General features: G+C 37.2%; 4 protein-coding genes and 1 long non-coding RNA gene across 5 annotated transcripts; 2 read left to right on the top strand and 3 right to left on the bottom strand.

Moving 5' to 3' along the window:
* Positions 1-16,200: 16,200 nt before the first annotated feature.
* On the bottom strand, positions 16,201-39,392 carry LOC116405442 (U11/U12 small nuclear ribonucleoprotein 31 kDa protein-like). Its single transcript, XM_031889454.1, has 6 exons — positions 38,530-39,392; positions 17,130-17,226; positions 16,965-17,054; positions 16,820-16,878; positions 16,518-16,583; positions 16,201-16,428 (listed from the first exon to the last, which is right to left on the bottom strand). Exon 1 carries the CDS (start codon positions 39,365-39,367, stop codon positions 38,564-38,566), a length of 804 nt encoding a protein of 267 aa, XP_031745314.1. The 5' UTR covers positions 39,368-39,392; the 3' UTR covers positions 16,201-16,428; positions 16,518-16,583; positions 16,820-16,878; positions 16,965-17,054; positions 17,130-17,226; positions 38,530-38,563.
* On the top strand, positions 26,885-32,174 carry LOC116405444. The gene is made up of 5 exons (XM_031889457.1): positions 26,885-28,857; positions 28,951-29,539; positions 30,533-30,645; positions 30,942-31,390; positions 31,475-32,174. The coding sequence occupies exons 1-5, from the start codon at positions 27,936-27,938 to the stop codon at positions 31,922-31,924; spliced, it is 2,523 nt and encodes an 840-aa protein (XP_031745317.1). The 5' UTR covers positions 26,885-27,935; the 3' UTR covers positions 31,925-32,174.
* LOC105435510 (NAD-dependent malic enzyme 59 kDa isoform, mitochondrial-like) lies at positions 32,317-38,430 on the bottom strand. Its single transcript, XM_031889456.1, has 11 exons — positions 38,359-38,430; positions 35,992-36,088; positions 35,827-35,916; positions 35,598-35,740; positions 34,857-34,991; positions 34,030-34,122; positions 33,155-33,289; positions 32,982-33,065; positions 32,784-32,902; positions 32,507-32,555; positions 32,317-32,406 (listed from the first exon to the last, which is right to left on the bottom strand). Exons 5-11 carry the CDS (start codon positions 34,944-34,946, stop codon positions 32,317-32,319), a joined length of 660 nt encoding a protein of 219 aa, XP_031745316.1. The 5' UTR covers positions 34,947-34,991; positions 35,598-35,740; positions 35,827-35,916; positions 35,992-36,088; positions 38,359-38,430.
* A 9,743-nt stretch (positions 39,393-49,135) lies between the features above and the next one.
* LOC116405439 lies at positions 49,136-52,292 on the top strand. The gene has a single exon (XM_031889452.1). It carries the CDS (start codon positions 49,201-49,203, stop codon positions 52,201-52,203), a length of 3,003 nt encoding a protein of 1,000 aa, XP_031745312.1. The 5' UTR covers positions 49,136-49,200; the 3' UTR covers positions 52,204-52,292.
* A 17,338-nt stretch (positions 52,293-69,630) lies between these two features.
* LOC116405450 lies at positions 69,631-70,602 on the bottom strand. Its single transcript, XR_004218580.1, has 2 exons — positions 70,420-70,602; positions 69,631-69,870 (listed from the first exon to the last, which is right to left on the bottom strand). It is a non-coding gene; the product is annotated as an uncharacterized LOC116405450 (long non-coding RNA).
* Between the last annotated feature and the right edge of the window lie 1,487 nt (positions 70,603-72,089).

The raw sequence follows: 72,089 nt of genomic DNA, 5'->3' as shown, positions 1-72,089 counted from the left end.
AAACCATAATCAGTAAGTTAATCCTTCACAGGTTGCTCGTAACCTTGGCTGGGTCAAAATACCGTTTTACCCCCAAGATTACATCTTGCTCCTTAAGTCCCACTAATCCACTATTGAACAATTGGTTTAAGGTTCAACCTATAAACTTAATCCCTCTCGGGCCAATGAGAGGGTGGGGCCCCTTGTTCAAGACTTGGATTCAGTGCTTAAGAGAGCAACCTATCTACTAACCCTAAAGCGGGTAGGAGTGAATTCCATCTTGTACCCTATGTTCCCAGCTATCCACCCGATCTTACCCCTGAAATGGGAGGCTTATTGGGCCAACGCTGATGAGCTGCCCTCACCTATGCAGATCTAAGGATAATCTCGTGTGAACAGGAGTTCATAGTTAACTCAGGATTAAGACTGAGTTACCTAGGTCATCAATAATTGAGATAGTCAGTTTTAAACAGTAAACGGTGTTATAACGTAAAAATGACTAATTCATGGTTCAGTCTTATGTAAACATTTTACATAGGATGCCCCCACTTTCATGTCTCTACATGAACGATTAGGATCACATCGTTTGTACTACAAAGTGGGCCGCATCCATAGTTTCTCAAAATAAGGCGCCCAACCTTTATTTCATATACTATAGACTATTTAGGCTATATACTCGAACTTGATCCACGTTTATGTTTACACATAAAGTTCAAGTTTATTAAAAAATAGCCTTGGAACTTGATTTATTGGATTTAAGATTATAATATTTAATTTCTCAATAACAACTTTATTGAACAGAATATGATTCACAAACTACGAGTTTTAGGACAAAAAATTCCAACAAGAATTGCACTTGGACTAAAATTCCTAGTGGTATGAGAGATGTCGGTTTCCCTCTCTTAATTTCTACGGGATATTATACCATGGCTTTAGTCAAGAGTCGAGAGTTCCCACGCCGTTCTGATATCGAAAGAACCCAACGCATTTTAGTCCACATCGGCTTGGGTCTCTTACTTTCTGTGTGTGATTTTAATGCGGCTTGGCCCAAGGGCCGAGAGTTCCTCACGCATTTTCTTAAACCGAAGGACCTCGATGCATTCTGCCCCGAAGCGACATGACTCTCCTACTTAAGATGGACGATGATGGCTTCAGTGGGGAGTCGAGAGATTCCCATATAGGTTTTGATACCGAAGCAACCCGACGCATTCTGGCCTAAAGCAGCTTGGCTCTCCTACTTTCTACGGGCGATTGTATTGTGGCTTCTGTCGAAAGTCAAGATTTTCCCACGCAGTTCTGATATAGAAGGACCTGATGCATTCTGGCACGAAGCGATTTGGCTCTCTTACTTTCTACGAGTGATTGTATAGTGGGTTCAGTTGAGAGTCGAAAGTGCAAAAAACAAATTCATATAGCCAAGAAACTTTATGCATTCTGGCTCGAAGCGTCTTGGCTCTCCTACTTTCTACGGGTGATTGTAATATGGCTTGGGCCAAGAGTCGAGAGTTCCCCACGCAATTTATAATATCGAAGGAACCCAATCCATTCTAGCCCAAAGCGGCTTGGCACTCCTACTTTCTACGAGCGATTTTTATGTGGCTTCGGCCAAGAGTCGAGAGTTCCCCATGCAATTTCTAATACCAAAGAAATTCAAGCCCGTAGCGGCTTGGATCTCCTACTTTCTAAGGGCGATTATGGCTTCAGGCGAGAGTCAGAAGTTCCCGACGCAGGTTCTAGTATCGATGCAACTCGATGCATTCTAGCCCACAGCGGCTTCGCTCTCCTCTTTTCTTAGGGCAGTTGTATTGTAGCTTCAGACGAGAGTCTAGAGTTCTCCACACAAGTTTTAATATAGAAGGAACCCGACACATTCTAGCCTGGATCGGCTTTGCTCTACTTCTTTCTACGAGCGATTGTAATGTGGCTTCGGCCAAGAGCCCAGAGCTCCACACGCATTTTCTTATACCGAAAGAACCCGATGCATTCTTGCCCGAAGCAGCATGTCTCTCCTTTCTACGGACGATTATGGCTTCGATTGCGAGTCGAGAGTTTCCTATATAGGTTTTGATACCGAAGGAACCCGACGCATTATGGCCTAAAGCGGCTTGGCTCTCCTACTTTATACGGGCGATTGTAATGTGGCTTCGACCAAGAGTCGAGAGTTCCCCATGCAGTTTTTGTACCGAAGGAACTTAATGAATTTTGGCCCAAAGCGGCTTGGCTCCACTATTTTCTACGGGGATTGTATTGGGGCTTCTATCGAAAGTCGAGAGTTCCCCACAAAAGTTTTGATACCGAAGGAACCTGACGCATTCTACCACGAAATGGCATGGCTCTCCTTTCTACGTGCGATTGAAATGTGGCTTCGGCCAAGAGTCGAGAGTTCCCCATGCAGTTTTTGTACCGAAGGAACTTAATGAATTTTGGCCAAAAGCGGCTTGGCTCTACTATTTTCTACGGGGGATTGTATTGGGGCTTCTGTCGAGAGTCGAGAAATCCCCACGCAGTTCTGATAACAAAGGAACCTGACACATTCAGGCACAAAGCGGCTTGGCTCTCCTACTTTCTACGAGTGATTGTAGAGTGGATTCAATTGAGAGTCGAGAGTTTCCCACGCAGTTTCTAATATCGAAGGAACCCGATGCATTCTTGCCCGAAGAGGCTTGGCTCTCCTAATTTCTACGGCCGATTGTACTTTGGCTTCGATCAAGAGTCGAGAGTTCCCCACGCAGTTTTGATATCAAAAGAACCTAACGTATTCTAGTCTGATGTGGCTTGGCTCTCCTACTTTCTACGTGTGCTTTTAATATGGCTTGGGCCAAGAGTCGAGTGTTTCCCACACAATTTCTAATATCGTAGGAACTGACCCATTTTGGCTCGAAGCAGCTTGGCACTCCTAATTTCTACGGATGATTGTAATGTGGCTTCGACCGAGAGTCAAAAGTTCCCCACATAGGTTTGACGCTAAAGGAACCCGATGTATTCTTGCTCGAAGTGGCTTGCTTCTCCTACTTTCTATGGGCGATGGTAATGTGACTTGGGCCAGGAGTCGAGAGTTCCCCATGCAGTTTCTAATACCGCGAAGGAACCCGATCCATTCTGGCCCGAAGCGACTTGGCTTTCCTACTTTCCACTGGTAATTGTTATGTGGCTTCGACCAAGAGTCGAGAGTTCCCTACGCAGTTTCTAATATTGAAAGAATTCGATGCATTCTAGCCCGAAGCAGCTTTGCTCCCCAACTTTCTATGGGCGATTATGGCTTCAGGCGAGAGTCGGGAGTTCCGCACGCATGTTCTAATATCGTTGCAACCCGATGCATTCTTGTCTGAAGCAAGTTGGCTCTCCTACTTTCTTAAGGCAATTTTATTGTGGCTTCAGCCGAGAGTCCAGAGTTCTCCACACAGTTTTAATAGAGAAGAAACCTAATGCATTCTAGCCCAAATCGACTTCGCTCCCCTTCTTTCTATGGGTGATTATAATGTAGATCCATGCATTTTTTAATACCGAACGAACCCGATGCATTCTGGCATGAAGTGACTTAGCTCTCCTACTTTCTACGAGAAATTTTGATGTGGCTTCGACCAAGAGTCAAGAGTTTCCCACGCAGTTTCTGATACCAAAGGAACCAGATGCATTCTTGTCCGAAGAGGCTTGGCTCTCCTACTTTATACGGGCGATGGAATTGTGACCTTTGCTTCGAGAATCGAGAGTTCCCCACGCAATTCTGATATCGAAGGAACTTGACGCATTATGGCTCGAGGCGGCTTGGCTCTCCTACTTTCTACGCGTGATTGTATTGTGGCTTCAGTTGAGAATCGACAGTTCCCAAGAAGATTCTGATACCAAAGGAACTTTACGCATTCTGGCCCGAAGCGGCTTGGCTGTCCTACTTTCTACGATTGATTGTATTGTGGCTTCAGTTGAGAATCGAGAGTTCCCAAAGCAAATTCAGATGTCGTACGAACTTGACGCATTCTGGCCTGAAGCGGCTTGGCTCTCCCACTTTCTATGTGCGATTGAAATGTGGCTTCGGCCAAGAGTCGAGAGTTCCCATGCAGTTTCTGATACCTAAAGAATACGATGCATTCTCGCCCGAAGCGGCTTGGCTCTCCTACTTTCTCCGGGCGATTGTTATGTTGCTTCGACCAAGAGCCAAGAGTTCCCCAAGCATTTTCTAATACCGAAGGAATCCGACATAATCAGGCCCGAAGCGTCTTGGCCCTCCTACTTACAATGGGCAATTATGGCTTCAGGAGACAGTCGAGAGTTTTCCACGCATGTTCTGTTGACGATGCAACCCTGACACCTTCTAGCTCGAAGCAACTTGGCACTCCTACTTTCTTAGGGCAATTGTATTGTGGCTTCAATCGAGAGTCAAGAATTCTCCACACAGGTTTTAATAGAGAAGGAACCTGACGCATTCCAGCCTCATTCGGATATCCCAAATCCATTGTCTCGGATAGAGAGAAGGTATTCTTGAGTCACTTTTGGAGAGAATTATTTCGCTTGGCAGGAACAAAGTTGAACCACAGTACAGCGTATCATCCACAAACGGATGGTCAAACAGAGGTTGTTAATCGTGGAGTAGAGACGTTCTTGGGTCGCTTTTGTGGGGAAAAGCCAAAAGAATGGGTTAAATGGATCCCTTGGGCGGAATACTGGTATAACACTACATATCAGCGTGCAATAGGAGTCACACTGTTTCAGGCTGTATACGGGCATTTGCCACCTCCTTTGGAATACTATGGGGAGAGGGACACTACTAACTCCACATTAGATGAACAGTTGAAGGAAAGAGATGTGGTGTTAGGAGCTCTACGGGAACATTTGAGAATTGCACATGACAAAATGAAGAAGTATGCAGATATGAAGAGAAGAGAAGTTCATTACCAAGTTGGGGATTTGGTATTGTTAAAGATAAGACCATATCGGCAAGTGACTGTTAGAAGAAAAAGAAATGAAAAGCTCTCTCCTAAATTCTTTGGACCACATAGTGATAGCTAAAATTGGTCAGGTAGCTTACAAGCTAGAACTACCAGGGAATTCTACCATACATCTAGTATTTCATGTATCTCAGCTAAAGAAAGTAATAGGAGAGCACGAGGAAGACAGGAATGATGTTCCATGTTTAACTGAAAATCATGAATGGAGAGATATCCCAGAAGAGGTTTATGGTTATTCGAAAAACAAAGCGGGAAGTTGGGATGTGTTGGTGCAGTGGAAGGGTCTTCCACAACACGAGGCTACTTGGGAGTTATATGAGGATTTGAAGCAGTGTTTTCCAGATTTTCACCTTAAGGAGAAGGTGAATTTGGAGAAGGAGAGTAATGATAGACCACCAATATTATATCAGTACAAGACGAGAGAAAATAAGAAATAACACGTGAGGGTGAGGCACGTGTTAGTGATGAGAAGGGTAGCAATATAAATAAGTCTGTTAAAGGGCGGGAGAGTCCGTTTTTGAGTGTTTTGGAATTCAGTATCTTTCTGTTATTCCTTGAGAGAGAGGGAAACAAAAATTTGTTTTTCTATTATTTCAATCAATAATGTCGAATTACTATTTTCATCTACGGGTTCCATCAAATACACAAATGTAAAACGCGAAAAAGGGGGACTACAACCAACAGTTGTAACTTCATGAATTTAATTCACTGGATACCTTGATATTACACCTCCTAAACCAGACGTAAGGCAAATTTAATTCACTGGATACCTTGATAATACTGTTGATTTCATGTGCTTTAGTCAGGTGAAAAGTTGGGAAAATGAGTGAGCTTGAACAAACAGTACAGCACATATGCTAATAGGAAAGCACTTCGAGTCCACCGTAAAATATGGTATAGAAAAAGAAACTTTACATAGTTAAACCTAAACTACACTAGTGTTTTATCCCATGTGAAAGAATTTGGAAAATGGACACCTCTCTATAATTTGGAGAAACAAGCTACAAGAAAAATACAAAATCTCTCAATACACCAAATTACAAAGAGAAACGTGGACACTTTATCTAAAAATGATATGGGACCTTCTCTAAGCAAGAAGAGATATTGTTGCATAAAATTGTAGCCAGTAAAAATATTAAGTATCAGTTCTGTTTAAGCTGGCTTCATGAGTGTAAGAAATTTGGAGCTCTGTAGACCCAGTAGAGCCAGTAGCAATAACTTTTGGAAGAACATCTGGATATTGATCAATGAATGACCATCTTTCCTATATTTGTTTCTTAAACGGTAAAATGTTACAACCTTCCATAAACGGATTGCGAGTCGAGAGTTTCCTATATAGGTTTTGATACCGAAGGAACCCGACGCATTATGGCCTAAAGCGGCTTGGCTCTCCTACTTTCTACGGGCGATTGTAATGTGGCTTCGACCAAGAGTCGAGAGTTCCCCATGCAGTTTTTGTACCGAAGGAACTTAATGAATTTTGGCCCAAAGCGGCTTGGCTCCACTATTTTCTACGGGGGATTATATTGGGGCTTCTGTCGAAAGTCGAGAGTTCCCACAAAAGTTTTGATACCGAAGGAACCTGACGCATTCTACCACGAAATGGCATGGCTCTCCTTTCTACGACTGATTGTATTCTGGATTCAGTTGAGAGTCGAGAGTTCGCAAAGCAGATTCTGATACCAAAGAAACTTGACGCATTGTAGCTCGAAGCAGCTTGGCTCTTCTACTTTCTACGTGCGATTATAATATGGCTCTGACCAAGAGTCGAGAGTTCCGCACGCATTTTTTGATATCGAAGGAACTAGACGCATTATGGCCCGAAACGGCATGGCTCTCTTACTTTCCACGAATGATTATGGCTTCATCGAGAGTCGAGAGTTTCCTATATAGGTTTCGATACCGAACGAACCCGACGCATTTTGGTCTGCAGCGACTTGGCTCTCTTACTTTCTACGAGTGATTGTATAGTGGCTTCAATTGAGAGTCGAGAGTTCCCAAAGCAGATTCTGATACTGAATGAACTTGACGCATTCTGGCCCAAATGACTTGGCTCTCCTACTTTCTACATGCGATTGTAACATGGCTCCGGCCAATAGTCGAGAGTTTCCGGATGTAGTTTTTGGTATCGAAGGAACCTGATGCATTCTTGCCCGAAGCGGCTTGGCTCTCTTAATTTCTACGGGATATTATACCATGGCTTTAGTCAAGAGTCGAGAGTTCCCACACCGTTCTGATATCGAAAGAACCCAACGCATTTTAGTCCACAGCGGCTTGGGTCTCTTACTTTCTGTGTGTGATTTTAATGCGGCTTGGCCCAAGGGCCGGGAGTTCCTCACGCATTTTCTTAAACCGAAGGACCTCGATGCATTCTGGCCCGAAGCGGCATGGCTCTCCTACTTAAGATGGACGATGATGGCTTCGGTGGGGAGTCGAGAGATTCCCATATAGGTTTTGATACCGAAGGAACCCGACGCATTCTGGCCTAAAGCAGCTTGGCTCTCCTACTTTCTACGGACGATTGTATTGTGGCTTCTGTCGAAAGTCAAGATTTTCCCACGCAGTTCTAAGTGGGATAAGTGGCTACATGAGATATAAACACCTAACCCACTAAGTTCTACTAATGATTAGTGGAATTTTAGGTGTTGAGATGTGGTGAACTAATTACATGCATTTTTGTATGTAACTAGGTTATTTAAAGGGATTATTTCAAATATTAGAAGACTTTTGTCAATTTTGATAATTTTTATTTTTAAAAAAATTATACTAAATTGATATTTCTCTCCCAGATTTCAAACCTAAGTTCTTCCTCCATTTTCCACCTCTCTAAAATTTCTTCACTTATCGGGTCCCTCCCACCACCCAGTTCTAAGTCTGAAGAATCGTAGGTAATCTCTAGTGGTGGTCTCGTATTCGTGTTCGTGAGGAGATATCAAGGAATCAAGAAGGTATGAAGGTATGTTCTCTTTTAACCCTAATTTCATTTAGTTAGGATTTTATATGTAAATATCTAAATTGTTTAGATGTAATTAGAGTAAATTTGATCTTGTTTTTTGCTGCATGTGTCTCATGTTCTATCAATATATATGTATAAAACCTAAATCCTTAATAGCGTCTTCGTCTTCGATCTTTCCTAGCCTCACATAGTGGCACGTCTACTTCATGCCTCTCCACCTTGCCCCCCTCCGCCAGCAGCCTCTCTTCCAGTCTCATTGTCTCTTCGCCATTACCAAAAAAGTTTGTCATCTTGCCTTAGTTTTTTGCAGTTTGCACTCATAGTCGCCTCCTCCAAACTTAGGTTACTCTTCTTTCTTTCTACCTTTTTCCTTTACTTGAATTATTATTTTGTTATTTCAAAAAAATTTGATTCATTTAGATCTTTATAATTAATTGTTTTTTGTGAGCTCTCTAAAATTATAAAAACATGGTTGGCACTTGGTAACTTTTTCACATTCTTGTTGGTTGAGAAAAGGAACATAAATTATATTTCATAATTATTAATTTCAATTTATACACTATATATCTTCATCCTTCTTTTTCTTTGATTCTCTACTCCTATTTCTCTATTTATAAAGAACTTCGATAAAAGTTGCCTTTCTACCTTTGCGTTGCTGATTTACAAATGATAAACATGTAGTACAAGTTTTTATATCGCTTGTCCAAGTGTAAGCAAAACGATAGGTTTTCTAAGTAAGCTAGTGTCAAACACAAAAAACTATCAAATCTTAGTTCTAAGATCTACTTCTCATTTAAGCGATATACAATTCTATATAGTATAAAGTAAATGTGTGTATGTGTATTAAAACTACTATTTATACTATTTACCAACCCCCATCTTTCCTTCCATCTCTCCCTTTTAACCTCCCCCCTGTAACTAACTGTTGTCCCCACTAAGGTGGTTTCCACTCCCTCCAATTCCATCACCTGTGCACGTGCAATTCCACTTGTCTTTCTTCTGCTATATTGTATTGCAATTGGTGGTCTATCATTACTCTCCCTCTCCAAAGACACCTTGTTCTCAAGGTGGGAAATGAGGAAGCTTTTGTGTAAAATCATCACAATTCTCCCATGTAGCCTCATGAGGTGGTATTCCTTTCCAACTAACAAGCACTTCCCACTTCTTTGTTGCTGGATTTTTAGGATAGCCAAAATTGTCTACTGGTAGTAACTCTTGAAATGTAGGAACATCATCAATTCCATATAGTTCGGTAAATGTCATTCCTCCCTCCATAGCTCGACATTTTGTCAAGAAACCGTAATCAGATGGTGTCCATGTCTCCATCATGTGTTACAGACTCACTCTAGTCTTTGTCAAACTCGGGTCACCCCTTATAACAACATTCTTTTCATTTTGTATGAAAGTTAAAGTGAGTTTCCGCCAATCCACTTCAGTTACCCCAACGTGTGCAGCCATTGCATTCCAAGGATGACATCACGATAGAACACTGATGTAGTGTTTCTATTATATTGACAATTCAAACACAACTTACAACATAAGCAAACCGTGAACCTCAGAAAATGAGTCACGTTACATATAATTCACAAACATCAAACAAAGAAAACCTCCTAATCCAAAATTCCAAACAACAAAATACTAATAAGCAAACCAGAATATAGAACACCAATCTTCTGCTTCCCCTGTCTTTCAAGGAGTATTGCAGACCTTTTCCTTCACTCCGCAAACTCACTTTAACAAAGAGGCAGCCACATTCTCAGGTACAGAAAATAAAGTAGGTAGTATGTAGGAAGGCTAACCAGAACTGAGTTGCATAAGGTTTGTCTTTCGCCTCTAGAGATGTTATATCTTTTCCACCTTTCAAGTTTCTTGTGAATTCGATCAATGACTGGTTGCCAAAAAGACTTTTATCGAGGGTAGCCTCTCAAAGGGAGACCTAAATATATAATCGGAAGCTGGAATAAAAAGAGAAGAGTATCATCGACAAATTGAAGCAAAGGGAGGTGGATCAAGTCTTTGCCAACAAAGAAACCTTCAAACTGGCTGTTAATATGAAGCTTGTTTATGATTTCTCCTAAAACCTCACTTACTAGGAGGAATAAAAAGGGGGAGAGGGGGTCCCCTTGACGGATACCTCTAGATGTTGTTATCCGACCTCTAGGCTTACCATTGATGAAGACTGAATACTTTGGATTTTTTAGGCAGCCCATTATCCATGATATCCATTTGGAACTAAACTTTTTCAAAGATAAATTTTTTTTCTAAAAAGTTCCAATTCACCCTATCAAAGGCTTTTTCCAAGTCAAGTTTTAAAATCCATCCTTTTTTCCGTTTTGCCCTATAATCTTCCACGGCCTCGTTAGCAATTAATATTGGGTTAAGAATTTGCCTACCTTCAATAAAGGCGCTTTGAGTGGGGCTTATAATTGCATCCATAACTTGTTTTAGACGTTCAGATAAAACCTTTGCAACAACCTTGTATGCTAACGTAGTAAGGCTGATTGGACGGAAATCCTTGACTAGAGTCACATTCTCTTTTTTCTGCACTAAACAAATGAAGTTTTCTTGGATGCAAGCATTTAATCTTCCATTTATGTGGAAATCATACATTAGTGATTTGAAGATATCCTTGAAAATAGACCATTGGGTGATTAGGAACTTCACTGTGAAGCCATCCAGGCCTGGAGCTTTATTGTTGCCAAGTGCCTTTAATGCCTTAAAGATCTCCTCCACTGAAAATTGGGTAACAAGAGCCTCATTCTGAATTGAGGAAACACAAGACCAATTACTGTTAATAGGGATGAATCTGTCCCCCGGAATTCTGGTATAAAGTGACTCAAAAAATTCCAGCACAAGCCTTTCAATGTCGCGGAATGAAGTCGAGACAACCCCATCATCATTTTTTAATTCAGTTATGAGGTTCCTTCTTTTTTTCGCATTTAAAAACCGGTGGAAGAAGCTCGTATTCTCATCACCCAAAGAAAGCCAATTGAGTTTACTCTTCTGAATAAAATTACGCTCTTCGTTTTGATAAATACTAAGTAATTCCGCTTGCAAAGCAGCTCTAGAATTCAACTCTTCTTGATTTAATCCAATCAACTCAGCCACAGAATCATATTTTTCTAATTTTGACATCAAGGATTTCTCTGTTTTTTTTTACCTTAGCTTGCGCAGCAATATTCCAAGCTTTTACTGCCAATTTAACTGATCTCAACTGCTCATGAAGAATGAAACCAACCCATCCCTGGAAGTTAGAGTTGCTCACTATTTCAACAATAATCTGATTAGAATCACTGGACACCAACCAGCTGTTACAAAACCGAAAAGGAGAGGGACCCCAAAGAAAAGAACTAGCCTCCAAGAATAAAGGAAAGTATCCGAGAAGATGCGTGCTTTTCGAGAAACCCGAGAATTTTCAAAACAAACATCCCACGTCTGATTTATGAAGAATCTGTCTAATAATGATCTTCAACGAGAATTACCGTCTCTAGACCAAGTGAACCTTCCATTTTGCAATGGAATTTCCATGAGAGAAACCATGTCAATAAACTTATTGAATAATGACATTCCTCTAGTACTTCTGCCAAAAGGAAATCTTTCCCGGGCCCAACGAGTGATATTAAAATCCCCACCTATGCACCAGGCCACGACCGAACAATCAGCCAAGGAAGACAATTCGGGCCAAACCAATTTCCTTTCTCTGCAACCACAAGGGCCATAGACATTTGTGATCCAACAAACCTTTTTGCACAAAGTGAGGCATTTGATTGACAAAGAGAGGCGTCTTTTAATGACCTCTGTTACAGATATTTTACTGCTATCCCACATGGTAAGAATTCCCCCAGAAGATCCAACAGAAGCCACATAATCCCAGCCAATATCCTTAGAACTCCACAATGATTTTATAAAAGCCGAGTTCAAGGTGTCCTTAGATTCTTGAATCATGACTACAATTGTTGATGAATTTTTTAAGTGCTGCACGTTTAGATGAGTTGTAATATGCATTATGCATATATGTGGTTCTGAGTTTGTATAAATATTATTTCTTATAGTGTATTTAGTTTCTTTAAAATATTAATAATAATAAATATAAAAAACAGTTTCTTTTACGAAATTTTATACACTGTCCAACTTTTTACTGAATCAAACTCCAAAAATATTGAATCCAAAAATAATTAAAGAAATTGTAATGTATAACCAAATAACTTGTATATTTTGTGAATACAACATAGTTCTGATTTTTTTTTTATCTTTCACTTTTTTTTTGTGGTGAAAAATTGTTTTATAAAGGATTAGGACTTTAGTGAAATAACTCTCAAATTCCCTAATGGATAGCCAGTTTTAATACTCCTAACGTATGCAACTTTAGTGGAATCTGGATGGATATTATTGGAATAACTCCTAACGTCAAATAAAAAGCCTACATCAGAAACTTCTTTTTAAAGGAACATGACTCTTTTAATGGATAAACAAGTCCTCTGGACGGGGTCCATATGAGAAAAGAATTCTAGAAAGTTTCTTATCAATGATCTTTGTCAATATTCTTCCTTTGCAAAATGAACCAAAAATCTTTGCAATATTCTTCGTACCTCCTACTCATCCTCTAGACTTGTTTATCCATTGAACAAAAACAAAGGCTCCATAAGATAGGGTATTTTTGGGATATTGCCTACAATCAAGCGAAAATCTTCTATATATTTTTTTGTGCCCAACTCTTCTATCTTAGATTTTTATCTTTCTATATATTCTCATTTACAAAGATCAAGCCTAGGTCTTGAACTTTTTCCATAAGAAGTGGAATCCTCTATTGAGGTGCTGAGAACGATAATGTACGAGTCAGTCCGTGAAAAACTCACAACTGCTACGTGGGCTTCTTCATCCTAATCGAATTTGCGGAAATTCCATCATCTATCCCATGAAAGGGAAATAGAATTGATTATGTATAATAATGAGTTACTTTGAAAGGAGTGCAAAAGAAAGGCAGAGGAGAAAAGGCGAGACCAAAAGCTTTACCGTCTTCTTTTGGAGCAGGAAGCCTCATTCCTTCTTATTTCCTTTTATTCATTCCCAGTTTCAGCTCTTCTTGCTAAGGATGGATCACTCTTTCATTCGTGAGGTAATTAGATAAGTGGCTTAAAAGGAGAAATAATAGTCGAAATACCGTAGGTATTAGCTCAAATTCAGAAATGCAAGGTTTTGACTCCCTCGCTCCTATGCCTTCCTATGCCTTTCATCCTAAAGTTTCTGAAACTTCCTTTTATTTCCAGGTAGACTTTTGAGAGCAGGAAGACAACTAATCATGCTGGTTGGAGTCTCCAACGAGTATCTGGATCTCCCCTCCTCCTCAAACCTTTTTTCTTAAATGCGCTTCTCACGCATATTGAATTGTGCCTCTTGGCACTACCCATAATGATCCTTCTCATTATTTAAGTGCATTTGAACTTCTAAGTCGATCTCTTGTGATAAATGGACATGATACCTTCTTACAGAAAGACAATTGTACCAGTTTGTAATTAGGTTCTGCGTTGAAGACCTTATTTGTAAAGCTCTCTAGAAAATAGATGAAAACGAAGTGAAAGAATTTCATTTTGATGCTTCACTCAATTTTTTGAGGTTGAAAAAGAACTGAAGGGGTACGATCGACCCACGGGGTGTGGCTCATGGTGGTTAAGCTAGTGGCTATCTCATTGCTTATGAGAATTTCACATTCATACTCTTCAGAAAGGTTTTCTCGTATTTGGCATCCAACCTGAATGACATCTAGAATGGTTAATAATTTCTTCATGCCTTGCTTAGCTTCTTCCTGATTCCCAAACTAACGACACAAAGGCAAGGAAAAGAGGTTCAAAGAATATTGATAGTCGCGGCAAAGGTTGAGGTCTCAAGAATCTTCCCCTAATCTCATCTACTCTATGGTTGTCCTATATTCATGTATATCAAGAAAAGCTAAAAGATAGACACCCATTCACTTGTCTTAGTGTACATAAAGTCAAATTATTCGATCTGACATTCTTCCATTTCCTAAAGTCCTAAAAACAAGGTGCGTGCAGACGCGAGGTTCTAATTGATCAGTAGTTGAAGGAGAGAAAGTAGCTTATTTCTAAGAAATTCTTATTACTATGGTATGATGAACAAGTAAGAAGGAGGGAAGGAAAAAGTCCCAACAAAAGGAACCTACGACAAGGAAGGAAAGCCTATTACCCACAAGAGTGCAGAATCAAGGAAAAGTTGCGGGTACGAGCTCTCTTTCATTCGTCGAACTCAAGCAATCTCCGTTTTACACCTCTACTAAACTGAATTAATTGGCTTTTCCAAACTAGTAAAAAGACTAGAAACCTTGGACCTATGGCTATCCAACCAGGTCTTTCCACATAAAGGGGAAAGAGGTAGAAAGGAATAGCGAAGATCAGTTAAAGATCAAGAGGCATCAAAATGAAATTCTCCTTATATCTTTTCTTTCGAGATGATTAACTTCCTTATTTTTATATCTTGAGTCTATCTTCTTCTTTCTTTATGTAAGACCCAAACTTTGGGTAGTGTAGTCTTTTTCAAAGAGTTTAAGAGGTTTGAAAGAAGGAAAGTTTTTGGTTCAATATCAAAGAATAGTACTTTTTAGGCGTATTGGGTTGACTTGGCAAAATGGTTTTAGAGGTTAGAAAGGGTTTTGAGTGTTTAAGGTTGGCAAGAAAGAAGGATTAAAGAGGTTAGGTGTTTTAGCTAACTTCAGAAAGGAGTTTCTCACAACTCGGAAAATTACACTCAATCTAGACTTGAAAATTCATAATTTGAGTCTAGTTTATTGAAGAAGGTTGCTGGGCGTTTTGGATATGAGAAAGTTGACGTTTGGACAAAAGAAGGCAAAAGGGTCAGTTTGCGAGTGAATCTGAGCAAGCTACACTCTTAGAACGCTACAGAACGCATCGTTTGGCGTTTTCTTCCCTCAAAATTTCAGGAAAAATTTTTTAGGGAAGAAAACACATTTAGAGAAACTTTGTAGAAGAAAGTTTTGTCAAAAGAGTTATGGATTTTAAGTTATAACTTTTCTAAGTTGGGTTATGTAGTTTGGGCGAGAAACTAGGTGAGATGACCTTGGAAGTTAACTATGCGTTTTGGACAACTATGTGGCATGATAAGGGCAAGCGGTTTAAGGTTTTAGTGAGGTGTAAAACCTTGTTAGCATGCATTTTAAGGTGTAAAGTAAGTAGGAGGTTCCTTAAGAAGGTTTAAGGTGAATTTAAGCAAGGATGAGGTGTCAACTTGTACTCATGCAATGAACTCTATAAATAGGCCAAATTTAGTATTAAGTTTCTCACAATCCACTCGAGTGTTTTGAGTGAAATTAGTCTTAAAAGTTTTCATTTTGAGTCTATTTTCTAAGTTGGGGTTTTTGATTTAATTTGAGTAACGGAGAGTTGCGTTTTGGCGGTAGAAAGCAAGAAAGGTCAGAATACAGGTGGTTCTGAACAATGTGAACTTCCAGAGGGCTGTAGAGTACATCCGTTGGAATCTGAAGTTGAAAATTTTAGGTATGAATAACAAGACGTTTTTCAACAACTTTGTAGAAGGATATATGTTTATTTGAGTTCTGGATTTTAAGTTCTAAAGCTCTTCCTAATTATGGTTGATTAATCATTGATGTCCTTAAAAGTAGAAACGTGACATATCATGTATGCCCTTAAGTATCTCAGGCTTGTGTAGGCCAAGTTCAAAAAAGAAAATCAATTATGTTTAATAAGGAAGAAATAAAATATAACTTGTACAAATATTCTGAAAATCAAATGAATAAATGGAGTAAACACAAACTACAATTATAAACATCCAGAAGGGTCAAATGTCTACGAATAGACTAATGAGATTCAAAAATACCAGTCATGCTTGCATAACTGACTGAAAAAAATGTAATGTTTCCAAAAGATGCCGCATATCTCAAGTCCATTATAAGAAAACCTAATGTTCTTCAGTTTGTAGTATCAACAATGCATGAGTAGTGTTAAACATGTTATTTCATTTAGTTTGCGAACTAGTATGACCTTCCTCTATTCTCATTCATTCATCATCGATCAAACAAAGTTAAAGAAATTTGATCACAAAAGCTCTTTCAAACAAAAAAATAAAAATAAAAACAAACAAATAATTCAAAAAAAATTAATTATACCAAACAAGGAATAATTAACTAAACAAAATGTAAGGGATGAATCTTAAGAAAACAAATTACTAAAACCATATCTGATACAAATTTAGGGGGTTTTTTTGTCTATCAAATAAACCAATAAAACAATGAACTTCAAGAATTAAAATTCACAAAAATAATTCAATAAAAAATGGCAAAAAACCTCAATATCACAAAATTAATAAGACGGAATAGATGCATTCTACAAACTTGTTTTATTGCATGCTCACCACCCCTTCCAAAATTTATTTGATAAAAATTTAGTAAACTTAAAACACAGACAATAACAAAATTGTTGCAAACCTGCATTTACTGGTCAATGTCTTTAAATAAGCATTCTCTGACGTCAATTCTTGATTTTTAACTTCATAAGCATCCACCTAACCATGAGACAATTATGAGAATATTTTATTTAACCACTAACAATCATGCTCATGCACAAACATTTAAAATAGAGGTTTTAACATACTATCCTTTTATAGAAATCGTTATCAGTTTTCTTGCCATTCCAAGTTCCACGTCGTCACCCCTCTTTCTGTTCATATCATACATTACAAAAGCCAGTAAATGAAAGGAATGATCCATTATGGGTAAAATATTGATAAATAACTAAAATATACTTGTAGCAAATTCATTATCTCCGTTCCTGATATAGATGCTTTCTTTTTCTCCATTAAGACTTGACTTGGTTTAGACATACAAAAACTCCTATATAACCTGAATCCAACTTGAGCCTAGAACCGAAAAATAACTAAAAGGTATCTCACACACAATTTGATGTACTCCTTTTCTTTCTTCTTCACCTCAGGTATTTGTTGAGTTCCTACTTGCTTTGCACACAAACAGAAAACAACATTAGTACTAAAATTATTACATAGAAACTAGTATCTATCTCACAGCATCCAACTACCATAACCTGATTGCCAATAACCCTTCTCTGGAGTTCAACATTTTCCTACTGTAGCTTGTCAATTTGAGCTTTAAAAGCAGCCTTACCTTTGGCTTCCTGTGGAAAAGAACTTCCTTGTTCAATGTTAAATAGAGAGAAATCATAGAATTTAGGCAAGTCTCGAGATTGTACTATTTGTGTAACTGTTGCAATCTCCATATCTTTAACTTGTACTACCGACTTTAGCCTCTCAACTTTGGTCTCCAACCTTGATATATCTTAATGTAGCCTGCCACAAGAAAATAAAGGTGACTGAATACAAGGAACCATGGTTGTGTGAAGGAATATTAAAAAGCTTTGCAACATTATTACCCTGAAATGAACTACATTTATTCCATATCTTAAACCAATCTCCCATAACAAGAAATGAACCAAAATTAGAAACAGGAGCTCTTTCAACACTACCGAAAGACATAATCTCACGAAGACACTTAGCTAAAACTTAACTATGCATGGATAACAGAGTAATTTTTCTTTCCATTCCAACAAATGCAAAATAAAACTCAAAACAATCTCACATAATACAAATAAAAAATTCTTCCATTATCTTCTTAAGAACACAAGCATCTCTAATCTCCACCATCGACAAAGACCCAAGACATTAAAATTAAGAACATATAGAATCAAAAGCAACACAAAAGACCAAAGAGAGAGAGAAAAAGATAGTTAAGATCAAAACCATAATGATAGAACAATCAACAACAAACTAATCTCATATCTCATCAAATTTTTCAAAAAAATAAATAAAAGAAAACAAGTAAGAATCAGACAAGCCAACATACCATGTCTATTTTTCCATTTGAATTTTTCCTACCTCTGTTAAGTTCCAAACATGTTTTCGAGTCATTGGAAATTACTTTTTATGTTACAAAATCACTTTTAAAAGTATACACACGAAAATCACTTTTAACAAAACATTTATTAATAAAAATCAATTTTGTTAACTAGTTTCTAAAAACACTCTCAAATATGCCTTCCATAACCTGGTTTAAGTTTTCAAGAAAAATGACTAATGGGCCAGGATACTCATGCCATGGAGTGGCAAAAAAGAGGTTGAGCTTTGTATTTTAAGTATCATGTTGATGAAGACATGTAAAAGGTCTTATGATACATATCAGTGGAGAAAACAAGTAATAATAGAGAAATATTTGAGTGTATCAAGAAAGCACCAATACATGTAAAAGGACTTTAGCCTCTCAACTTTGGTCTCCAACCTTGATATATCTTAATGTAGCCTGCCACAAGAAAATAAAGGTGACTGAATAAAGGGAACCATGGTTGTGTGAAGGAATATTAAAAAGCTTTGCAACATTATTACCCTGAAATGAACTACATTTATTCCATATCTTAAACCAATCTCCCATAACAAGAAATGAACCAAAATTAGAAACAGCAGCTCTTTCAACACTACCGAAAGACATAATCTCACGAAGACACTTAACAATATTACTTTTCTTAGGGCTTCTCTGCTAGGTAAATAAAGCATCTTCATATAAGTTTGAGTGTAAGTTTTTCTCAAGCAAAAACTTGACAGAAATGAAAATCACAATGCTCCATGCAAATCCAGTTCAATTATAGTTTCTTCACCTCTGCTTCCACAAGTCTCCAACATAAAACAGACCGTTGGAGAGAGAAAATTGAAATACAAAATGGAAAATCTAGGCACATTATAATTTTTAAAGAGATGACTAACCTTCTTGATGTTACGTTTTTCACCGTCAAATATGTCCCATTGTATATTTTGTGTAAATTCAGAATAAAGTCATACCACTTGAAATCCTAAAGAATTACTACCTGCAAAGAAAAGCATCACATAGTTAAGAAGACAAGGAAGGAAAAAGTGATCAAATAAAATCCCACAGAAACGAATTATACCTCTAGACTCCTGTTGGAAGGATCGGCATTTGGCACAATTTTCATACCACCGTCAAAGTATTTAGCATTTCCAATGCATAGAGCAGTTACTTGTGGATACAGCTCCCATTCACCGTCATCAACCTGTGAGTTATGGCATTCTACATAGATGAAATTAAATAAAGATGGTAAAAATGCAGTCACCGCCCCCTCCAAAATGGTCTACATTTTGAAACCACCTTGAGACGAATAGGATCGGTATTAGGGGTTATTTGGGTATTGAGGGCATAAATAGTTAGGGAGTGGGTTATATTTGGTTATAAATAGAGGGATAGGGGAATGGAGAAGAGAAGCAATATTTGGGTTTTAGGGCTTGAGATTGTGATCTCAAGAAGGGAGGATCCAAGTACCTCGAATAACTTGATTTATTGTTTAAATCTATTATCTTTTAGTTTAGGGATTGGAAAGAGAAGGATTGTGGAGTTTGTGATAATATTTTGGTACACTGGAGCTGGAAACAAAGAATATTAAAAAACACATACTGTTATACACAGTCTGATAATAATACGAATCACTAGCTTTTCTTCTTCTTTTTCTTTTTCTTCTCCTTTAATTTTTGTTATGGGTTTTGTATTGAGTTTTGTGTTTTAGATTGTGAAGTATGGGGTAGCTAAACTCTTAATCCTAGGGATAGATGAAGACAAAGTTTATGAATTACTCTTTGTAATGCATCTGATTATTTGCTCTTAATCTTTTCATGTTTTTATGTGAATAACGTTTATAATATCTTGATCACAGATTAATTGTTGATTGGCCATGAACCCTAATCTTTGCATGACTAGAGTAGTTATGAACATGGAAAGAGATAATTAAGGATCCCTGAGGAGGTTGTTGAAAGAAGTGGACCTAAAAACTTTTGTTTATTAATAAAAAGAAAAATGAACAGAGATTCATATTCATTAGGGGTCTTGATGTTTAATTTAATTTAAATTGTGTATGAATTTTTAATTACGAGAATTTTAATATGTTGCAAGAGCACTATAGCCAAGGTATAGAGTGAGAGGGATAAGGTTTATATGTCTTAGAGAATGGAAAGATGGAATTTGTGCTAAAATTATTAGTGTTCCAAATACAATTATGAATTGGGTATAGTTGCATTCCCCCTTCTCGATTGCATAGCACAAGAATTGCCGACATCTTCTTTTCTTTCAGCTCTGAGAAAATACAAGACACAAAGGTCTCAAAAACCAAGTTACAAAGGCAAAATTGAATTGTGTTCGAACATAATAGTCTTTCTCGAAAAAACACTAAAGCTTGCATTATGCTAAGATCCACTTAGAATACAGGGATATTTAATGGCTAGTTTTTAAAGAAATAACCTACTGCCTTTATTTCCAAACCTGGTTTTTCTAAAATGAAAAAGGAAAACTATATTGGGTGGCAAATTAGTTTAGGTATTTTGCAAAAATGTCTTTAAGGTTTGTGATTTTGAAAATATAGCAAAAATAATCAAATCCACGCTTTTATATGGGTGGGCTTGACTTTATTTGATCATTTTCACAAATAATAAAGTTATAACTTGTTTTACCATTTTTGCAAATGTCCCATGAAAAAAGTTAATGCTCAAGGATAGCATTTATTTGTGAATACTGGTTTTCAAGCATTGCAAACGGTGTGATTTGAGTTTTATAATTAACACTATTACTCAAACGAACCTATTTTGAAAGAAATTATAAATTATATTGTTCTAGGAAGCAATTCATCAGTAGAGACTAAAAGAATATAAAAAAAATATTTCTCTTATAGTGAAAATAAACTCTTTCATAACGACTTCGTTGAATGGTCTCACTATATTTCCAGGCAGCGACCGTTCTTGTTAAACACTTCAATTCAGCATGGTCTTTCCATAAGAAGATCAAGGAGACAACGGCAAAAATTACCTTTTTGACCACTGGTTAGATAAAGCACCAATTGGAGAAGTTTCTGAATGGTCTTGACCAACAAGCGAACAGTCTGGTAGGAAAATCTGGTACCATTAAGGATTAAACCAAATGCAAACGAAACCAAAAGTTTAAACATAAAAAACATCAATCCTAATAGAAGGATATACTTTTATCGCAGCCAGTCTTTCCAGGTGACTTCTGATCTTGAATCTTAAAAAGAAAGGAAAACAAAAGGATTTGAAGGAAAAAATAAAATAAAAATGGAATGAAGTAATGGAATTGTAGCTCAAACCAGATTTTACCTTAGTTGTCTGCTCCAACAAGTCCTCAATTGCGGAAGCGACATCAGGAACGTGTGAAGTTACTACAGAAGAATTTGATGTAGTTTGTTTTGTGGAATTCAAAATGCAGTCAGATTGAGTGGATCTGTTTCCAACAAAAGTGAATGCTTTTCTATGGCTTCGTCAAAGAACTTGCGCTTTTCTTCGTAGAACTTATTCGTTCAGCTGCTCCTATAAAGCTACTGTTAGTTCCAGCTGATTGGTCTCTCGGAATGGCAGAATGGATAGGAAACTGGGATATGCTTTCATTGGCTATCATTGGGGCAGCTTGAGTAGGAAATTGGCTGACAGTGCATAAGCCTGTCGCTCTGTCTTGAGCTTTAACTTCTTTTGGGCGATACAAATCAAGAGAGACAATCTTTCTCTGAAAGTTTTGTATTCAAACAAAATCATTCCATATCTAAGAGAAGAAATATCAACACAATGGGTCTAGAATTCTATCAGGATATGCATGTACGTGAACATATATAATTGAAAAGCAACAAAATCGCAAAGGTACCTGGCTGACACACTCATATATCCATTCAGCTGTAATGCATTGTTTCCCCCATTTACAAGCAGCCTCATACTTTGTCCCATAGGTGAACTTGCATATTAGATGGGTTACCTTCTTTGTCAGCTTCTCCACAAACTTGGCCCCAAGTACAAAACACAGATTTCTTAACAATACTCTGTCTTTGTCATCATATTGTGAAACACAAAACCGTATGTTTTCAAATCCAGGCAAAGGGACACAGCAAGGAAGAGGAGAATAGAAAATGTGCCCATTGGTATCCCACAAACATCCATCCTTCATAACGAGTTTATTTGAAATAGTCAGTAAACAAATAAAAACAAGATAAATATTCAATTCTCATTTCAAATATCAGTTAAACATAATTAGGCTACGAAATTAATAATAATATAAAATTAAAATTAAAAATCATCAGTAGTATCAAATTTCATCAATAATGGCAGTTTCTACGCCAGCTATCCATTCAAAATTGGCTTCAAAGCCGTAATTTAACGCATTTAACAGAAGTGTGCATCAATACTTTCTCAATTCCAGAGAAAAATATATAAGAAGCATCTATTTGTTTGGCACAGGGATGGAGTGCAAACCTTTGGAGTTCAAGGGACAGTCATAGAAAGACTTCTTCAAATGTTGAACTCCAATTAATTTTGTCAATAAAGAAACCTCTCACACAATGATAGCACTCATATTTCCAAAATGTAGACAGAGTGAAGAAAAAAGAGAACAACCAAATATGTTTTCCAAGATAGACCACCCTTTTCTTTTCGGACCAACCTTAATGGATAGTCTGAGAAGGTAAATTTATGTTACCACCTTCCCCTAAACATCAAAAGGTCAAAATGATAGAACTGATTGAATCTCCATTTTCCAATTTAATAGTATCCACCATTTATGCCAATTGTTCTATACAGATGCAGAGTTAGGGAAACAAGTAGCAGAGCAGAAGCAGAATGAGTCATCGACCAGCCGCATCTGGTGGCCCAAAGGGAAAAAATAAGGATGTGACCATTTGATTGTGTGATGCCAGTTGAGGACAAGATCACGGCATCACCTCATCAGACCAACAAAGCTGGGGTGGCAGAGACACTTGATGACTCAGTCACTATCACTCAGGACAAGAACAAGATCAACATCAACTCCAATAGCTACTTCTCCAAGAGGAATCTTAAATACTTGGCTAAGAAGAATTTCAAGAAACACAACATTAGAGATTGGCTTTGAGTTATTGCTTCAAACAAGGAGATGAATGTGTACGAATTGAGATACTTTAACATTGCCAAGAACAACGGGCGAGGGAGAAGACTGAGGTTCAAGTCCTATATTTTGGTACCGCCATTTGAGGTAGGATCAGTTGTAGCAGCCCTTTTCATCTAAAGGCTGTTTTAATTTATATTCCCATACCTTGTCTGCTTTTCCTATACATCAGCAAGAGTTCTCGAGTCCAACTCTAATTTACTTTTGATGATTTATTAACTATAAATCTTGCTCACATATTCCCCTTCTTTTGGTTGGTTTGAGGATACCTTTTTTTACACTGGGAGGACAGTTGTTGTAATCTTAGAAAACTGATGTGCGTTTGGTTTTGGAAAAAACAGTATCCATCCTTCATATTATAAGAGCGTGGCTCAACACAAAAACTAAAGTCCCTCAAAATTCAAAGCTCCAACCCAAACACAATCCAAACTTGCAGTGGCTAAATGAAACAAAATATGCTATTCAACCTTGTGTGGACTTTTATGTCCAAAAAGGGAAACACAAACAAAACCCAATAGTAGAGCTCTAAAACGGAAATCACAAATAAGACAATTAATTATCGCTTACCTCTAAACATGATCGAACCCGATGACTTGACACATAAGTACTATGAACGTCTGTACTCCTTGGTATCCCACCATGACATTCAACAGTGAAGTGCACTTTCTGCTTCATGTGATCTTCAACAACCTCGCCTCCCCCTTGATTTATCCATTCAACAATTTCAGCTCTCTAGTAGGAGAATTTCAAATATGATCTCAAAATATACATAAAAAATATTTGGGATTATGGAAGTGAAAAGTTGATGCATGTTTGTTAGTGTTCAAAAATAAAATGTAAAAAAAATTGGAAGGCATATTCCTCAAATGAAAAATGAAAATCGTAATTATTTCACATGCTAAATGACATTTGGCACTATCTTAAATTTTTTAGGAAAATTACTCCCCAAGTTTTGGTTTTGAAGAACATGTGTGTTTGGTTCTTGAGTTTTAAAAATGTACATTTTTAGTCTCCAGGTTTAGAAAAATAGACCCATTTTGGTCATGCACCTTTTTAGTCTCTAAGTTTATAAAAATTGGTTTAGAAAGTCCCCAATATAACTTTATACATTTTTAAGGTAGAATAACTTCTTCTAAAAAATTGGTTTTGAGAGTCTCCAGTATAACATTAAGCACTCAAGGATTAAAAGAGTACATTTTGAAAACTCAAGGACCAATAAACCTATTTCTATAAAATTGGGGACTAAAAAGGTAATTTTTCCATTTTTTTTATATCATTCTCTTAACAGGATCGGAGTGTTAAAGAAACGGTAGATCTAGAATCCTATCTGCACCATTGACTTGCTTTTAAAATCATGGAGTTGGAGCAGTAATGAACTACTCTTTACTCAAGTCAACTGATATTGAATACAGGGCTTCTACTTTGTTATTTTTTTAAAAAATGGATGCTATTTACCACAATAATACATCTAAAACCTAAAGTGCATAGTGTACATTAATCATGCTGTTTGAAATAAGAGGAAAGAATCTTTACAACATACCCGATCTTCTGGAAAGGAACTAGAAAAACAAAATATTTTCCCCTTAAAATACACATGATGACTTCCCATTTGAAACCATGAAATCATGCCCCATCTTTTCTCAACTCTTGTTTGTACCATTTGCTACACATTGTTGGCTTTTCTGGGATAATTTCATTTTCCTGTCTCCATTCACTTTTGTTTCACTTTTTTCTTCAATTCTTTCCACTGCTATTGACGTCTTTCCAATGCTAACATGAATATTTCCTTCTGACACATTTGATGGCACGATTGGATGAACATTTGGAACTTTATTTTGATCCATAACAATGGTGCTCATTGTAGTCCTAATGTAGTCATGATTCAAGAATCTAAGAAGGATACCTTGAACTCAATGCTAAGTTTGACTGCTCCCTTCGGAGTGACAAGTCTCGTTTTTCCCCTAGTGTGGAACGGGGAGGATTCCTCCTCTTTTCAAAGCCCTCATCAAACTCAATGCTATGTCTAGAACGCTAAGAGTAGGTGGTCTGCTTTTGGTTAGGCCAAAAGTGAAGTTTCCCTTCATTTTTTTATGGGATTTTTCTGATGTATAATGCATATGTTCTTTGTTTTTTTTAACTCTTAATTGTCTCGCTGTCTTAAGTTTTACATTTGCAAGTCTCTCTTTTCTTTCTTTGGTACGCACACAATAACCGATGGGGTAACCTTTCTATGGTTCTACACTTAGTTTCTAAGTTTGACTGCTCCCTTCGAAGTGACAACAAGATTTGTTAATGCCCACCCTTTCTAAAGGGATTTAGTTCATTGTGGCTAGACAAGAGGCTCCAAACTCATGTTTGACAAGACAAATTTGTTAAAACCATCTCAATTTCTAAAGAGTACCTCCTATCCTTTTTTAACTCTATCTAGGCTAGGTTTGGACTAAGCGCATCATAGGTAAGTCATGGCAAAGAAACAAAGGAAGACAAAGCTAGAAAAGTATCCATGCACTTATTTATTATATGCATGCAATCAAGCATTCACAACACACATACCATTTTCTCAATCATGCATTCCCATCTCCATAAGATATCGCTAAAAATGGGCTTAAACCAAAAAACACGGCAGCTTATTCTCAAATTTCAGCACATATACTCATCAACAATCAGAATTTTACATCACAAACCCAAGCTCAGTGATCAAGGGTTGCTAGTCATGCTTTTTATGCAAGATCTAAGTAATCTAAGAAGGTATAGTGCTCATTATTGTAAGGAAATTTTTTTTAGAAATTTTGAAATTTGGGCAAAATTTGAACCTCCAAGTTTAGACTAAACATGCAAGCAATTGCCCACCCCCACTTAAAAAATTGCAAACTTTTGAAAATCAAAATAAAGGGAGAAAAATAAGGGAGAACTTTGGACTCCCCTGGAAGGATCGACATCCTTGGCTTTGGTTTGAAGCTTGCATGGATAAACCTCTTCATTCCTTTTTCATTGATTATTCATCCTTGTTCCTGAAAATCAAAGAAAGTTCTCTCAATTTCATTTATTACTAAAATTAGGATAATTATATTAACTGTATTTTTAACAGTTTTGGTAGTTTATGTTTTGAGTGTATTTTCAATGGTATTTTTATATAAAGTACAAAGTTTATGGGTATTCTGTATAATTTAGCCTTGAAATTTCTCAAACATGCATCAAATCAAAATTTCAAAACCATCGGTATACTTATGGAACCTCTTTAACAAAAAAAAAAAAAAAAAATCAAACCCATGAAGTCTAACTAACCGAACACAATTAGATTTCTAGTAGCAGTAATTTACCACAGAAACATAAATTAATAGTTAGAAAATAATTGCATGGCATTTCTATAAATTTATCACATGATCTTTCTTCTTCCTTTTTTTCTTTCCTTTTTTTGATAGAACTCTAACTAAGTTAGTTAGGCTTCTACATGTAGCAGTTAATTAAAATAGAGACAGAAACTATAGATTAACAAACAATTGGAAGGCCTCTCGATCAATTTAATACACAATAAGTTCATACTTGTGTCGTTTTGGAAGTATGAAAAACGAAAAATCGCTATTTTCCCTAAACGAGAAACCTCTTCATTCCTTTTTCGTTGATTATTCATCCTTGTTCTTCAAACCTCAAGCCTTAAAATTGAGGCAGTAGAGGAAATTCTCTCAATTTACTTCAAAGGAAGGATCATGTTCTCTCCTACAAAGGGTGTGTTTCTAATTTTCATAACTTTATGACTTAATATGGCAATGTTGTATAATGCAAATCCATAATAGAAGAAACACCATTTGCAGCACAACCAAGAAAAATGAAGATTGAATATAATGTAATGCAATAAAATTAAAATACTAAAGAATCTTGTGGTCCCTTCCTTTTCTTCTTTGTTTTTGATAAAGTAACTGCATTTATCACACAAACAATTAGATAGAAGACTTAAAACCCTAATCTGCATCGGACCAGTGTTTTAAAAAGCGCCCTAAGGCGCGCGCCTAGGCGCGCCTAGGCTCAAGGCGCCCACTTGGGGCTTATTTGTGAGGAGGCGCAGCGAATTATAAAAAGCCCATATTAGGCGCGCGCCTCCCTTGAGGCGCGCCTAGGCGCAAGTCGAATTAGGCGTGGGCTTTTTTTTATAAGTTATGGGCTGGGCTTTAATTATAAAAAACTATTATTATTTAGGTTTTTTAAACCTATTACATAAACGTGAAGAAAGAACCCTTCTCCTTTCGCGCGTGAAGTTTCTTCAACACGACTCTTCATCTACTTCTTCAGTTCTTCGTCTTCCGTTCTGCTTCTACTTCAGTTCTTCGTCTTCGTCTTCCGTTTGCTTCCTTTTCCACCCTTCCGTTCCGGTCACCCTTCTTCTTCACACAAAACGAGTGCTGCGGCTGCCATTACTCTGTTTTTTGGTGCACACGACTCTTCATCTACTTCTTCAGTTCTTCGTCTTTCGTTCTGCTTCTACTTCAGTTCTTCGTCTTCGTCTTCCGTTTGCTTCCTTTTCCACCCTTCCGTTCCGGCCACCCTTCTTCTTCACACAAAACGAGTGCTGCGGCTGCCATTACTCTGTTTTTTGGTGCAAAAACAGAGGAAAAGAGAAGACAATAATATTCTGTGCTACAGTGCTTCAGTTTTCGCCTCCTCCATCTCAGCTTTATCACGGGTTAGTATCTCAATCGTTCAGTTAACATCTGCATTGCTTTCTCCTTCTTCTGTAACTCTTTGACAAGAACATCAAACTCCATTGTTTTCTGTTTTCATAGCATGGTATACCCATTGAGTTAGAAAAAACTCTCTAAAGTCTACATCTTCTTCTTCTTATACTTCTCAACTTCAACTTCCTTCGATAACCCATCAAACTCAACCTTCATCCCATCCATCTCACAACACACTCCCCTCCAATCCTCCATTTATAACAACTTCATCCCATCCATAGATAGCTTCTGTTTTTTTTTTTTTTAATAACAGCTGCTGTTTTAAATAGTTTCTGTTTTTTTTTTTATAACTTAGATCATAGATGGCTGATGAAAGTTCGAGAAAAGATCCGGCATGGAAATATGGTCAATTGCAAAATGACCAAAATATAAATACGTTTGTCTGTGGATTTTGTTCGAAAGTAACAAAAGGAGGGGTATATAGAATGAAACAACACCTCGTTGGTGGTTATAGAAATGTCACCGCCTGTACAAAATGTCCGGATCACGTGAAGGAAGAAATTAAAGAGTACATGTCCAAGAAAAAAGATATTAAAGAACAAAGAAATCTGATTGTGGACATTGATGTAGAAGATTATGATATTGAGGATGAAGATGAAGGGAGTGTTAGTGTAAACAACAAAGCAACACCAAGGGGCCCGAGCTTGAAGAAGCCAAGGCAAAAGGGTCCAATGGATGCATTTTTTACTCCTAACCCAGAAACTGTGGTTCAAAATAGAAAGGACAAAGGAAAACAAACTTCATTGAATGCGACATACAAGAAGGAAATGAGAGAGCACACCATCCAAAGAATTGCTCGATGGTTTTATGATGCAGGAGTGCCTTTGAATGCTTGCACATATGAAAGTTTTGCCCCTATGATTGAGTCAATTGGGCAATTCGGTCCTGGATTGAAACCACCATCTTATCATGAGTTAAGAGTTCCATGTTTGAAGAAGGAATTAGAAGCAACAAATGAGTTGATGAGTAACCATAAGGTAGAGTGGGCCAAGGTTGGATGCACTGTTATGGCTGATGGATGGACCGATAGAAGAAATAGGACATTAATTAACTTTTTAGTTAATAGTCCTAAAGGCACCATGTTTATTGAGTCCATCGATGCTTCATTTTATGTGAAAGATGGAAAGAAGATGTTCGAGTTACTTGATAATTTTGTAGACCAAATTGGAGAAGCGAATGTTGTACAAGTAGTTACTGATAGTGCCTCAGCAAATGTGATGGCAGGTAAGAATGTAGACTACCTACAAGTTATAACTTTAATTTATTAGATTTAGTTGAGTTCTACTTTAAATGTGTACTTATTTTCTTTGTTAATAGGGAGATTGTTAGAAGCAAAACGACCACAGTTAACATGGTCTCCGTGTGCCGCTCATTGCTTAGATTTGATGTTGGAGGATATATACAAGATCTCGAATATTCGCAAAGCATTGAAAAGAGGCATAGAGATCAGCAATTTCATATACGTTCGTCCTGGATTGTTAAACATGATGCGACGTTTTACTAACCAAAAGGAGTTAGTTAGACCAGCTAAGACTCGTTTTGCTACTGCTTGCATTACATTATCGAGTATACATCGTCAAAAGAATAATCTGAGGAAGATGTTTACTTCAGATGAATGGAAGGACAGCAAATGGAGTAAGGAGCAACAAGGGAAACGAGTAGTTCAGACTATTTTGTTGGCTAGTTTTTGGACTACAATTGTTTTCGCTCTTAAAGTATCTGGCCCACTAGTCCGAGTTCTTAGATTGGTTGATGGCGAGAAGAAGCCACCTATGGGATATATTTATGAGGCCATGGATAGAGCTAAGGAAGCTATTGCTAAATCCTTTAATAATAATGAAGAAAAATACAAGGACATTTTCACCATAATTGATAAAAGATGGGAGCTTCAGTTGCATCGTCCTCTGTATTAATATAATTAGATTATTCTTAGGAGATATTATTCTTAGGAGATATTATTCTTAGGAGATATTATTCTGGAGATATTATTTGATATTATTTCCTTAAGTGTATTTCTCTATGGTTATATATAGGCTTGTATCTCTATTAAGTAATTAATGAAATATAGATTTATTCCATAAAATCAACATGGTATCAGAGCTATAGGGTTTTAAGTCTCCTTGTATTCTAGCCGTCACATCCCTGCACGTCTGCCTCCGTTGATTCGTCGACGGAGGCAGAGCCATACCCATCAGTAATCAATACACATCATGTCTCCAAGTAATTCGCTCTGCCTCCTAGATCAAAATCCTCGTCTCTGATTCTGCTGCCGCCGCCACTACTCCTTCTGCCATCACTGCTCCTTCCATCCACCCAGTTCGTCGCACTCTCGACCCAGTTCGTCGCACTCTCGACCCATATCCGCTCTCCATTCGTCCTCACTTAGATCTACTTGTGCGCACATTGCAAGCACCGATTTGTTCGTGCATCTCTGTTCGTGTCTTCGACTTCCAGATCCGTGTTTTATTTCATCTTTCGCCTTCGAATCATACTGTTCAAGATCAGACCGACCTGCCGCCGCCGCCCTTTACTCGTACCAGACAATCTCTTTAGATTGAAGACTCCCGATCCTGAAGAGGGTGAATCTTTGTTCAGATCCATGATCCACCGCTCCGCTCCACTCACAGCCGACGACGCACAGGTTCGGCTTTGTCCGCTCTCCATTTGTGAAGCTCGCCGTCATGAAACGCATCTTCTCTTTTTGCGAAGAACGCCGCAAAGTTCTCTATCTACTCAACCTCTCAGTTCTCTTCAGTTTTCGTTCTGTTCATCCAGATTTCCTGTTCAGTTTGATTCTGACTTGCTTTAGTTTAGTTCGTTCAGTTCCATTCTGATGACGAAACGCTCCTGCCCAATTCAGACCACGTTTTCATCCTGATTTGATTCTACTTTGCTTCAGTTTTGCTCTTTCATTTTGCCCCGGAGTTCTTGTTTCGTTCTTCCTAGGTTCTGTTATAGATCTCTATACGAGGATCTATGTTTCTATCCCAGAAGTTCTTCGTTTCGCTCTTCGTGGGTTTGTTTTAGCCTAGAAGTTCTTTGTGTGTTTGTTCTTCGGGTTTTTTATTCTATTCTAGATATATTGTTTCTTTTCTTAGTTCTTAGCAAACTCAAGTTTGTGATTTCAACCTTGAGTTTGAGGGAGGGTATTAATATAATTAGATTATTCTTAGGAGATATTATTCTTAGGAGATATTATTCTTAGGAGATATTATTCTGGAGATATTATTTGATATTATTTCCTTAAGTGTATTTCTCTATGGTTATATATAGGCTTGTATCTCTATTAAGTAATTAATGAAATATAGATTTATTCCATAAAATCAACACTCTGCATGCAGCGGGGTATTATTTAAACCCGTCATTCTATTATTCGAATCCTAACATCCAGGAGGATGATGAAATAGTTAATGGACTCTACTCATGCATAACGAAAATGGTTGCTTCATTGGAAGTACAAGACAAAATACTTGCAGAACTAAGCAAGTATAAGAGGGCTGAAGCATTATTCGGACAACCTTTAGCAATCAGACAAAGGGACAAAATATCTCCAGGTAAATTTCAACTAAACGATTATTCAACGATACTAGCAACAAGCTCTTCTATTAATATATATATTTTTTTGTTTGTGCCTATAGTGGAATGGTGGGATAATTTTGGACAATCAACTCCAAACTTGCAAAAGTTTGCTGTGAGAATTTTAGGTCTTACTTGTAGCGCTTCTGGATGCGAGCGTAATTGGAGTGTGTTTGAACAGGTTACCTTTCCTCTCCTTAAATACATTGAGAATGATAATCAAAATTTGTTGATTCACTAACAATGAAACTTTCTAATTTTTCAGCTTCATAGCAAGAAACGAAATAGGCTTGCTCAAAGTCGTTTGAATGATCTAGTGTTCATCAAATACAACAGAGCACTAAAACGTCGATACAACCTACGAGATATTGTCGACCCCATCTCCTTGAAAGATATTGATGATAGTAATGAATGGTTGATTGGAAGATTGGATGACGATTCTGAGGAGGATGATGAGTTGGTATTTAATGATGATTCTTTAACGTGGGGTGATGTTTCTAGAGCTGTCGGAGCAAAAGAACCATCATTCTATTCTAGAGCTAGTACCTCTAGACCAAAGACTATTGTTTCATGTTCATCCTCGTCTACCACGCAACGGAAACAAGTAAATTTAGATGACTTCGATTTGGAAGAAGAAGATACTGATGGCTATAAGTCTAACGAAGGATTGAATGAAGACGAGGATCAATTTAGTGATGATGAGTTTGATCTTTAGGGATGAACTTTTATTTTGATTATTGACTTGTTGAATACTGGGTAGTTTTTTGTTGTGTTTTGTTGTTTAGGCTACTTATATTGGGTACCTATATTTTATACATTGTTGCTCTGCTATATGTGTGTATATATATTTTCTTCTCTTTTTATATATAGTGCGCCTTATGAAAAAAAGCTCGCGCTTTTTTTTGCGCCTTGCGCCTAGGCTCCAGAGGACTAATGCGCCTTAGTGCGCCTTGAGCCTTTAAAAACACTGCATCGGACTAAGTTGATATTTTTCCTCTTTCTTTGTAAGTTAAAAACCACATGAGTTTGACACTGATTACTACCACCACAAGTCATTTAACTTCTTCAACTGCCTCATACTTTTCACACGAAACTGCGTCATACAAATTAACCCATAACAAAGCTACCCAAATTCCAAACCCCATCCGATTGGTTTCTGAAATCAGTAACTCTCATGGAAGGAAAAACTTGGACAGACTGATGCATAAATTGAGAAATGAAAGTTTGAAAAAGATTCTTACATCTTTGTCTATTAGAAAAAAAATCGATTTCTTGCAGTAGAATCGTGGTTCCCTACCATTCTCAAAACAGCCTGAATAGCCATGTTAAGAACACCGAGCCCAACACTGAAGTTGAAAGAGGAGAAAAAACAGCATGTTGAAACAAATGAAGGTTAAACCAAAAGGATTGAACTATAGTTTCCAAAGTTTTCATTTCTCTTATATTCACGTAATAGTAATAGTAATAGCAATTCCTCTTTCAAACAACCACTTTTGTTTCAACAAAGAGAACAAGGCTTATGATCCCTAAATAGTTAGCAGTATTGCTATTTGGAGAAAATGTTAAAGTTAAACAGCTGACAATACCTTCCAGCCCCTACCACTACTATCTTTTGGTTAACAAAATCACTCAATAGCTGCCCTTGAGCTCTCACATTTCCCAATAGTCCAGCGAGAGCAACACCAGCAGTTCCCTTTATGAAATGAAATAAACGAAAATGAATGTCCTTTTAAGTAATTATCAACTGCATGAATACAACATGAACTACTCACTTGTATGTCATCGTTGAACATGCAGAACCTCTTACGATAACGTTGTAATGTTTCAAAAGCCCATTTCATTTGAAAATCCTCAAACTGGCATCATTCAAAATCAAATTGCGAGATTACGATACTGATTACTGGCAGTGAACACAGTTAAAAATTTGATATCTTAACCAATAAACCTGAACAATAGCTTTAGGCCAACATGTATGCACGACTTCCATAAATTCATCAACAATAGATAGATACTCTTCTCCCTCCAATCTAGGTATTCCTATTCCCTGAACGGTCACCGAGGCCAAGAATACGACTTCCATCTGTCAAGACAATCACGTCAACCTGTAGTTGGAAGAAGAAAATACAATGAACTTCAAATATGGTGTTGCTGGAAATTAAAAGGGATTTTCATTTTTATTTTGCTCAAAATCAATGCTCTTGAGCTTTTAATGTCCCGAGGAATGTGAAAGTTTCCCAATATATCGTGTATGGAATTTTAAACTTTTCAAAGAAAACAAGGGTGATCAACATACAAAAGCCTCCTGTGGATAGAAAATTAATCAAACGAAAATTCGATTGTTCTGTAGCAGTTTGACTTTGTTGTCAAGAAAATTAAGAGTGATAAGAAGGCGAAGGAGTGACTTTGAGTGGTGGCAATTAGACAGCCAAGCAACTACACTCAAAGTTGCAGGTCAAATAGGCAGCAGGAAGAAACAAAGAAGAAGAAGAAGAAGAAAAGTTTTCGATCTATCAAACGTGATCAACATACAATAGAAAGTCATTTAAATTATCCAAATATCTTTTGAAGTAATTTTAACAATTTCAAAATAACTCTTAATCATGCTCTAAATATGGAATGAATTATCTATTCAACTACAAATACAAAAGTTTTCCTAAATCACTCTAACTAATTATACAAATTCCACAACACATAGATCACACGCTTCCCAAGAACCCACAAAATTATTCAATGCGGCATTTCATCAAACAGTTGGTGGATGGGGACAACAAAAACAAGTGTTTAACAAAATTATCTTAGAAACAAACACATTAATATTACCTGAAGATGGAACTCCAATTGAACAGCCTTGAAAAAGTGATGGAAAAACAAACAGAACATAAAGATTGTGGGACTCCTCAACTCCAATAAATCCTGCAATGGAAAAATGGGTTAGAAGAAGGTGGAAAAGCATAGTAGAGGATGATGATAATGAAAATGGGTAGTAATGTTTTTCGGTAGCTATCTTTTCCTTCTCTTTTTTTTTTCATGTAGTTGATGGTTGTTCTTGATTGTCTTTATCTTTTTTTTTTTTTCTTTTTTGCTTTTGGGAAAAAACAGTTTGTTGAATAAGAGGTGATGATGCTGGTGAGGGAATTTATTAAAGTAATGAATACTTTTTGGAGGACTTAAACAAGTAAAAGGACGAAATGTATAATTAGTTAGAGGAGGACTTAAACAAGTAAAAGAACCAAATGAAGCAAGCTCAAGCAACAAATTTTCTGTTAAGTAAGCATAAATATTAACTAGAGACTTAAATAAAATATTTCACCACCACCACCACAACAACAACAAAAAACCCAAATATATCGCCATTGACAACAGAAACAGATCAATATAAGCACAACACATTACATGGAAAATATGGAGATAAACGACATGAAGGTTTCCCTTTCACTTACAAAGAGAATCATTAAGTAACTTCTCGTTGTTAGTACCAATATCTAGCATTACTGGAAGAATCTGTCAATTAAACAAGAGTAAACTTAATGAAATTCAAAAAGTGGGGTTAAGAAAAGTTGCTAAAAAAATGTCAACATTAAATGATATTAGTATTCTTAGATAATCTACAAATTTCATGAAGAAAAGACTGCAGACTTGAGAGTTACCCCCACAATCAGGAATACTTGCTGGAACGGGAAAAAGATATCGGCAAATTCTAAACACGGCACACTAAAACTCTCACTCTCCTGGTTCATGCCTAAAATCACATGTACATGTCAATGCTGATAGTGCCTCTTTCACTGAAACAAACCAAATTTCAGTACCAACTAAGATTCAGAAAATAAGGTATTTAAGATGCAGAAAATAAGGTATTTAAGATGCAGGAAATAAGGTAGTTAAAATGCAGGAAATAAGGTAGTTAAGATGCAGAAAGTAAGGAAACACCCCACATCACTACAGTGCATAACAAATCTATCACATAAGCACAAAGATAAATACCGAGTGTATTAGTTGAAACTTAGCAAAAACAAAAAGGACATAAGCTTATTCTCAAAATTCAGAATCTCACGTCACAAACCCGAGCTTAGTGCTCAAGGGTTGACAGTCATGCCTTTTATGCAAGATCTAAGAAGTTATGATGCTCGTTATTGTAATGAAAAACTTTTGAAAAATTTTGAAAAATTTTGAAATTTGGGCAAAATTTGAAATCCCCCAAGTTTAGACTAAACAAGCGAGCCTTCGCTTAAAAAATTTCTTGGAAGTAGCCCAACATGAGAAGATAAAACAATCTGAATGCAGGCAATCCTATAAACAATTAAAACAATAGCCACAACTGATTGAAATCAAGTTGGATAAACAACCATTGGATGAAGGGAGGGCGTTGAGCTTGTCTAAGAAAAACATACTCTTTGAGGGTTTATGCCAGCAGCAGCAACATACATATCCAGCTTTCCTGTAGGTATTCCTATACCCTGTAGGTTCTCACCTGCAATTTGATGTACTCCTTTTCTTTCTTCTTCATCTCATGTATTTGTTGAGTTCTTACTTGCTTTGCACACAAACAGAAAACAACATTAGTACTAAAATTATTACATAGAAACTAGTATCTATCTCACAGCATCCAACTACCATAACCTGATTGCCAATAACCCTTCTCTGGAGTTCAACATTTTCCTACTGTAGCTTGTCAATTTGAGCTTTAAAAGCAGCCTTACCTTTGGCTTCCTGTGGAAAAGAACTTCCTTGTTCAATGTTAAATAGAGAGAAATCATAGAATTTAGACAAGTCTCGAGATTGTACTATTCGTGTAACTGTTGCAATCTCCCTATCTTTAACTTGTACTACCGACTTTAGCCTCTCAACTTTGGTCTCCAACCTTGATATATCTTAATGTAGCCTGCCACAAGAAAATAAAGGTGACTGAATACACGGAACCATGGTTGTGTGAAGGAATATTAAAAAGCTTTGCAACATTATTACTCTGAAATGAACTACATTTATTCCATATCTTAAACCAATCTCCCATAACAAGAAATGAACCAAAATTAGAAATAGTAGCTCTTTCAACACTACCGAAAGACATAATCTCACGAAGACACTTGGCAATAAAATCGAATCTTTAACGCATCACCATTCTCATCAAATGTTAAACAAATCTCCTCTTAATTCCAATTATTTGATAAGCGAGAAACAAAATAGATCATTAAGTAACACAAATTCACGAAAAATCAAACATAATAGATCATTAAATTGAAATGTGACGGTAGACTTGACTAAGCCTGATCCTCTTAGCTCAGAAGACAAGGACGGGTCGTGTTATGAGAAATGTCAAGGTAGACTAAATCTCATGTAAGTCACTAGTCAAATAAACCAACAGCTAAAACAAAGCAAAACAATAACAAAAACCCACAAAGATGTTGTAACGACAGTAAGACGTATTGGTTATGATAAACATATACTACTATGAGTTAGGAAGATCATGGATCCAGCCAAAATTATAGATGAATCAGTGATAATCAAAAGTTGAAATCAGTGATATCGAATATTTCTTTAACCCAATATGTTTAAGGTTGCATTTTGTTGTTTCCACACACATCTTGTGACTATGATCAAAGCGTTGAAAGTGCAAGAATATAAGTTATAGAATAGATAGATTCAAATATATTAGCAATATTTTTTGCTGGGTACATCAGAGATTTAGAAGTAAGAAATTATATGAATGATAAATCAAAATAGTTCAGAGACATGGCACCTTTTCCTCACGTAGCTCCACTAAAACAAAGTGGTAAAGGGGAGAAAGCTAAAATGTGGCAAATGCCTTCTTCGCTAAAATGTGGCAAATGCCTTCTTCTTTCAAACATGAAGAGATTGATCACAAAGTCAAGTTGAAAGCTAAAAAAACTTAAGCCTCTATTTGGCAACAATTTTGTTTCACAAAATTATGCTTATGAAAATTACTTATGACTAAACTTCTTTGAACAATTGATAAAAATGTTCTTGAAAACTACTTTTTCTTTCCTAGTCTTTGAACAGAAGAAAACAAACAAAACTAAAAGCAAAATTATTAGAAAATGTGCCTAAATGGACAAATAGTTAGTAGGAAGAAGAGGATTACAATATATTAGGTTAAAATGTTGAACTATGATGCTAACTAGAAGAGAGCAGACCACCTAACACTGATCCAAACCACAAGGTATGAACCTTAAAATTGGTGAACGTGTATCCACTTTAAAGGTTTAAGTAATGACTTCACTCTCATTATCGATTGATGTCATTGGATTGATTTTTCTCCCAAGTCCCTTGGGTTTTCTGGAGTTCCCCACCCTTGCTTTTCATCTAATCTTAGTGAAGAGTTCTCTTTTGGCTCATCTGAAACAAATGCCACCATCGTACTTTCAAAGATAAGGAATCCGACTTCACTCACTTTTCGATCATCTTTTGTATACAACCTTCACTTGGTGTAAATTCACCCCACACTTTCATTATTACAATCTTACTTCTCTTATATCACAATGGAATAATCTTTGTAATCTCTCGCAGCATATGTGCTCTTTTGTAATTTCATCCCATCAATGAAATTATTTATATGTTTCTGATAAAAGAAATGTCTCCTCAAAAAGAATAATAATAACAATAATGTTTGATCAAAGAATCCTTTGGACAAGTCTTGGCACATTGGGAAATCAAGCCCTTGGCATTAAACGCCGAGATCATGATATGGGAATTCCAAAATGTACAAAAATACAAATATTGCTCATGCTCATGAGATTGAATAAGCAACTTATACTCTCTGACTGCAGAAATCCTTAACTCTTAAAAGAAAACAGGAGGCATTGGAAGATGAGTATTTATTACCACTTCCAAATTCCAGTGTAGTGCTCATATACTGTTAACAGCGGTGCCTAAATCCTTGGGGTATTCGGTAGACCGTCATCGGATGAGATTGTAATGTAATGTAATCAATAACCAATGGTTGGATTCAGCGTTTTAGAGCCGATTTGTAATTAAACTCATACATTTCAGCTCTCCAAAGAGATTCTTTGAATTCAACATAACATTTCTAGTTTCAATTACTAACCTATTGGTGGAGAGCAAGTGCCATAGGTTAAGAGTTAGTATTCCAATCCTGACTACTCCTGACATTACCACGAAGTGTAGACTACATACCTGTAACTCATTATTACTTATCGCACCCGGCAGCCCAAAATCTAAACTCTGTAAGCTTTATCTCATCTAACAATGCCACCCAAAAATCATGCACCAAAATCAACCAGAAATAGAGGTTCAAAATATAATGGAACGGCAGATAAAAACAATACAATAGTAAAAACCACGCACCTTTTACAAACTCTTCCCAAAGAGACAGGCTCAGTTAATCATCTTCGTCGCTCTCGTCACTGAAATAACTTGCTTTCTTCTCTTTTTTCTTCTCTACAATGTTCTCACCGCCAGTCAGGAGTCTCTGGTCTGCATCTCCGTCCACCACCGAGGCCCAATTGTCATCCTCAAACCCTTCTCCAACATCCGATCCCCAATCCTCCTCGTGCCTAGCACCAACTCCACCCCTTCTTACCCGCTTCGGTTCTGGTCGCTCCCTTGGCCCCAATTGATTTTTAGGGCATTCATAAGACAAATGCCCATCAATTGCGCCGCACTCGTAGCACCTACTCTTATCCTTATAAACCCTCTTCCTTATAAACTCAGCCGCACGACCATTATCAGTCGCTATAGCAGCCTTAAGAACACGGCCATTCAAAATCTTCCCGTGCATCTGTTTCGCGGCCTTCACCGCGTCGTCCTGAGAAATAAACTGGACGAAGGCAACGCCGCGAGACTTGCGAGTCTGTCGATCTTTCAACACCGTAACACGAGCGATCTTACCAAAGTTGGAGAAGAGAGTGTGGAGGTCGGAATTAGTGAGTGAATAGTCGAAATTGGAAACATAGAGAGTAGACTTCGAAGGAACCAAACCTCCAGAACCACCGCCAGACTTAGTGGAAGAGTGTGAGTGTGAGTGCGATTGCGATGAGAAGTGCGATTGCGATGAGAAGTGCGACTGTGAAGACGACGGCAGCGACGGGTCAGAAGAGGGGGCGGAGGGATACCGGTAATAGAAGGTTTCGTCCTCGTCGCTGTCGCTAGTAGGGCTATTGGTTTTCTTTTCCTTGGGCGCCATTTTTTCACCCGAGTGCTGTAAACAAAACCTATAGAATGAAAATATAGACTTAAGGTTTAGGAAATCGACCAAATCTAGGAACGAGACAATTACTATGAGCGGTTTGTTTTATTTAATATTAAATAATAAATAGATTTGGTTAATTTCGATTGTTTGAATTGATTTTTTTAAAGTCAATGCTCACTCCTAAGTTTCACTAACTTTTTGCAATATCACTCTCTATAAATAAATTGTTTCTTCATCTTTAGAGAGACATCATATTCATATAAACAAATTCTTTTAGGAGAAGTTTGGTGCATAGTATTATAGTTTAAGTTGTTATAGTCGTGTTTAGGGTACATAATATTATATTATTATATTAGTTATTATAATTTGTGTTTATGTGTAAATTATTATAGTACGAGTTATTATAATATGTGTTTGAGTATAAATTATTATAATCCGACAAAATTGAGAATCAAAGTGACCATTCTTATTTTGAAAAAGAAAAAAAATCCAAAAGAAGTCAAAAGGAATAGAGAAAATTGTTCAGTCAAATGTTAGTTTACTTTTATTACAAAAAAATTATTTATCTTTTGGGTTTAGGCTAATCTTCAATGATCATGGTCGGCCAATCTCCCACCATCATCTCTAGTGACTCCATCGACGAACTTCCGATAATCAACTTCGACGACCGTTGTCATCGATTAGTCTTGAAGATTTTTTATAAAAATATTTTTTAGTATATATAACAAACAAAAGAAATTTGTACGTATAAATATTTTTTAAAATATATATTTTAAAACACGATTGTGTTTTTATTTTAAGAAGTTTTTAGAAAAAATGTTAAACAAAAATGAGTTTTTTTAGGTTATTCAAGAAAATACTTTTAGTTTAGTTATAATAATATTTTATAAAATGCACTTTTTCATACTTTTTTTTCTTTGTAATATTCTCCTAAAGATAATGTTTGACCAATCCATGATTTGATTTGGACTATTATTCGATAGTAAACAATGTTGGTATGTTGCTTTTTATTTTATGTTCATGTGTTGTTTGAGTTCGGTTTAAATTTTGTGATTATGGTCACTACGTTTGTATTGTTGCATTATATATTTAAACTTGGTTAACCATATTCTCACTGTTCACACGAGATTTCGAATAAATGTATTTCGTGGAATTGAACTTTATATATTGATGAATATTGTGCATACAACCTCTAGTATTTACTCCTTTGATGCTTTCTCTCGAATACAAGTTAAAACTTATAACTTTTTGATCTTCGATCTTTAGGATATTGTAGTTGCAAGTTGATTTGAACTTCGATCTTATGGAATCCAAGGAAAGTTTAATCTTCCAACTTTCAGAAGTTGTTGATCTCCAGGTTGATATGAACTTTGACGTCTTGAGAGCTTGTAGAAGTTTGAATCTTCAATTCTTCAGTACTTCAGAGGTTCAATTCTTTATTCAACCAAAGACCCCTTTTAAAATGAATGGCAATGGTCTCTATTTATAGAGAAATTTCATGGGCTTTAGGTGAACTTGGGCTCATTTGCTTGCTAGACTTGGACTTGGGCCCATTTGATTGTTGGGCTTGGACTTGAGCCCATTTGTGAGTTGAGTTTGAACTTGGGCCCATCTGCTTATTCGACTTGGGCTTGAGCCCATTTTTTCTGTTGGATATGAATTGAGTTGGGTTGAGTAAACTTAATTATCCAAACTCAAACAAAAGTATAATCATCATCATATTTATTGTGATGATGTGGCGTAATTTAATTGGTCAAAATTTCTTGCTCAACAAATGTCTCCTTTTAGAGATTTGTGCACGTTTATATGATGGGTGAATCTTGAAAACGATAAGCTGAAATAAGTGAATTTGTTCTTGGATTTGGTTCTAGTTAATATGTCAATTTAATCATACTATGCATTTGGACATAAGTGTGATTAAAATGTTATACGAAGTTTGGTCAATTTATATGGTGGAGCACACCAAGCTTGATCGAAGACAAAAATGGAGATGGAGATCCGATCGGCTGTAACACATCGAAGACGAAAATAGAGATGGAGATCCGATCGGTTGCGACACATCGAAGACGAAAATGGAGATGGAGATCTGATCGACTGCAACACACCGAAGACAAAAATGTAAATATAGATCCAATCGACTGCGGCACATCAAAGACAGAAATGGAGATGGAGATTCGACCGACGGCAGCACATGAAAGACCGAGATGGAGATGAAGATCCACATATCGAAGATGGAGATGGAGATCCGATCGGCTGCAACACATCGAAGATGGAGATCCAATTGACTGCGACACATCGAAGACGAAAATGGAGATGGAGATTCGACCAACTGGAGCACATGGAAGACGAAGATGGAGATGAAGATTCGTACATCGAAGATGGAGATGGAGATTTTGATGACTGCGACACGTCGAAGATGCAGATGGTGACGACTGCGGCACATCAAAGATGATGACGACCGCATCGAAGATGCAGATGATGATGGCTGCGACACATCAGAGATGCAGATGATGATGACTGTAACACATGGAGATGGAGATTCTGATGGCTGCGACACATCGAAAATGTAGATGGTGACGGCTGCGACACATCGAAGATAATGACGGCCACATCGAAGATGCAGATGATGACAACTGCAACACATCAAAGATGCAGATGGTGATGACTGCAATACATGGAGATGAAGATTCTAACGGCTGCGACACGTCGAAGATTCTGATGGTGACAGCCACATCGAAGATACAGATGATGACGCCTGCAACACATTGAAGATGCAGATGATGACGGTTGCAACACATCAGAGATGCAGATGATGATGACTGCAACACATGCAGATGGAGATTCTGACGATTGCGACACGTCGAAGATGCAGATGGTAATGGTTGCGACACGTCGAAGATGCAGATGGTGACAACAGCGACATATCGAAGATGCAGATGATGTCGGCAGTGACACATCAGAGATGTAGATGATGACGGTTGCAACACATCGAGGATGCAGATGATAACGACTGCAACACCTAGGAGATGAAAATGATGATCTTCTCGTCTGCAACACGTGGAAGAAGATGATGATGAATCCTTTTGGCTACAGCACGTGGGAGAAGATGAAGATGAAGATGAATCCTTTTGACTATAACACGTGGGAGAAGATGAAAATGAATCCTCTCGGTTGTAATACGTGGGAGAAGAGGAATCCTCTCGGCTGCAACACATGGAAAAGATGAAGATGAATCCTCTCGGCTGCAACACATGGAGAAGATGAAGATAAATCCTTCCGACTGCAACACATGGAGAAGGTGAAGATGAATCCTCTCGGCTGCAACACATGGAGAAGGTGAAGATAAAGATCCTTTCAGCTGCAACACTTGAGAGAAGATGAAGATGAATATCTTTTCAGCTGCAACACTTGCGAGAAAAGGTAGAGCTCGCTACTTTGACTTTGCCCCATTTGTCCCATTTCTTTTCTGTTGTAACTGTTCATGAATTTCATTTTCTATTGAGATTACATCATCACGATGAAGCATAATTTTTTTTTTCGTGCGACTGAACTTAAAGTAATCTTTAAGCTGCCTACGTATCCTTTTTATAACACAGAGATCAAGTCATAACGTAGTTCAATTGAGTTGTTTTTTTTTTTTTTTTTTTGTTATTCACCTTTTAAGCTCTTGTGGACTAAGAGCATCATGCAATTTAGGCTCTTGCGATAAGGAGCTTTACACATTTAACAAATATTTTCGTAAAAAATTTGTTCACCTTCTTCATTTGTAGAATTGGTGAATATAATAATTTTTGGCTTCACGATCAAGGGACCTTCTGTGTTTATGTCAACAAATAACTTCCTCTTCATGCGTGATGAGACACAACTGCGTATCTTCTCGCCATTATTTTCTTCATGAAGTGATTTTACCTTCAAAGTTTTCATCTCTTTTTCATGTTGATCACTTGTCATTTTAGTCTATCAAAAACAGATGTTGAAGGTTGATATTTCTTTGATGTGGAGATACTTAGCCTTTTGAAAGCTAAAGTTTGAGTGGAAGTAGATGTTAAACATTGGTTTTCTTCTTCTTTCATGGTCATACTCAATCTTTGAAAAATTGAAGATTGAGTAATTGAAGGCTTGATACGATCAAAGACAAAAGTCCTTTGCTTAATTTCATTTGAATTGTCGATTTCTTCAGAAGATGCATAATTGTTGTCGACTTCTGTTATACTGACAACATGACATGCAAGGACTTCTAATACTTTCTTTGGATGATCATCAAGGAAGCTTCTTGGGAGAAATTCTTTCAAAGTTATCGACCGTCGATGTCGGATGAAGTCCTCGTCTTTTCCTTTGATAGGCTTAGACTTCCACATCTTATTTCTTTTCTCATTTTTACGAGAGTTGCTTCCTTTTCCATGCTTCTGATGGAAGTGCGACTTCGTTTGTACGAAAATTGATTGTCTCCCCTTTTTACGAGTCATGACTATCCATCCTTCGCAATCATCTTCAATAGGCTTTTCTTTGTTTTGAGATTTCTTTGTCACGATCCTTTGTTGGAATCGAACATGTACAGGTTCAAAAGTCCCAAACTGGACCAAGTTTTTCCATTAATCATAAAGGTGTGTTGATGGCGGAACACTTGAAGTCATCTCAATTGCAACATGATTTGTCTGAGCTACTTCATCCATATCTAACTCGATCTTCTTTTCACGAGCCAACTTTATAATCAGCTCCTTCAACACGAAACACTTTCCAACAGGATGACTAATGACCCGATGGTACTTGCAGTAGTTAGGATCATCTACTTTCTCTGCTTGTTTCGGTCGTTTGCATTCTGGCAGTTGAATAAGTTGCTTCTCTAACAGCTGCTCTAACATGTCTGCAACATCAGAGTCAGGAAATGGATAAAAATTTTCTTGTCTTTCTTTAAGGGCGTCGCTTTTCCTCTCTATCATGCTTTCCTTCAAATTTTGTTTCTTTTCTTTTAGAGAAAGATTTCAAAGGGGTTGCATGAACAACCATAGACTCATTTATGACACTATCTGTAATCTTTTTAGTGTCATCAATTTAATTCTTGTCACTCCTCATTTTTTGAACCAAAAAATCTTTTGCTCCTCTACGAGTGATACTTAGTTCCATATCATGGGCACGAGTCGCCAACTCTTCAAACGTGCGTGGTTTTATCCCCTGCAAAATATAGAGAAGTTCCCAATGCATGCCTTGGGTGCACATCTCGACTACAGACATTTCTATGAGCTTGTCTTTGCAATCCAGGCTTAGAGCTCTCCATCGGTTTATGTAGTTGATGACTGGCTCCCTCTTTCGCTATTTGCTATTTGTCAACTCCATCATGCTGACGATACGCTGGGTGCTGTAAAAGCGATTGAGAAAGTCCCCCTCAAGTTACTCCCAACTATCAATGGATTCATGTTCCAGGTCGATGTACCATTTGAAGGCGTTTCCTTTCAGAGTTCGAACGAACTGCTTTATCAACAAATCTCCTCTCGTACTAGGAGTTTCACATGTTTCAATGAAGTGAGCAACGTGTTGTCTTGGGTTACCCTTTCCATCAAACTGTTGGAACTTGGGTGGTTGGTATCCATTCGGCATTATGAGATTGTCGATCCTCTTCGTATATGGTTTGGAATATAGAGAGAGAGTTTGAGCAAGTCCATCATATTGAGTTTTGATGGAGTTTGCAATCATCTCCTGCAATTGCTGAATAGATATTGATGCAATTGAGGTTGAATTTTGTGGTTGACTTTCTTGCATAATTGTCTTCCTTTTGTCAGTATTTTTGATAGTATGTGTAGGACTTGATTCAGCATCATGACGTTCGATGTGATTCTTGAGAGATGCAATCTCATTATCCTTTTCTTCAACGACCTTCATGAGCCTGTTGATCTTCTTTTTAAGCTCAGTCATTATGTCTTCACTTGTATCCACGTCAGTCACCATAATCGACATGATATTTGGATGAGGCATCTTCTCATTCGAGCGTTCACAGGAGGAAATTTGTTCGTCAATCACAGGATTTTCTTCGACTATAATTCCACCTTTTGGTGGCTTGGACAGTTGCTCCCAAATGTTCTTTGCGGCCTCAAAGGATGACATTTCCTCAGATGATTGAGTCTCCCTTGAGCGGCTGTGAGTATTTGGCTGCTTGCCGATGTCATTTGTTCGTCAATCGACATGATTTCTTTAGATGTTCTTTAAAAGAGAAAGAGATGAAAGGTAGAGATTGTCTCACTGGACGTGTCAAACTGTTCACACGAGATTTTGAAGAAATGTATTTCGTGGAGTTGAACTTTATATATTAAAGAATATTGTGAATACAACCTCTAGTATTTACTCTTTTGATGTTTTTTCTCGAATATAAGTTAAAACTTAGAACTTTTTGATTTTCGATCTTCAGGATGTTGTAGTTGCACGTTGATTTGAACTTCGATCTTCTGGAATCCAAGAAAAGTTTAATTTTCCAAGTCTTCAATCTTTCAGAAGTTGTTGATCTCGAAGTTGATACAAACTTGCACGTCTTGAGAGCTTGTAGAAGTTTGAATCTTCAATTCTTCAGAGCTTCAATTCTTCTTTCAACCAAAGACCCCTTTTAAAATGAATGACAGTGGTCTCTATTTATAGACATTTCATGGGCTTTAGGTGAAATTGGGGTCATTTGCTTATTGGGCTTGGATTTGAGCCCATTTGCGAGATGAGTTTGGACTTGGGCCCATTTGATTCTTGGACTTGGGCTTGAGCCCATTTGTTTTGTTGGATCTGAATTGGGTTGGGTTGAGTAACTTAATTATCCAAACTCAAACAAAAGTATAATCATCATTATTTACTGTGATGATGTGACGTAATTTAATTGGTCAAAATTTCTTGCTCAACACTCACATTTTTGTATTGTTTTCCATTCTAAAATAATTCATCTATGATTTATAGAGATTTATCTCTTACATAATTTAAAGCATAGTATTAGAATAATGTTGAAAATCATTTTATCTATTTGTTAAACTTGTTAATAATCCTATATGAAATTTTCAAAAAATTGATATTTTATATATTGAATATATGTAAAAAAGAATAGAAAAAAACTGTTGTTCGCACGAGATTTCCGGAGAAATTTAATTCGTGGACTTGAACTTGGGTTGATGTTGTATTTTTGTTGATTTGATGCGATGCGGTTCAATCTCTAGAATTTGATCCTCTGATTCTCTCTCAACTGTATGTCTACGCTTGATTTGGAGGAAGCGGAGCACGTGATGTTCTTGAAGTTTGTTGAACGTCTACGCTTGATTTGGAGAAGCGGAGCACGTGATGTTCTTGAAGTTTGTTGAACGTCTACGCTTGATTTGGAGAAGCGGAGCACGTGATGTTCTTGAAGTTTGTTGAACGTCTACGCTTGATTTGGAGAAGCGGAGCACGTGATGTTCTTCAAGTTGGTTGAATGCTTACGCTTGATTTGAGGAAGCGGAGCACGTGATGTTCTTGAAGTTGGAGTCTTGGAAGAAAGTTTGTATCTTCAAAACAGCTTCAATCTTCGAGGGTGGTCAACTTCAGAAGTTAGGGAGTCTTCTAGCTTTTGGAAGAATTCTCTCTGGATCTTCTAGAGTCAAAATTTTCCAACCCCTGCAAATGAGGAGAATTCCTCTATTTATAGAGTTCACTGGTGGGCTTTATGGGTTTGAATTTGGTTGGTCCATGGACCAGACCCATGGGCTCAACCATATGGACTTAGGTTATATTTAGTCTTTGGGCTCAATTAAGCTTATTTTTTTTGGCTTAATTGAACTAAAATGATTAACTTAATCCAACGATTAATATGAAAACATGTGGCATTATTAGAATGACCGATTTATTTATTTTAACTCTTTAATTTGGGGCATGTGTCAATTTTAATTAGTCCCAAATTTAATTATTTGTACTTTTCATCATTAACTTAATAAATGATGTGGCAACTTGTGATTGGTCTCAAAATTTCTTATTCAACAAATGCCCCCTTTTCGAGATTTATGCACGTATATGGGTGAATGAATCTCGGAAAAGATAAATTTGAAGTCAAAGTACGAGCCTTTCTTTTTTTACTCAATTCAGCATATCAAATTAATCAAACTATGAATTTAGTACGTGAGTTTGATTTAAATTTAAAATAAGGGTTGGAATATGGCCAAACCTTAAAAAAAATTCAAAGTTTTATTTCCCACTTAATTTTATTTGAGGGGAAAAAAAAAAAAAAATTAATATGATGATGATTTTTTTTTAAAGTAAAATTTGGAATATAACCAAAATTTTAATTTTGAAATAAGGATAAGGTTTCTACCGTACCTTAATTTGTCTTGGGGATGCATAAGAATTTGGAATGACCAATTTTAATTTGAGATAAAAAAATCAGGTCCTCAATCTTAGGTAAAGTTGGATTTATGGCTCCGATTTAAATTCATGATAAAAAAGAGGTCATATATGCAAGTTAATTTAACTTGAATTTTGAAATTGAGAATATTTATATATATATATGTATATATTTTTAAAAATGTTGAAATTTTTAAATATTTTAAATATCTCAATAAAAGTTTAACTTGAGATTTATCCAAAAAAAGAAATAATTTAAAATAAAATAAGATAATTGGATTATCTTTTCTTTATATATATATATTTTTTAAAAATCATTCCTATTCCTTTTAGGAATTGGATTTTTTTTTTTTAAAAAAAAAAATAATTAAATATCATTCCTAATCCTTTTAGGAATTGGATTTGTTGGGCTTATAAATAGACTCATACCCTACTCACTTATACCTCATCCAACGCTTATTCCTCATCAAATCGGCAGAAAGGTATAGAAAACTTTTCTTCTCCCTTTCTCTTTTTTTTTTTTCTCTTTTTTTTTTGTGTGTGTGTGTTTGTTTTTTTTTTTTTTTCTAGGGATGATCGGGCTTCTGCCGTCAGATCTATCGCCCTAGTAGGAGAGATCGACTCTGTCATCGTCGGACTTCGATCTTCGTTTGCAGAAATGACTTTGTTGAGCTTCTTCTAGGGACGATCGGGCTTTTGCCGTCAGATCTATCGCCCTAGTTGGAGAGATCGACTCTGTCATCGTCGGGCTTCAATCTTCGTTTGCAGAAATGACTTTGTTGAGCTTCTTCTAGGGACGATCGGGCTTTTGCCGTCAGATCTATCGCCCTAGTAGGAGAGATCGACTCTGTCATCGTTGGGCTTCGATCTTCGTTTGCAGAAATGACTTTGTTGAGCTTCTTCTAGGGACGATCGGGCTTTTGCCGTCAGATCTATCGCCCTAGTTGGAGAGATCGACTCTGTCATCGTCGGGCTTCAATCTTCGTTTGCAGAAATGACTTTGTTGAGCTTCTTCTAGGGACGATCGGGCTTTTGCCGTCAGATCTATCGCCCTAGTTGGAGAGATCGACTCTGTCATCGTCGGGCTTCAATCTTCGTTTGCAGAAATGACTTTGTTGAGCTTCTTCTAGGGACGATCGGGCTTTTGCCGTCAGATCTATCGCCCTAGTAGGAGAGATCGACTCTGTCATCGTCGGGCTTCAATCTTCGTTTGCAGAAATGACTTTGTTGAGCTTCTTCTAGGGACGATCGGGCTTTTGCCGTCAGATCTATCGCCCTAGTAGGAGAAATCGACTCTGTCATCGTCGGGCTTCAATCTTCATTTGCTTTTTCTTCCCCCCCTTTTTCTTCTTTCTTTCTTTCTTTCTTTCTTTTTTTTTTTTTTTGTTTTGTTTTTTTTTTTTTTTTTTGGTTTTGGTTTTTTTTTTTTTTTTTTTTTTTTTTCTTCTTCTTATTATTATTATTATTATTTTGCAGGAACTCTTCTTTTCATCATGGTGCACTTCACTGAGTATTCTGACTCGACCAAAAGGTGTTTAATTATCCTGAAGGACGTAGATCAATCTTTAGAGGAAGGGATCATTCTTCCTGTGAGAGAGGGGACATATGAGAATATTATGGACTCTCAAATACCCGAGGACAATTTTATCTTTTTGCCTAAATGGTCCAAGGAACGGTTTGTAAATCCAAATTCATCTTTAAAATCTTGGTTTCTGGAGTCTTCGATTCACAACAAGCCTCCAAATGAGGATCCAGAATCAACGTTGGGTCGTCGAATTATAAACGACCCAAAAATTCGTTGGGGAAATGTGCTCAAGGTACATGGAGAATTTTACTATCTTCCTCATTATTGGGAGTGGTTAGAGCTCGTTGTTGCTAGAAATACGGCAGTACTCAAGCGAGCCTCCCTATTTAATGCTGTGATGGCTTCCCTATATACATATGATCGCAACAGTGACATTGATCGGGCTTTCTGCGAGGCATGGTGTCCTTCAACAAACACTCTTCACACCTCAGCTGGTGAGATGTCCATCTCCTTATGGGACTTATGGATACTAGGAGGACTCTCGATTAAAGGTAGATTTTATGAAGAAAGCATTCCTTGCCACCAAGACTTAATAGGATCACCTGATGTATGTCCAAGAAGTTGTGAGCATTTATTTGCAGCCTATTACCGCATTGTTTCTCAACGCATGGATCACTCTCAAATCACTGTAAGTGAATGGATCTCTTTTTGGGTTACACGATCTGAGGTAAAGTATTCGAAACCGCCTCCTCGAAAGCCTAAAAAGACTTCTCGCCCTCGCTCAACTCATAATCCAGATGGAATTCCCATCAGACGTCCTGACTGGTCTAAAGCTGAACTCAAAGTGTTCCTTGACTTAAGCGTCACTGATGATCATAGGGACAAAACCTATCTAGCGGCATTTCTCTCTTGTTGGCTATGTGTGTTTGTGTTCCCTGATAAGCAACTTTCCCTTCGTCCGGAGGTTTTTAAGGTTGCTAGCCTCATGGCGGAAGGCTACACATTTAGCCTTGCCGTCCCTGTTTTAGCTAATATTTATAGTGGCCTACGCCAAGTTCATGATTCTACTTCATCACTTGGTTATTCAAATGCCTGTTTTCCTCTTCACTATGTCCATGGGTGGCTTGCTCTTTACTTCAACACTCATTATAAAGCCCCTAGGAGTCTTAGGGGTCCTCGCATGGTTGAATTTTCTGGTGAAGGTGGGGCCAAATATTATACTAATCTTGAGGCTCGAACACATATCCACAAGGGAAAGTATGTGTCATGGCATGCGTGTCTTCCAACAAAGAATAAGGACGAACTCTTAACGGATGATGGAGAGTTAATTAGTTGGAATGCTTCATTTTTCATAAGCATTCGCTCTTGTTTTCTATCTTCGCAATGTGGATCCTCCACAGTTATTGAGCCTTATAGTCCTTGTCGCTTTAGCCGACAATTTGGATTTTATCAAGACGTGCCATATGACTTAGGTGAAGAAATTCCCGAAGCCAATTTTTTTAACGTACGATATTGTTGGATGATTTGTATTCGCGAGAATACACTTTCCCAAGTATATCTTCCTGTGTCTGCCCCTAATCCAGACACACATGTTACCTCTCATTATAAGGTCTGGTGGCTTGCAAAACACGGTGATTACCTCCAAGAAGGAGTACAACATTTGATAGATCGTCCTACTCCCCCTCACATCAAATCCAAAACCACAAAAAAGATTGAACATAATTTTGGTAGTGGAAATCAGAAGATATGCTCCGATGAAACTGATGAACGACTTGTGGAGAAAATTGAGGGAGGGACAAAACGCTTGGTGGATAATTTGTCTCTTTCTACACGATTTAAACATCTTATTAAAGGTGGTATTGACAATGTGGGTAAGGACAACCGCTTATCGATAGCTACCAAGCATCCTTCTAAACGTATTGAGGACAGTCAAAGCAGCAATGATGATCGCCATTGGAAGAGACCCAAGAAGCCCAACAAACAGTCGATCGATGATGAAGAGTCTCCTATTCGGGTCCCTGATGCTGCACAATTCTTCGATGTCCCTTCCCCCATGGTTTCTTTTCGTCTCCCTTTTTATTTATTTATTTATTGTATTTTCTCTCCTTTACTCCTCTTATTTCTTGTTGTTAATATTATTTTGCAGTCTTCTTTAGGTGATCACGACCTACACATCGAAGATACCCTAGAGTCGATGCCGAATCTAGAAGACTGTAACGTTGTACTTTCTTATAATGGGAACTCTAAGGAACCTATAGGCGCAAATATTGTGTCTGCTTGTCCTCCTGTGATCAAGGGACCTCCTCAAAAAGTGGAAGGCACGGAGCCTATTACAGTTTCTGAGATTTCTCATTTTTGTGCTGACAGCTTAATTTCTGACCTCCGACGACAGGCTGCCATAACCTTATGGGAAAACCTACGACAGAAGATCATTCGTACCCCTTTTGAACGACTGAGTAGTCTTGAACCAGAAATGCATAAGATCTTTGATGCGATTGCGACTAGCGGCAGCGACAACCTTATTGTTTTGAGGGAGCTTGTGAATGGTTACTTCCAAGGTGTCGAGAACCATAATCAAATACATTCCTCATTTCTACTCCAATCAACTAAGGATGTTCAGCTAACGGAGGCAAAAGGTTTTGTGAAGACTCTGCGAGTTGATGAGAATCGTATATTGGCAGAGACCAACACTGCTAAACGTCGTCTTACACGACTGTCCGCCAAGGAGGCTAAACTAGAGGCAAAACTAAAGATGGTGCGGGCTGAGTCTGCTAAACTTTCTGGAATAATTTTTAAGAACGACCTGGAGCTGAAGCAGAAGCAACATGAGATTTCGAAGACTTGTGAGGAAATTGACAAACTCGAATGTGCCCCGATCGTTGGAGATATTGATGCTAAAATGCTATCAACACTTCGTGAATCTTTAGAAAGCACACTAGAGGAGCTGAAGAACTTTAAATGGACTCCATGATTCTCTGCTTTCTCTTATTTATCTACTTATGCCTTTTTAATTTTTTTTTTTGCTAGAAGTTTATAATAATAAAAAAAAATTTATTCTTTCATTGTTCCACTCCTCATCATATTTTCTATTAAATGTAATTTGTCTTTCTTCCTTTTTTTTTTTTTATTGGACTGAACTTAAAGTTTCCTTCAAGCTGCCTACGTACCCTTTATAATATAGGGATCAAGTCGTAACGTAGTTCAACTTTTTTTTTTTGCTGGACTGGGCTTAAGGTTTTCCTTAAGCTGCCTACGTACCCTTTATAATATAGGGATCAAGTCATAACGTAGTTCAACTTTTTTTTTGCTGGACTGGGCTTAAGGTTTTCCTTAAGCTGCCTACGTACCCTTTATAATATAGGGATCAAGTCATAACGTAGTTCAACTTTTTTTTTTTTTTTTTACCTAACAAAATTAAGCATAAAATTTTTTAAGAAATTTACCATTGATTGGGCCAATTCGTAGTCCGTCTTGATCAACGATCTTGTATGCGCCATTTGTATAAACTTCTTTAACAATGTAAGGTCCATCCCATTTAGGTGTGAACTTATTTCCTGTATGCCTTGTTGTGATGATCGGTCTCCTTACGGCAAGTACTAGATCACCGACTTGAAAGGAGCGAGGTTTAACGTGTTTATCAAAAGCTTTGGACATTCTCGCTTGATAACATTCCAATGCTTGCTGAGCCTCTAATCGCTTTTCGTCAAGTGCTTCTAATTCTTGAAGACGTAACTTCACATTATCTTCGGTAGTCAATCCCTCTTGTACTGCCATTCTTAGTGACGGAATTTCCCTTTCGAGAGGAAGGACAGCCTCCACACCGTAAACAAGCGAATATGGTGTAACCCCTGTAGGGGTGCGATGAGTCGTCCGATAAGCCCATAATGCCTCGCCGATCTTTTCTTGCCAATCCCTCTTTGACTTGGAGACAATTTTCTTTAAAAGATTACACAATGTTTTGTTGAATGCTTCTGCTAGTCCATTCGCAGCTGCGTTGTACATGGATGACTTATATTGCTTGAATTTGAATTTTTCACATAACTTGTCCATCATACTATTGGAGAATTGCTTTCCATTATCCGTCACGATTCGATGTGGAATACCGTATCGATAGATGATGTGTGTTCGAATAAAGTCTGCCACGTTCTCCTTCTTGGCTTCTCTCAATGAAATGGCCTCAGCCCACCTTGAAAAATAGTCTGTTGCTGCTAGGATATAAGAATGTCCTGCTGATGATTTTGGTGTAATGGGGCCAACCAGATCGAGTCCCCAAGCCTCAAAAGGCCAAGAAGCCACAGTTGGATGAAGAGGTTCTGGAGGTTGGTGTATGAAGTTTGCATGGTATTGACAAGGCTCACACTTCTTCACATAGTCTATTGAATCTTGGATCATCTTAGGCCAGTAGTAGCCCATTCTTCTTAGCTGGAATTGAAGCTTTGGTCCCGATTGATGTGCTCCACAAACACCTGCATGTACTTCCTTTAGAGCTTTTACCGAATCTTCCTTTCCGAGACATCGAAGGAAGAGCCCTTCAAGAGAACGGCGATATAAAGTTCCCTTGTAATAAATGAAGTGTGCTGCCCTTCTTCGTATCTCAATTTTATGACGAGAATCCTTTGGAAGCTTTCCATGTTCAAGATACTCTATGATGGGTTGACGCCAATCTTCTTCATCAATCAAATAGGATGTTGCCATGTTCACTTCCTGACATTCAGGCCTAACTGGGGGTATAATCCATCGTTGACAAAGTGGTATGTTCAGAGTTACATCATCTGGCATGGTCAAGGCCGTGGCTAAATTTGCCAATGCATCCGCTCTCTTATTTTCTACTCTAGGGACATGTTCTAACATCACATTATCAAACTTTTCCATCAATTGTCGAGCATAAGCAAAATATGGCTTCAAGTCTTCATGTTTCACGTCATATTGAAGCGAGAGTTGATTGATTATCAATTTTGAATCACCATAGACCTCTATGAATGACACTCCGATTTCTAATGCTATTTGAAGGCCAATTATCAAAGCCTGATATTCAGCCACATTGTTTGAACACAATTCGGAAAGTGCAAAGCTATAAGGCAACATATGCTTCTCAGGAGAAATGAGGACAATGCCTGCCCCCGCACCACTTCTTCGAGCTGCACCATCGAAGTACATAGTCCAAGGTTCCATAACTTCTGTGAAGAAAACCTCATCGTCTGGTAGGTCATCACATAACTTCCAATCCGAAGGAATTGGGTGGTCTGCTAAAAAGTCTGCTAGCGCTTGTCCTTTTATCGCCTTTTGGGGAATATAGACAATGTCATATTGTTGGAGTAGAACCGCCCATTTGGCTAAGCGTCCAGCGATGATTGGCCTGGATAGAACATACTTTATAGGGTCTGCTTTTGCCACTAGATGAACCGTGAAGGCCTGCATATAATGCCTCAACTTATCAATGGCAAAGAAAAGTGCAAGACACATCTTTTCGATAGGAGAATAGTTAACTTCAGCCCCAATTAATGTTCTGCTTAGATAGTAGAGAGAACGCTCCTTTCCCTTTACCTCTTCTTGTGCCAGTAATGCTCCTAAGGACCTTTCTTGTGCAGCAATGTACAATATTAGTGGTTTGTCAGGTACTGGAGCTCCCAGCACTGGGGGAGTAAGCAAGTATTTCTTTATGCTATCAAAAGCGTTCTGACAAGCTTCATCCCACACAAAATTTTCTCCTTTTCTCATCAACTTTTGAAAAGGTTGACACCGACCGGCCAAGTTAGAGATGAACCTTCGGATGTAAGCCAGTCGTCCTTGGAGACTTCTTAGGTCATGCAAACTTTTAGGTCTTGACATCTTCTGAATGGCATCAATCTTGGACTGGTCTATTTCGATCCCTCGATGCCTTACAATGAAGCCAAGAAATTTTCCTGAAGTTACACCAAACGCACACTTGAGAGGGTTCATCCTTAGCTGATATTTTCGCAAGCGATCAAACACGACTTTTAGATCCTTCAAATGGTCTTGTCGTCTCTTTGTTTTGACTACAAGATCATCAACATAACATTCAACATACCTGTGCAACATATCATCAAACACTTTCTGCATGGCACGTTGATAAGTAGCGCCGACATTTTTCAATCCAAAGGGCATCACCTTGTAACAGTATATTCCCTTTGGAGTTCTGAAAGCTGTCATTTCTTCATCTGAGAGGGCCATCCGTATTTGATTATATCCAGACGACCCATCCATAAACGACAACGCCTCGTGTCCAGTAGTTGCATCAACCATGATTTCGGTGATGGGCAAGGGAAAATCATCTTTAGGGCATGCATTATTCAGATCGCGAAAGTCTACACAAACGCGAAGTTGTCCATTTTTTTTTCTAACAGGGACAATGTTTGCTATCCACGTTGGATATTTGACCTCGCGAATGAATCCTGCTTCGATCAACTTGTTGACTTCCACCTCGATTTGAGGGATAAGCTCCGGTCGAAAACGTCGTTGTGCTTGTTTAATCGGTCGATATCCGGGTTTAATTGCAAGATGATGGACTGCTACTTTTGGGTCAAGTCCTGGCATCTCCTTGTACGACCACGCAAAGATGTCCCTGTATTCGGTGAGCAAACTCATATATTTATCCACCTCTTCGTTAGAGAGGGACGCACTAATGAAAGTCGGACGTGGTTCCTCTATTGTACCAAGGTTCACCTCTTTTAGCTCGTCTACAGTAGATTGACCACCATCCTCTAAACTTTGTGGGGCATTTTCTGCGTCTTCTTCATGAGTTCCAGTCTCTGATTCCTCAATAATGGTGATGTGATGACATGAAGTTTCACCTTCCCCTTGTTCCGACCCTTCTTTTTCAGGATTCGTTAGTATAACATCATGTCTTTTTACCTTTAACGAACCTTGACTTGTATTGAGAGTAACAAAAGTTTTTCTTTTCATGCGAGAAGGAACGTTGCTATGAATTTCTCCATTTTCCTTTGTCTCGCAAGGAAACTTCTTACTACGATAATTATCGACATCTGTATGCTTAATTCGACGCCAAACTTTCACACGAGACATTGGTTCCTTCTTCTTTGTATCTATGTTGGAATCAATGTTGTCGTGTGATCCTTTATCCCCGAGATGATTAAAAATCGGAGCACGGGGTGCTTGTACATTTTTCTTTTTAGACACACCTAGCCTTTCAAAGGCTGATGGTCTTGTAGTTGTCAAGGCATGGCATGTGCTTTCTTCCTTTATGGGAGTCGTAGTTAGCCTTCGAAAGACCGAATGTCTCTCAAGGTTTGGTACTGACTGGAGCCTTTCTCTTTCTGCCTCTGTCATGCTTAGCCTTTCAAATACTACGGGACGTGCAACAGATGGTCTAATTCGATCAAATACTGAGATTCTCTGATTATCACCTTCTTTTACGTCAGTATTGTCATCCTCCTCTATAGTTATATGATTGATGTCAACCACTTTTTCCTTCCCCTTTTTAGTTATACGGATCGGTTCTGGCGACTTGTATCCGAGTCCTTTTCTCGACACGGGTATAGAATGTCCTTCCCGTAGAAGCTTCTTTTGAGTTGAGGAGAGCTCAGGTCGGTCATGAATTTCCAAGCTTTTAAACTCGGTGTGAGCTGTGAAGTCATAACCTGCTTTCGCCATCAATTTGTAAGCCTTGGGGTCGAATCCGTCTTTCGTTCGCCTTTGGGGCAAGTTTGCTTCCACCAGATCTACCTTTACCTCTTGCTTCGCTATCTTAGTTAGTGGTGTAGTGAAGCTTTCTTTTATGATTTCGATGTCACCAACTTTCAAACCTTTTGGAGACTCCATGAATGGTGATTCGCCTTTCTTGCGCCTTGACAGAGGGACATAACGCAAAACTGGTGTGTTTGCAGCATTTTCATCCTTCAAGATCATACCCTTTGTGCTGCTAGTGTATGCTTCACCCTTTCCAGAGTTAAAGGTTCTCGCACTTTCATGTGGTTCTGTGGTTGCGAGTGATTTCAGTTGTGAATTATCTTCTCCTTTTGTAAGAGGGGTTTCTGCAGGCAAAACTTCTAAAATATTATTATTCTTTGAATAAAACTTTGCATCTGCGAAGTGAGACTCAGCTTCTGAGAATGGATTAGAGTCGGCTTCAACCTTCTTTACACCGTCCTGATAAAATTTGAAGCACTGATGCAGTGTTGAAGTTACTACTCCGTTTCCATGAATCCAAGGACGCCCTAGTAACAACTTGTAAGTAGTCCTTGAGTCTATGACATGAAACAATGCACTGGCCTTTAGGTCGCCAATTATGAGTTCTAACCGTATCATGCCTATTGCTCTTTGGCTACCTTGGTTAAAACCTTGAATTACTAGCTTGCTATTTGAGAGCTCGTCCATCAAGATGCCTAATTGCCACATAGTCGACTTTGGCATTATGTTGACAGCTGAGCCATTATCAATGAGGATTCGATCGACTCTCTGTTCTCGAACGTATCCAGAAACATACAAAGGTCTATTATGAAGTTTAGATCCCAACAACAAATCCTCATCTGAGAAGTCTATAGACATACAATAAGAACCACTCTCATATGTCATAGTCGGAGTACTCGAACTTGATGCTCTTGAATTTAGCAATGCATCAATAAGGATGGTTTTGGTCTCTTGAGGAAGTGATAATAGATCCTCTACATTAAACCTTGAAAGGTCTTTTGATACTCCCTCTCCTTCTAGTGATCTTGGAGGGATTATTTCTTCCTCCGTTGTGTTGATAGCATGACACGCAACGACTTCTGGGTCTTCATCCTGATGATCACAAAGGAAGCTTTTTGGAAGGAAGTCTGCCAAGGTCACTAAGCGTTGAGGTCGAGAGAAATTCATTTCTTCATTATGTACGAGCTTAAGCTTATGAGTCTTCTTCTTTTTCTTATTCTTTTGAGTCTTATTTCCTCTTCTATAGTTTTGGTAAGAGCGAGACTCTCTTTGGGTCGGGATCGACTGTCTTTTCTTTCGGTGGGTCACCACTATCCACCCTTCATCGTCTTCTTCGATTGGTCTTTTCTCTCCTTGAGGATCCTCGTATGAGATTTCCTGAAAGAATTGGACAACTATAGGCTCAAAGGTCCCGAACTGGACCAAGCTTTTCCTTTGCTCAAAAATCAATCTCGACGAAGAAGCCTCAGACATTATCGTCACTTCAGCGTGGTTTGTTTGAGCTACTTCCTCCAAATCTAGCTCAATCCTTTTCTCACGAGCCAACCTTAGAATTAGCTCCTTCAGCACGAAGCATTTCTCTACTGGATGACTGATGACCCGATGATACTTGCAGTAATTGGGATCATCTACCTTTCCTGCTTGCTCAGGTCGTTTACATTCTGGCAGCTGGATCAGCTGCTTCTCTAGTAGTTGCTCTAGCATGTCAGCGATATCTGAATCAGGAAATGGGTAAACTTTTTCCTGCCTTTCTTTTAAAGTCAGACGTCGCCTTTCGCTTCCATCATCCTTCTTTTCAACCCTCGCTTCCTTTCCCTCGGAGAATTTCAGCGGGGTTGTGTTTACGACCATAGATTCTTTCGCGGTGCTTTTCACTATCTTTTCAGCACCTCTCATCTCTTTCTTATCTTTTTTTACTTCAGGAACAAGAAAATCTTTAGTTCCTCTACTGGCGATGCTCAACTCCATATCATGAGCTCGAGTTGCCAGTTCTTCAAATGTGCGGGGCTTTATTCCCTGCAAAATGTAGAGGAGTCCCCAGTGCATGCCTTGGGTGCACATTTCTACAGCCGACAGTTCGGTGAGCCGATCTTTACAGTCAAGACTTAGAGCTCTCCATCTATTGATGTAGTCGATGACTGGTTCTCCCTTTCTTTGTTTCGTATTTGTAAGCTCCATCATGCTTACAGTACGCCTGGTGCTGTAGAAGCGATTGAGAAACTCCTTTTCTAGTTGTTCCCAACTCTCAATGCTTTCTGGCTCCAGATCAGTATACCATTCAAAAGCATTTCCTTTCAAGCTTCGAACAAATTGTCTGACTAGTTGATCTCCTCTTGATCCTGCATTCTCACATGTTTCGACGAAGTGAGCAACGTGCTGTTTTGGATTGCCCTTTCCGTCAAACTGCTGGAATTTTGGAGGCTGATATCCAAGCGGCATTCTCAAGTTATCGATTCTTTTGGTGTATGGTTTAGAGTACATGAAAGAAGTCTGAGATGGGCCTCCATATTGTGCTCTGATGGAGCTTGTGATCATATCTTGTAATTGTTGAACCGAGAGAGAAGCCACAGAAGTTGATTGTTGTTGTGGCTGATTTTCTTGTACCACGTTCTTCCCTTTGTCATCAACTTTAACGACAGGAGTTTGACTCGATTCAGCAGTTTCACGAGTCTGCATCTGCTCCTTTAAAGCTGCAATTTCGTGGTCTCGTTCATCAACAACCTTCATCAGGAGATTAATTTTTCTCTCCATCTCCGCCATGGCAGTCTCGACTGCTACATCAGCCATCATGACGGACATCACATCTGGGTGTGCTTCTTTCAGTGACCTGCTAGAGGCAGAATCATAATCATTATATAGAGGATTTTCCTTGATGACAATTCCAGCTTTAGGAGATTCCATCAATTGCTTCAGGATGCTCTGCGCGATGGCGGAACCTTGGTCTTGCCCTTGGATGATCCCCTTGGAACGACTACGGGTGATAGGTCCCGTGTAGGTGTCGCTTGCAGCTGAAGATTTGGATGCAGCTTTCTTTGATGCCATTGATTTGCTTGTAGATCTAGATGATGAGAGAGAGATGAGAGGTAGAGATGGTCCCATTGGGCGTGCCAATTTGTTCGCACGAGATTTCCGGAGAAATTTAATTCGTGGACTTGAACTTGGGTTGATGTTGTATTTTTGTTGATTTGATGCGATGCGGTTCAATCTCTAGAATTTGATCCTCTGATTCTCTCTCAACTGTATGTCTACGCTTGATTTGGAGGAAGCGGAGCACGTGATGTTCTTGAAGTTTGTTGAACGTCTACGCTTGATTTGGAGAAGCGGAGCACGTGATGTTCTTGAAGTTTGTTGAACGTCTACGCTTGATTTGGAGAAGCGGAGCACGTGATGTTCTTGAAGTTTGTTGAACGTCTACGCTTGATTTGGAGAAGCGGAGCACGTGATGTTCTTCAAGTTGGTTGAATGCTTACGCTTGATTTGAGGAAGCGGAGCACGTGATGTTCTTGAAGTTGGAGTCTTGGAAGAAAGTTTGTATCTTCAAAACAGCTTCAATCTTCGAGGGTGGTCAACTTCAGAAGTTAGGGAGTCTTCTAGCTTTTGGAAGAATTCTCTCTGGATCTTCTAGAGTCAAAATTTTCCAACCCCTGCAAATGAGGAGAATTCCTCTATTTATAGAGTTCACTGGTGGGCTTTATGGGTTTGAATTTGGTTGGTCCATGGACCAGACCCATGGGCTCAACCATATGGACTTAGGTTATATTTAGTCTTTGGGCTCAATTAAGCTTATTTTTTTTGGCTTAATTGAACTAAAATGATTAACTTAATCCAACGATTAATATGAAAACATGTGGCATTATTAGAATGACCGATTTATTTATTTTAACTCTTTAATTTGGGGCATGTGTCAATTTTAATTAGTCCCAAATTTAATTATTTGTACTTTTCATCATTAACTTAATAAATGATGTGGCAACTTGTGATTGGTCTCAAAATTTCTTATTCAACAACTGTCACAAATAATAAATTCGACAAAATATTTACTAGATTATATTAATAATAGATATTGATAAGCCCTTATATGTTTAGTGACATTGATCGATCTATCGAATATCAAATTTTAAAATACTTTATAAATATTTTAATTAATTTGGCTATTTTTAATAGTAATAATAATAAAAAAAAACAATATAACACAAACAATTATACTTATATTGTACTCCAAAATTACAAGTTCCTAAACATAAATTAGAGTTAGTTGGAGTTTGGTTTAGAGATAAAATTTAAAACGGGAAAAAGAAAGAAGAAGAAAAAAGAAAGAAATGAAAAGAAGTAAGCCTGATGTCACATGTGAAGCTTTGACCCCAAAAATCACCCGCAAAATTGCGCCAATACGTGCCACGACTCCTTTAGCATGGCCCAGGAGTAGCCCAACGTGGTCCCGAGACAGCCCAAGGGTGACCAGAACATATGCCCACAACATTGGCAGGCACCTCTCGAGGACAGCTCACAGGCCCCGCACGCGTGCCACGAAAAGGGTTGCTTGCAAAGAGTACAACTAATGCTCGAGCGGGGATTCAACTGGTATGCCTCCCCTATAATACATTTTGAACATTTTCAGCTCTGGCAGGCTTGCATATGAAAATGCCGAAACGTCACACCCAAGCTTTATGACCTAGAATGAAAAGCAAACACCTATGGTGGGATTTTAATTTCCATATTAATCAATTAACATGCATACAATACAATATAACCTTTATATCATACATTTTAATGCATGAACATGTTAACCTATGGTGGGATTTTAAATCTATATGACATTCAAAATGCACATACAAATTTAAAGTAATTTAATCATACATCACATGCATAAATAAAAAAAAACACCCTAAAATGGACTGATTTTTGGCTCCTAAATTAAGCTAAGTACTAAATTATTACATAATTACTTTGGTGTAGTACAGAACCACTCCCAAAAACTTTGAACCGGCTGAAAAACCAACCGAAACTGCTTGAACCGGCCCAGGCGCACACGGGTCGGGCGAAGGCAGGCACGCGGCGCGCGCAGACGCATGCGGACACAGGCGGGCGCGCGGGCGCAGGAGGGCGTGCGGGCATGCGGGCGCGTGCGGGTCGCGAAGCGGGTCAAGGCGGGTTTTCGGGTCTGTGACCTTCTTTTCTTCATTTTTTTTCAATTCTCTCACCCGGTTGAACCAGTTAAAGCCTAACTTCAACTCTAATGACTTTTTTTATTTTTTTAAAAATTACAAACACTTTGCAACAATAAAAATAAGCCATTAACAAGGCTAATTACAATAATTAGAACAAAAACACTTAATCTAGAGCCAAAATCATAATATATCCATTTTAGTTCAAACCAAAATTTATCTAATAAATATGAACCCACCACATGCAATTGGGTAAAAATGAAGCATGCTCTGATACCACATGATAGAACTAAGTCATGCACAGCGAAAAAAGAATCGAATTTCTACCCTAATTGCCACAATTAACATGTAACCATAAACTAATCAAATTAGGGTTTTAAGAAATATTACCTTTGAAGCTTTCAAAAGGTTTGATATCTTCTTACCAATTCTAACCGAGACCACCACTAGTACTCAACTGCTATCCTCTAGACAAAGAACCGGGTTGTGGGACCCAATTTTGGTGTAGAAAGTAATGGAGATAAAATGAGATTGGAAGCTTTCTTTTTTCTTTTGTTGAGATGATGAAAATGATAAAAGAGGCAAAAGTTTTTTCAACATTTGAAAACACCTCTATTTATAACCTAATTACATGAAAAAATGCATGCAATTCATTTGCCAAATCTCAACACCTAATATTCCACTAACAATTAGTGGAACTTAGTGGGCTAGGTGTCTATATCTCATATAGCCACATATCCCACTAAGAGTTAGTGGGATTATCCAACAAAATGTTGGATTTTCCCACTAACTTAGTCCAAGGGTAAAATGGTCATTAGATATTTCTAGTCAAAAGTCAAACTTTGACTTTTCTTAGTCAAAAGTCAAACTTTGACTTTTCTTAGTCAAAAGTCAATATTTTGACTTTTCTTAGTCAAAAGTCAATATTTTGACTTTTTACCATTTTGTCCGTCTTGACTAATTCCAACCTCCCGAGCATGAATCCGCATTCATTTTTCCAAAATTCAAATCACATTTGAATATAAGGCCGGTCAAAGTTTGACTTTTCAAAGTCAAAAGTCAACATTTTGACTTTTTACTATTTTTGACCAATTCTATCAATTTCGAGCTTCTTAGTATGAATCCGCATTCATACTTATAGTATGTAAAACATAAAGCTCTATTTCTAATTAGAAGACCGACGACTATATCACTATATTTGTCGGTTTCCCTTTCTTCTCCCAATTCGAACAATTCGACTTATTTCATCACACTGTTCTAAGTTTAATCCATATGAGCTAGCAGAGGAACCTAATGGACCTATAGATCATGGGCTCCAACGATTCAAGATTAACTAGCTAAACTCTTTTAAACCGAGTTAATCAACATTCGTTAACTAACGGGTCATTCCACTAAAGTCCCGTAGTTGCACTCCCCTCACTATAGATATATTTGTGTCCATTTGATAAAACCATAATCAGTAAGTTAATCCTTCACAGGTTGCTCGTAACCTTGGCTAGGTCAAAATACCGTTTTACCCCCAAGATTACATCTTGCTCCTTAAGTCCCACTAATCCACTATTGAACAATTGGTTTAAGGTTCAATCCTATAAACTTAATCCCTCTCGGGCCAATGAGAGGGTGGGGCCCCTTGTTCAAGACTTGGATTCAGTGCTTAAGAGAACAACCTATCTACTAACCCTAAAGCGGGTAGGAGTGAATTCCATCTTGTACCCTATGTTCCCAGCTATCCACCCGATCTTACCCCTGAAATGGGAGGCTTATTGGGCCAACGCTGATGAGCTGCCCTCACCTATGCAGATCTAAGGATAATCTCGTGTGAACAGGAGTTCATAGTTAACTCAGGATTAAGTCTAAGTTACCTAGGTCATCAATAATTGAGATAGTCAGTTTTAAACAGTAAACGGTGTTATAACGTAAAAAAGACTAATTCATGGTTCAGTCTTATGTAAACATTTTACATAGGATGCCCCCACTTTCATGTCTCTACATGAACGATTAGGATCACCTCGTTTGTACTACAAAGTGGGCCGCATCCATAGTTTCTCTAAATAAGGCGCCCAACCTTTATTTCATATACTATAGACTATTTAGGCTATATACTCGAACTTGATCCACGTTTATGTTTACACATAAAGTTCAAGTTTATTCAAAAATAGCCTTGGAACTTGATTTATTGGATTTAAGATTATGCCAATACACCCGAACACAAGAACGTAGAAATTTCTTGATTGTCGAATGGACGTGGAGAAGTTTCTTGATTGGATCAAGAACGTAGAAATTTTTTTCGACTATGCCAATACACCCGAACATAAGAAGGTCCGATTAGTTGCTCTCAAACTTCAAGGTGGCGCAAGCGCTTGGTGGGATCAATTACAAAACAATAGACGATTATTCGGTAAACAATCTAAAGATTAACTGAATATCTTATAAAAAGATGTTGTCGTAGGCTTAGTGGTGACAGGTGAGAAAGTAAGTTGTGTCTTTTATGACTCTTAAACGTTGAAGTCAACCAATGAGTTCCAAATCCAACCATAGTTTATGAAGTTCAATCCAAATTTTATAAATTTTCTTTAAATTTGAAAATGCAGAAAGTGATTAGTTGTCAAATAAGTCTAAAAAGATTGGAAGCAAGGACTGAATTCACGAGCTCAAGCCAAAAAATAATTAAATGCAACAAGTGAAGAGATCACAAGTGGAGAATGACTCTCGTTCTATGAAGCTATAATAATATATTTATAGATATAATTGATCTAATTTTTACCCCATAAGTTTTTATCTAATAAATACAATTGGTTATTTTTCTAGGCTCCACCTTTTAAGTGGTACATTGGTTTGAATCTTGACAGTAAAGCTCTTTCCTATGAGGCTATTTTCTTGATCTAATTGTGTTTGCCCCTATTTGATGTTGTTGGTGTCATTTGTTTCAAAATCATCCCCTAAAGAAACAAAATCCTAACTAAATATTTTGAATAGATAGCAAAACCAGCCAACATAGTCGGATACCCCCAATCCGACACCAAAGAACTATTGGTAAGTTGCAAGGGCTCTTGGAGCATGAAACCATATGAACGAACATAGATGATTTTTGCCCCCAATTTTCATGGTACAACCTTGAGGAAAGGACAAGGTTCATGTGAACCCAAGATATTGCACATGTAATAATTAAGTTAGGAATGTTTTGAGGAGATTGTTAGTAAACGTGGAAAAAAAATATTACATGCTTCTTCAGTTGGGCTTTTCTCTTTTGGACATTTCTTCCTTGATATCACAATATTTAATTGCATATATTCTCAAATTTGATACATCAACTACTAATGATGCCGCTTGTAAAAAAAAAAAAAACGATGCCCAACTTCGGTGAACATTCTAGGGAGGAGGTTAGATATATTCGATATTATATTAGTAAGTGTTTCAGCTATATATACATATATCTAAGTATAGATAGAATTGACAATCAGACACACTAATTAGATTTGCACCAATTATTCAAATTGGAAATTATTTTAAAGGGTGTGGAATTCCTACTTCCACATCGCATTTAAACCTCTAATTGTCCTTCTATTTGTAGCAATTTGGCTTCAACCATTTTCCATTTGTTGTTGTTTGGATGTACTTTCAAAGATGCTCACACCAATCCCTACTTCAAACTCATCCCTTATGTGATACTCCTTCACCTGTACAAGTTTGGAATATGATGTTCTTTTTTCTATTCTTCTCAAACTCATCTCAATTTTTTGTTTTGGTTACCTTTATACTAAGGCAGTAACGAATATTCGACAAACTTGATGTACGAATAGGGGACGGAAGCAGTAATGCCATCAGAAAATTCAAAAGAAATAGTCTCACCAGACCGTACAAATTCCCTTTGTATTATTAGATTTTTCAAGTCATTAGCTAATATATGCAAGAACATGACAATCATCTCTTCTACATCTGTAACTTATGTTCCAACTAATCTAGCAGTCGTCCTAAGTAAATGGCATAAAATGGCAAAACATATTCTATTCATTATTGTACTTTGACAACAGGAAAGATCATACTCATGAATTAGTCGAAAATATGATAATTGTCTACTATCAAATGATGTATGTTCTATCATCTTATGATCATCCAATAATAATTAAAGTGTCATAAGTAACTCATGTTTGGAAGTTGTAAATACGGTAAGTATCATAACTAGTTATTGTGGATCCATTATGTGGTGACAACTGATGACCTTACACATCAAAGACAGATCGCAAGACGACAAACAAGAAAAAATATGTTTATTTTACTTGGCCATTTGCTTATAATAATATTGCTATGGGAATTTATTAGTAAATTTATAAATTTAGCAGTAATATAATCTAATTTAGCCAAACTTCTTAAACACTCTATAGTTTGTGTGTTATTCATGGTTTTTATACCAAATTATAATAGCCCAAGAATAGAATAGTTTGTGTAATCAAAGTAAGTTTATGTGTGGTTGATCTAAAGAATTACATTGCCTAAACCTATGAATTACCCTTTTAAAAAGGTAGACTCTATAATGTGTGATAAAAATGTGTAGTAAAGTTTTCTAATTAATTTTTTTTTTTTGTAATTAATCATCGTTGAAAAAAATAGTTTGTGTGTTATACTTTCAAATGACAATTTTAGTTCAAATACTTAAATTAATTTTAAATTTATCACATAGTCTAATTGTTCAAATTTGAAAGTAAATTATTGAATTGAAAGTGTTATTCTCATTTTCAAATATTTGAAAAACACCCCCTAAAATGCATTACAAATTATTTTTAATATTTGTTTTTCTAACGACCATATTTGTAATTCATTACTTTCCTAGAATGATTTCGCATTTATTATTTGTAACTTATTATTATCCACGGAAATTGTGCAATACTAAATCATGTGTGTTTGAAAATTATTTCCTAACTTAATTCTACATAGTTGATATGCGGAACAAATAATTTGTAATGAAATTGCAAAGTCAAATTTTCTAAAGTGTACATGGAATAAAGTTTGGAATAAAGTTTTGCACATTTTCTAAAGTGTAGCTTTGGATGGAACGAAGATTATCAATGCATCGTTGTAGAGCGAGAGTTGTTTGATAGTTGGGTCAAGGTATTAATTTCACAGTACAATTTTATGTACTTTTATAATCCCAATCATCATCTAATATGTCTTAATTATGTTTGTATAGAGTCATCCTGGAGCCAAAAGCCTTCTACACAAATCATTTCCACATTATGATGATCTGTCCTATGTCTTCGGCAAAGATCGGGAAACATGAGCATGTTCAGAGACCTTTGCTGATGTGGGATGTAATGTGCATTACAATTTTAATGATGGTGTTCCCTTGGGTGATTCACATGATCAAGACATCCCGACAATGTATAGCCAATGACTTGATATGTCACCAGATGAGATGTTAGAAATACGTGCAGGTTGATCAGATGAAAGAAGAAATTATTGAAGTGAAAGTAAGAGAAAAAAGAGTGGCCAACAATATGAAGGGATAGATGTGATAAGTAATGCAATGGAAGTTAGAAATGACAATTAAAAGCAATTGCAAATTGACTTAAAGAAAAGTGTGTAACAGAGGTTGAATTGCGTGCTAAAGTCGTGAAAGAACTGCAAGATATCCCTGAACTATGGAATCGAGACAAGGTAAAGCTTATGCAAATCATATTCCATAGGGTGGATGCCATAGAGGTAAAACTTAAATTGGAGTATTGCAAGGTTCTCTTAAAAGATAATGTTGGACCAGTTGTCGATTTGATGACTTTCTACTTTTATTTTGTGAACTTGTTATCTTGGTTTGGTTTGTATTGTCCTAAGTTTAATTACAAGTGTTATATGAAACTTTATATATTTATATTTCACTAAGCACATATTTGAGCTTTCGACTTCATAAATTAAAACAAAATAAATTGAGAGCCACTCTTTTCAGTGGTCTTTTGTACTTGGGAGCTTTCCTCTAAAATCACTCTCTTTATATAACCAACTTCTTGCATGTTTTGGTTGGGTAGAATTTTTTTTATAAAAAATTTAGCTTTTTTCTTTCTTTCTCTATTATTATTATTACTAATTTGTAATGTTGTGGTGAAGGTGTGGGGATCTGCCAAAAGTCTAAAATGGAGTTTATTGTAAAAAAAATGGATAAATGTGATTAAAGTGGAATTTTTGTTTTCTTCATAAACCTTGTTTCTGTGTTTCTTTGTGGGATAGTTATAGTTAAAGACAATATGTTCTTTTTTCTCTATTTCTACAAATTTCTATTTACTATCAATTTTCTACATCAAATTATTGACTAAATTATACCATCAAGAGACTAAAGTATAATAATAACACATCCATTCATATATCTTTTACCATGATATTGAAAGGTAAGCTCTCTTAATTATGTTTTTGAAAGGTAAGATTTCATCTGCTTAGTAATTATTTTAATTTCTTTTTTTTAAAAAATTAAACTTACTTTCTTCCATTTTTTTACTATGTTTTGTTGATCTTTTAAGCATAAGAATATTGTGTTTGTAGGAATTAGTCAAAATTCCAAAATTTTAGTTGTCAAATTTTGAGTTGGTTTTTCTATAAAAAAAAAAAACATGGATATCGAAGTACTTGATTTAGAAGTGAAAGATGTATTTTCACCTTCACTCTCAACTCTTTCACTCACTGTGAGGGGTTGCTTAGCATTTAAGAAATTTTTGCATGTCAACCCTGCAAATCATGGTACAAGTAGAATTGAACGCTCATTGGCATAGACATCAAAAGTACAGTAAAAGAAAAACTCAATCATACAACAAAAAACAAACTTACATATGAGCTTAAGCAACCAGAAAGGTATAGGTCAAGAATTGAAGAAAAAAAAATCAATTATGTTTAATAAGGGAGAAACAAAATCCAACTTGTACCAATATTTGAAAAATCAAATGAAACAAATGGAGTAAAAAGAGTTAAAGAGAACAACATTATCCCAAATTAGGGAGGAAAAAGAAAACAAAAGTCCTTACAGCGATCCTCCCTAATCAACAAAAATACATTTTATAAAGACCATTAAAGGTTTCAATAGCCACATGATAGAGGTATGAGAGATTGAGGGTCTCTAAAAGGTTCAATCCTTGGTGGTCTCCAATCCAAGGTCAAACGTGACATAGAGACAATAGACTTTTTAGAGAGGTTTTGAGAGGTCATTAATATAACACCTTTGTGAGGGACTCGACCACTAACACGTTCTGTACTAGTCTATTTGGCCTAATTATCTCTTGTAGTAGTTTGGACTCCTTTGGTTGGCTTTTCATTTTCTATGTCCCAGTGCATTCATTTTCTCCGTGAAACTCTTGTTTCTCATTTCTGGAATTTAAATACACGACGGGTACTATACATAGAAAGGTAATAAAAAGAATTTGGCCATCCTGTACAAATAATTTAGCTCGCATCATAACATAAGCGGTCAAATTCTGGTTGCAACATGTTTATTGCTCTAATGATTTCAAGATACCTACTATTGATGAATGCATAAAGTATTCATAAAATGCACGAGACGAAGTGTATCAATGGAATGCACGCCAAGCCAAACATAATGTCGAACCTAGTTGTGCATCAATGATCCACGACTTCAATAAATGTTCTTGTTTGCTGGCTAAAAGTAAGATTAAGGTAATAATCACATAAACATAACTTGTAATACAGGACCTTGTGATTTAATATGACTTTCCACAATGTATCAAACTCCCAGCCCCTAAGAAAAGGCCAAATATGGCAGTACTTCCAAGTGTTGTTTTTTATCCAATATATCTAATTTTCAATAGTCCTAACACCTGCAACAACAGATACAAGTTTAGTCAATAATTCATTCTCATCTATCATCATCAAAAACTGTTTCAAGTCTTTTTTTTTTCTTTTCTTGTAAACCTTTGGGCTTTTAAAACTAAAACTTAACATAATAAGAATGGAATAATTGAACCAAACGTAGAAATATTCAGGAATACGAATAATTTCCTATAATCTATGAGTTTTCCTCTCCTCAAAGTCATTTAGAATGACATGAAGAAGAATATAAAAATATGAGAAAAGATTATGAAATTTGTTTCGACAAGGACAAAATCTGTAGTATTTTATTTTTCACTTCAAAGTTGGTTGAGTGCGAATTTTGATCCCATGCTAATAAAACATAACTTTGGTAATCTCCCATGATAATAGAATTCCTAGCAAGGCAGTGCCGAAATCTCATATTAGTTTCAAGATGCTTAGATAAAACACTAGTTAACTGGAAAAAGATTAACTATTCATGATAATTTGATGAGAAACTTTAGATTGTCATAACAGAGTTAGAGAGCCATGGTTGAATTTATGGGAGATAGTATTACCTTAAATCTAATGGCCTCATACCATAAACAGCACCTAGAAAAAGAAAAAGAAATCTGTTAGTTCTAGAATCCTCAGCCAACACATACTACATACTTCAAAATTCAGATCAAAACATAGAAAGAAAAATATATAGAGAGAGAACTTTGATCTAATATTGATGTCATCAAGATTGTTGCACTAGCTAGTTCATAATGCTCGACACTCATGGGGAGTTTGATACTTAAAACTGGAATTTATCACATCCAAACAACCAAAAAGGTTTATTAGCATGGGAAGTTGTACTAATAACAAGGAAAGCAACTGATTAAATTCCAACATCCATGATTCATGACTTTGAGGTGGTCTCGTTCGTTACAGTTTAGGTTGGTTTCTACACAACCAACACCATCAATATTATTACTATCAACTCCACCTCACGGTAAACGAAGAAACTTCCAAGAATGTCAAGTTTCTAGAGTGGCATAATTAGAAGCAAGGACTTTGCATTAGGGAGTTAACATTATAGATTATATCAGATATGCTTCCTATAAAAAATGATTATATATAGGGACAATCTTCCTTTGTGTTTGGACTGCACCCATGCATTTATAGCACGAGAGCATTTAAGGAATTAGATCACATCGCATCCTTTAGAGATGGCAGTTTGCTACCTTGATTTCCAACTTTTGTCGAGCCCTTTAGAGTTAGTTTGGTTTGAAATAGAGATTGTAGTCTTATGTGATCAAGGTTGTGAAATATCTCACTAGATTTTTTTTTAATGGAACATGTGACTAGAAGAGAGTAAGGGTTTTGAGAGGTCTTGGGAGGAGTTGAGACCATTGATGGTTTAAGGCATTTTTAGTTAAAAACATTACTTTATCTCTCGTATATCTAAGACAAGCCAAGCTTATTTTCTTCTTAAAACATACTATAATTAGTCAAACAAAAAATTGTTAATACTCAAATACAGTTTTTATTTGACAATTAATTGTGTTAATTACAACAATAACTATAAAAATTGGTTATCCTCCTGGTTTGTTTAAAAATCAAATCAAGAGTTTAACTAAATGAAATGCACTACAATGATAATTATGCTATTATCAACAATACACAAACCTTGGATATTGAGTGATGAGGATCTCGAAGATTGACCAGTAGATTATCACTTTTCAAATCAAAGTGCACAATATTCTTTTTGTGTAGGTGTTCCATTCCAAAAGCCGCATTCATAGCAATCAAGAGGTGCTTCCGCTTTTCACGACTCCTGCATCAATTGTATTTTATGCTTAATATAAGGGTGAAGATACATTATACTGCAACTAACTTCTAACAAATTAAATTAAACATATGAAAAGTGAGAACAATTGTTACTTTTCATTCTTCAACAAAGCATTTATGAGCGAACCATTAGCCATAAATTCTGTTACTTCTAAAAATCTTCTCACTGGTACAATATAAAACAATAAAAAGGACTTGAGTCAAGGAACAAAAAGAAAAATACACAAATAACAAAAGAAAAGAATAGCCAATTAAACAGCAAACAAATGAGAACAATTGTTACTTTTCATTCTTCAACAAAGCACTTATGAGCGAACCATTGGCCATATGTTCTGTTATTGTGGCCATAGATCTCCCAAGCCCATCATGCACGACACCATAAAAAGTACCACATTTGGGTGGTGCAAATCAG

Source organism: Cucumis sativus, unplaced genomic scaffold (genome assembly GCF_000004075.3).
Source record: "Cucumis sativus cultivar 9930 unplaced genomic scaffold, Cucumber_9930_V3 scaffold104, whole genome shotgun sequence".
Classification (NCBI taxonomy): Eukaryota; Viridiplantae; Streptophyta; class Magnoliopsida; order Cucurbitales; family Cucurbitaceae; genus Cucumis; species Cucumis sativus.
This window is presented reverse-complemented; position numbering and strand designations above follow the sequence as displayed.

What these genes read in the sequence shown, in the direction of transcription:
- LOC116405444 (XM_031889457.1), top strand. Translation starts at nt 27,936, where the DNA reads ATGGCTGATGAAAGTTCGAGAAAAGATCCGGCATGGAAATATGGTCAA. An exon ending in CTTCAGTTGCATCGTCCTCT is followed by an intron (nt 29,540 to 30,532) that starts GTATTAATATAA and finishes ACTTTGCTTCAG; the next exon opens with TTTTGCTCTTTCATTTTGCC. An exon ending in ATTGGAGTGTGTTTGAACAG is followed by an intron (nt 31,391 to 31,474) that starts GTTACCTTTCCT and finishes CTAATTTTTCAG; the next exon opens with CTTCATAGCAAGAAACGAAA.
- LOC105435510 (XM_031889456.1), bottom strand. Translation starts at nt 34,946, where the DNA reads ATGAACCAGGAGAGTGAGAGTTTTAGTGTGCCGTGTTTAGAATTTGCC. An exon ending in AAGTATTCCTGATTGTGGGG is followed by an intron (nt 34,123 to 34,856) that starts GTAACTCTCAAG and finishes TTTCCATTGCAG; the next exon opens with GATTTATTGGAGTTGAGGAG. An exon ending in AATTGGAGTTCCATCTTCAG is followed by an intron (nt 33,290 to 34,029) that starts GTAATATTAATG and finishes TTGTCTTGACAG; the next exon opens with ATGGAAGTCGTATTCTTGGC.
- LOC116405442 (XM_031889454.1), bottom strand. Translation starts at nt 39,367, where the DNA reads ATGGCGCCCAAGGAAAAGAAAACCAATAGCCCTACTAGCGACAGCGAC.
- LOC116405439 (XM_031889452.1), top strand. Translation starts at nt 49,201, where the DNA reads ATGGTGCACTTCACTGAGTATTCTGACTCGACCAAAAGGTGTTTAATT.